The 60,948-nt window shown below is 37.2% G+C and overlaps 1 protein-coding gene across 2 annotated transcripts; it reads left to right on the plus strand.

Annotated features, from left to right (window-relative positions):
- Nucleotides 1-2,862: 2,862 nt before the first annotated feature.
- On the plus strand, nucleotides 2,863-60,065 carry LOC309501072 (dual specificity calcium/calmodulin-dependent 3',5'-cyclic nucleotide phosphodiesterase 1C-like). Of its 2 annotated transcripts, none has more exons than XM_082173036.1 (17): nucleotides 2,863-3,139; nucleotides 6,273-6,296; nucleotides 34,069-34,182; nucleotides 36,856-37,038; nucleotides 37,999-38,065; nucleotides 39,685-39,801; nucleotides 39,882-40,022; nucleotides 44,570-44,670; nucleotides 45,283-45,411; nucleotides 47,297-47,398; nucleotides 47,874-47,994; nucleotides 52,300-52,381; nucleotides 53,225-53,339; nucleotides 53,968-54,134; nucleotides 54,829-55,026; nucleotides 56,130-56,186; nucleotides 57,084-60,065. In XM_082173036.1, the coding sequence occupies exons 1-17, from the start codon at nucleotides 3,039-3,041 to the stop codon at nucleotides 57,098-57,100; spliced, it is 1,836 nt and encodes a 611-aa protein (XP_082029162.1). In that variant the 5' UTR covers nucleotides 2,863-3,038; the 3' UTR covers nucleotides 57,101-60,065. The 2 variants fall into 2 exon arrangements, with proteins under 2 accessions (XP_082029162.1, XP_082029161.1); XM_082173035.1 differs by having other exon boundaries at nucleotides 6,270-6,296; nucleotides 57,084-60,064.
- The last annotated feature ends 883 nt before the right edge of the window (nucleotides 60,066-60,948 follow it).

The following is a 60,948-nucleotide window of genomic DNA, read 5'->3' on the forward strand; positions in this document are numbered from 1 at the left end:
AAAAGTCCGCTGTGCACGGTTGCAAAATAGGAATGATACATGCGTCGGTGTACAAAGTCAATTGCCCTGGGTGCAAGATAGGGCCCTATAAATGTCATTGCTGCCACTTTTGATCAATTTAATGCATCCTTGCTGAATATTTATTAATTTCCTTCAAAAAAACAAAACAAGACTCCAAACTTTTGAACAGTAGTGTATATCTGAGCACAGTTTGACACACTGAGATCTTTTGTGAACATTTAGAAAAGATCCATGAGTTTAAATCTAAAAAGTGACAGTCTCCATTTGTTCTCCATTTAATATTTCTGCTCTCTTGGAGAGCCGAGCCAATTGAGATGTTAAACTTCCATAAAGCTCAGCTACTATAGAAAATGAATTGATAACGCTCCTATATTCTATAGAATTCATGAATTTGTTTGTTATGACGTTATCTCCTGATCGTCAAGACGAATCTGTTTATCTGTGAGTCCTGAAAAGAATTGAGCAATCATTGGGTCATTTAGGAAACAGAATGTGAGAATCGAGTGTTCAGAGTGTGTGAATGTTTGTGTTAATGCGTATCTGACAGTGGGGTGCATATAATCTCACTCCACTGATGCACCGCTTTACAGCTGCAGGCTGATTGGCCTCTTCATCTCTCCAGTCACAGTTTGTGTCATTAACTGCTTTTCTGTTTCTCTTTTTCCTCCTCACCTCCTCTGTCTTTTCTCTCTCCAGCATAATAGGATGCCTAAATGTTATTGCGTTGCTATTTCATAGCCAAGGGGTGTGTTTTTGCATCCATTTGCACAATTGTTAATTGTTTTGCTAATTGTTTTTTAAGTAAACATGCTAGACGAACATTGTTGACTTGCAGCATGTCTTGTTGTCTTATCAGCATCTCACATCATAAGCACCACATATTTAAGATGTCCTCCCAAGTTAAAAACAGTTCATGCCTGTCCATTCTTGTGCATTTGGCCTGTTCTTTTAATGCAAAAACAAATTTCACACCAGCCAAATGAACCAAATTCTGATGGCAAACAAAGCAAAGGTTCTTCTGTGAAAGTCTAAATTATGTTGCATTTAAGAAAGTTTGTCTTAATGTTTCTTCAAGAAAGTTAAAGGTGAACTAAGTAACTTTTTTTACCTTAACTGAACAGCTTCGGAGTCATTGGAATGGTTATATTACATATTTCGGGTTGAATGGTGGTCGTTTCGCACCCCCCTGGTGCCCGTGAGCGGAAAATCCGCACTTGCAACTTTGAGCCGGCGGGCCACCGGCCGCCGCGTCACGGGAATTATCGCGTGATATCAGGTCTCACGATGTAAACAATTGCTTTATGGCCAAAAGAAATCTGCTAAAATGCTGTCATTATTGCGCTCCCTCACGCTGTCCGAACCCGAATGAAGAAGACGTTTTAAAGAATGTCCCGTCTGCTTTGATGTCGTTGATCTATAGCCTCTGGTGTCTGAGAATCAACAACGAGTTTTTACAACAGTATTGTCAAATATCTATTCCGAAGCTGTGGGGGGAGCTCTAGAGAGAAACCTGCGAGCAAAAAGCGAGAATACAGCAAAGAAATCCCGAAACTACTGAGCCCTGCTTTAAGTAGATGTTATTAAAAAATAATAATTCTGAAATGAAACTCTAGATGGCACAGGCTGATAGGTCCTTATTTTAAAAAAAAAAAATTTTTGTATCTTTATTAGGGACCATGTACAATTTCCAACATAAATGTTACCATTTGATGCATTGTACCAGAGTTAGCCATAGGCTAATTTACATCTGCAGTCCAGAATTAATCTGCTTGCGATCACATCATTTTCTAAAGAGCACAGCTGATTGGTTCCTGCTGTATCAGTAGCCAATGAGCTCGCTGCCTAATCTTCAAATACTGGTCAGCATTGTCTATAGCAGTGCATCGCGCTTTCAGAAACCCTCCACCTTCCCCAGCTCCACCTGTATAGATCTGTACAGCTGGGGCAGGCCTTACTTGCTCACAGCAGCGTGTTGTGTATGTATTGGCAGTCCGGCACAATTGTGTTTTAATAGTTTTCAAGTAAACATGCTAGATGAACCTCTTTGACCATTGCAACATGTTACACCAGCATCTCACACCATACACACCACATTTTTAGCATACTTTGTCAAGTAAAAAACCATTCAGTTTTTAAAAATGCCTCTGCAGACACGTGCATGTTCATTGTTTTGCATTTCGTCTCTATATATATTTTTAATGCAAGAACGACGACTTTCACACCAGTCAAATAAACTAAACTCAGAAGGCAAATGAACCAGAAGTTCTGGTGTGAAGGTCAAAATGATGTTGCATTTAAGTAAGCTTGTCTCAAGATGTTTCTTCAAAACAAATTTAGCAGAAGTTATTCCAAAAAGGTCAAACTAGAAGCAAATGAGACATTTGCTTACTTAAGAGTGTATACATTTATGTGTTCTAGACAGTATATCTCAGATCATTCGGTTTGGAAGAATTCGTGAAATGTCCATATTAAGATTTCTGACTTTTGATTGGTATCTTTGCGAATCTGAGCACATTCAGACACTCTGGAGACGCATGCGAGATCACTAGGTTTTTTTCCCCTCAGCAGATTCAAACAAAAGCCTCAGTTTAATCTCATTGCTGTCTAGGAGAAACAATTGAGATATTAAAGAGATGTAATTTGTGATTTGTCCTGTGGGAAGAGACCCAGTTTGTCATTATTGATCATACTGTCATCCCCGCTGGAGGCTTTAGTCATGCTCAACTCCTCCCGCCAACACTCATGTCATGAAATCAGGAGTCTGGGTTAATCTGAGCTGCGCTGTGTTTTTGAGAGAGCGTGTGTGTGAGAGAGAGAGAGAGGGAGAGAGAGCGTACTGCAGTACCGTCACACTCTCCCTGTGCTCAGAGCGAGAGTGGAGCACGAGGGACAGGAGGAGGAGGAGGCAAGAGCAGGGCTGGATGACTGCAGCGTCCCGACCACAGCTCATCTGAAGAGGGGAATCGCTCTCTTCTGCTCCGGCTCTGGGATTTAGTTTGTTTTCTTGTCTTGACATCATGGAGTCTCCCACCAGAGAGATCGAGGAGTTTGAAAGCACGTCGCTCAAGTACTTACAGCCCGACCAGATCGAGAAAATCTGGCTCCGACTGCGTGGACTGTGAGTATGAGTTTTTTCAACAGGTTTTCTTGTGTTTTGTGTGTGTGTGTGTCCATCTAAGAGGTTTACCAAGAGGCTGTATCTCATGTAAACATGTCAAGGTCACTTTCAACCCTAAAATCAAAAGAAAAAAATTATAAATTACAATCTGCACAAAGCCTAAAGCTTGTTTTTCATGGAGACATGCATTGTTTTTGTTGTTGTTGTTGATTCCCGAAAATCACACTTTTTGTTTAAATCAGCATAAATTAAACGCAGTACAACAAATTCTATCATGATGAACAAATACTTTTAAACAATAAAAATAATGATTAATAAAAAATAAACATTTAAAAAATATATAATGCATTATATTAATAAGGATGTTTTTTGGTTATTTTGTAATTGTCATAAAAATGTCACCATGCAAAAAGTCTTAATGGTCCTAATTCCTTTTTTTATTCTCTAATTTTTTTGGGAGTGCAAAATGATTACATTTTCTGGACAGATTTACACAAGAAGAAAAATGTAAAAATATATTTTTTTAAATGAGCAAAATATGAATATTCACAAATATTTTTCTTTAAATTACAGTCATTGTTCATATAAAAGTGTTTTATTGTGATTTTTTTCACTATTCAATAAGGTCATTTCAGACTCAGAGAGTTGGTGACTTTTTATTAATATGTTTCAAATACTTCTCAAATATATATTAAACAGCTCCATCATCTGTAGAAAAACGAATCTCTTTCGATGTCAATCAGTTTTTCTCTCTGGCTGTTATTGGGAGACTGGAGAAAAAGTCTCTTATTGTCACAGAACTCAGGAAATGAAATGCAATTTCCTCACTATGTGTGAAGAAGAAAGGACGAGTGAGAGGAGGAGAAAGAAAAAGTGAATGAAAGCAAGAAAGAGATGATTGAGGGGAGGGCTTGTTTATCTCCTCTCGTATTTTCTTCCTTCATGCAGCAGAATAGCAACTTTCTTCTGTTAATGTTATGTTTGAAGAGCTTTGTGTGTGTGTGTGTGTGTGTGTGTGTGTTTCAACATGAAATCAAATTGGCCCTGTTTAGTTTCTTAAAACATGTTTCTGGCCCTATTGTTTAGTTCGCGTTAATCCAAAGAAGAAAATGTCTGTCTTCATAATATTTCATCCAAATATATTAACTTGTTCCACCTCTAAAATGAATTTCTTTCTTGGCTGACGTAAACTAGTTATATTTCAACTCCTTCCCTCCAACCACCTGTCATTCAGAGACACTTTTCATAATCCAATCAATTCCTTATGGACAAAATCATGTCCCGTCCATCTTATTTTACTTGTTAAATATCATATACTTCACTTGAACATTCAGAGTCATATTACAGATATATATATATAAGGAATAGTTCGCCTGAAAATTTAAATAATCATGCACAATCAGTTTAAATTCTTAATTCAAACATGTTTTCTGTGGAAAACAAATGCCGGAAAAATAGAATTTTGCTGAATATCAAAGCTGTTCTTTTCCTTACAATGACAGCAGATTGACCGGTTTCTGTCAAGCTCAAAAAACATCAAAAAGCACCATAAACGTGCATATAACGTAATTGACATCACAGCTGGTGTACAGGTGAAACTCGAAAAATTTGAATATTGTGCAAAAGTTCATTTATTTCAGTCATTCAACTTAAAAGGTGAAACAAAAATATTATATAGACTCATTACATGCAAAGTGAGATATTTCAAGCCTTTATTTTGTTAGAATTTTGATGATTTATGGCTTACAGCTTATGAAAACCCCAAATTCAATTCAATATTGAATATCAGATATTTCAAGCCTTTATTTGTTATAATTTTGATTACAGCTATAAAAACCTTTTCACAATACTTTAATTTTGAATTTGGGGTTTTCATAAGCTCTAAGCCATAATCATCAAAATTCTAACAAAATAAAGGCTTGAAATATCTCACTTTGCATGTAATGAGTCTATATAATATTTTTGTTTCACCTTTTAAGTTGAATTACTGAAATAAATGAACTTTTGCACGATATTCAAATTTTTGTATATGCATGTGCACAAATTGAATTTGTTTTATTTGTGAATAAGCACTTCTGCTGTTCTGTTTAAAAGAGGGCAAAACAAGTGCTCTTTTTGCCAAAATTACATAAGTCCCTTTACTGGGTTTGGATGGTTGCCCGTCACGGGACGTCAGGCCAGTCCACAGGCTGTTAAGCTGTTTTGCAGTGTTTTGGGCATGTAGAAGCAGCTGTATATATGTGGATGTTAAAGGTTACTGCAGTGGGTAAATCTGACCGCATCAGCATCTAATCTCACCGAAAGCCTCAAACATGCACAGCTGTCATCATGGGTGTGTGCGCATACAGTACGTGGACATAATGCATGTGCTCTTGTGTGCATACAGCCTCTACTCATAATTGTGTTTGGTGACTTCAGAAAGAAAAGAAGGAGTTTCCTTCCCTTGCGGAGCAATTTCAGGCACCAGTGATAGTGGCTCATGGCAGGAATGAGTAATGATTGGGCAGCTCCGATTTTTCCTGTGCGCTGACTAATTGCTTCACTGTCCTTGTGTTGTTAATGGCCTTTTTGGAGACACGTATATGGACTGTTAGGGACATCGAAGTGGCGCTTTAAACAGCATGTATTCTAAGTCATAAATGCTTGGATTCTTAATGGAGGCTAAGAGGTTTAATGGCTTGTCTCAAAAACTGAAAAGATTAGATTTTTCCCATTTTATTTGTTTAAACCAGAAAGGGGCGTGTTTTGCATGTGGAGACCATTTTATGTAATCTTAAAAGTATATAACATAACGCGGTTTCCTCATGAATATTAATATTCATCTTTACAGAATGTTACAGTTATACATTTATAAATACATTAGACCACTATTAAAATGTGATCTTAGCCTCAAAAATATGTTCTAAGTTCTAAATATGTTCCCATTAAGCTACGTTATGAAAACTGCCAGAACATCTAAAGTTCTTAGAACATTTCCTGTTAACTGGGAAACAGCAGGGTTTAAAATGTAGATTGTGTGTGTTTGTGTGTGTGCGTGTGTGTGTGTGTTTATTATTACAGAAATGATTCAAATATTATTGTGAACAGTGGCCAAATGCAGGTTTTTAACATTGTGTTTGTTTTGTTTCAGGAGGAAGTACAAGAAAACATCACAGAGGTAAGACAGTGAAGATCTGAGGTGTCTGAACTCATCACTGTCTTCTGTGAACAAACACTTTCAGCAATAAATGTGATTTTTCTAATATTTGTGCTTCATGTACTTGTATGTATAAGCCAGATTCAGTAACATTAACCTGAAGCTTGGTCTCCCTGATGGAAAATTCAACTAAAGCCCTATTCGGACGGGATTAGCTTTACAAGGGTAGATGGAGTAATGTGATTTTACCACAGGACGTCTGTAATATTAATGGCCAATTCGCACGGGATAAGATATCTCAGTAAAACTAGGGGGAGGGGTAACTCGATTTACACACCGCCGCCCCCCTCCTGTCGTCATGTGTGTATTACGCTGATTCCTGATATCACATGCGCAAACACATATAACCTATTATGTCTGGTCGAACGATGTATTAATTAACTTCAGATTGGATTGTGTTGGTAATACGCACTTATGTTGTTTTGTGCCTCTAACAAGTGCTTTCGATCTTCTTTCTGATCTGAATGGTGTGTGGAAAACACTTGAGTTTTGCCACAGACTCGTTCCAGCGTCTAGAACGCAACTGAATGCTTTTTCAAGCGTCTCCATACTTGAAAAAACGTGGAAAACTACTTTTAAACAGGAAATGGCGAAATATGTACGTACATGTTTACAGCGGGTCTATTCGCACTGGATTAGTATTACCTGAGGTCATTTTTCCGGACCTTTTTACTGAAGGTAAAAGTCGCCGTGATCTTTACTGACATTGACCGTAATGATTGCTGAGATGGCACGTTTGGACAGGACTAAAATCACAGAGAAGCTCTGGTGATAATTACTTTACCCCAACCTCTCCATGTTAAACTAGTCCCGTCCGAATAGGGCTTAAAACTACCTTAAGGGAGCTGGTTTTCTGGTCTAAGCTGGTTTAGGTGGTTGAACTCCTTCCTAGTAAAATCTCTCATAGCTTTTAAATGGTCAGGCTGTTTTTTTTAACATGTCAAGTGGAATGTTGCTGTTCCAGTTCTGTTCTAATGTGGTCTAAAGATTCTAAAGGTTCTTTATTGGTGTCTATGGTGGTTCCATGAAAAATCTTCCATTCCACAAAAGGTTAATTTGGAAAATGGTTCTTTTGACTTTTTAAATATTTATCGCACTAAGAAAAAATGGTTCTTTTAAGAACTGTTCACCAAATGGTTATTTTATCTCATTGCTGCGAAAACCGCCTTTTGGAACCTTTATATTTAAGAGTGTACCAGTACTAACTAGATCAATTCAGCCAGGTTAGTAGACCAGCAGACATCACAGACCAGCTAGAAACTAGTTTGAAAAACCCACAAGATTACAAAGATATTTTGCTTTTGGAAGAACAAGCAATGACTTGTGTATGGTACGACCAGAGAAAGTAAATGAGGTCAGTTTTGGCTTTCTGTTGACTTTGAGTTGGTTTGAGCTGGATTCAACAGCAGCCGCTCGTATAAAAGATTTATCAGAATTCCTGATAAATCCCATTAGAAACACTGAGCCCTGATTGTGGAGTAAGCTTGTGACGGAGTAAGAGTTACCTCGTGCACTTATCAGAATTACATGGCAACACAAACCACAATAAAAGGCGATGACAGCGAGCAGCGTTTGTATGCAGTATGTGGCTCTTCACAGAAAACATCTGTTGAAACAAACGTGCTTCGGTCTGCGCTGAGCACTCTGCAATTATGAGTGAGAAGAGGTGGAGAGACAATAACAGAGAAAGAAAGATGTCAGGAGAGCCAATGCTGAAACGTAACGTAAAAGAGACCGAATGAGAGAAACACACACACAGAGAGAGATGGTTAAGTCGGGTCTAATATTAGTGTGAGAGTGGGTTTAATTGGGGGGGGGGCTCAGCAGAGACTTTCCTCCGCTAACAGAGGGAGGGATGACTTCCTGTGCAGCTCCTCTCTGATTGACAGCTCAATGGGTGTCTGGGTAATTATGGCAGGCTAATTGGCTACAGAGCATTCTGGGACTATGTCATTACAGACGCAACAGGACAGTTACAAACACACGTGTGCATGGACACACACACACACTCACACACATAAAAAAAGGCATGAGGATTTTTCCTTAATTTTCATGTTAAATGAACTGAGCAGTTATTCTCAATGTACAATACACTACAAATCGAAAGTTTGGACTCAGTAAGATTATTATTTTTGTAGTTAATTTATTTAGCAAGGATGCATTTATAATGCAATTTCTATACAGATTTCTTTACTTTCTAAAACATTCTGAAAAAAATTATCAGTGTTCACAAACTTGACACTGATAATAAGAAATGTCTCTTGAGCAGCAAATTAGCATATTCAGGGATCCAGACTGCGATTAAATGGTCGCATTTTGCTACCTTTTTTTTCTGCCGGTGCGACACAATTTTGTTAAGCGTTGCACTGGTTAAGAGTTGGGGTTAGTTAACCCTAACCTAACTGATAAGAGCTGCCATTTCTGTGTTATATGACCGGCAAACGGTAAACGAAGCGAAAGCAGAATGAAACCTGTGGAGCATAGATGGTTTATCAGATCGGACCATTAATAGACAGACACCGCAGCCAATGCTCAGAACTGATCTGTGTTTAAGTCCACATTTTTTTTGCCCTTCCATCACTGTGCAATGTCTTTAAATGGAACGCCCTAAGCCCTTGATTACTTGGAATCCACTATGGAGCGAATTAATTTTTTACAGTTTTTTTCCTTATAAATATGTTTTATGCACCATTCTATAGGCCTGTATGTTTGGGCTGTTGGAGAAAATATAAAAAATTACACAAATGAAAATAACAATGCAATAAACTATAATATAATATAGTCAGCTTAAAGGGATAGTTCACCCAAATATGAATAATCTGTCATAATTTTGTTCCAAACCTGTATGAGATTCTCTGCTGAACACAAAAGAAGATATTTTGAAGAATGTCGGTAACCAGACACTTGATGGGACTCATTGACTTCCATATTATTTATTTTAGATGGGGCTTATCAACTGTTTGGTGGCCCATATTCTTCAAAATATCTTCTTTTGTGTTCAGCAGAAGCATTCAAATTCAGCGCAGAATTCTCTGTTATAAACCATAATCAGATCAAACAGTGCTGACGTGGAAACCTGGAGAAACATTGTGCCATGCATGAACAAGTTATAGAAGGCTTTCCAGTCCACAAATCACCAGCATTCACCATAGATTTAATGTAGTAATGCCAACTGTAACCATATTGTGGGCGAATTCAAATGTTTTTTAGATTATTAATTTCAGGGTTCGTACAACCTTTTGAAAGTGAAATTCAAGCACTTTTAAGGACTTTCAAGTCCTTCATACAAATTTTTCCAGCACTTCAAAGCTCTATGTGTGCCCTTAAATTTTCAGATTATGCTCATAGTCTGGAGCCTGATATCAGAATTATTTCTGAAGAATCATGTGACACAGAAGACTGGAGTAATGACAGCTTTGTCATCACAGGAATAAATTACAGTTTAAAATATATTAAAATAAAAAAAAGTTATTTTAAATTGTGTAATAATATTTCACAATATTACTGTATTTTTGATCAAATAAATGCACACACACACACACACACACACACACACACACACACACACACACACACACACACACGCACACGCACACACACATATATATATATATATATATATATTATGCATACTCTTTGTAATTACTTGAAATGCTAAAAGTTCAGATGACAATCAGAGAAAGCATTATTGCCATTGTTTGTCATAACATTAATGATAATGTTTTTATGGTGCGTGTTTGGAGCTTGGTCACTGTATGCTTTTGTTGACTGGGAAAGATTAGTTTGAATATTTCCTAAAACTTTGGTGTTCCAAGGATCAACATGAGGATGAATAAATTGACAGAAGTTTGGTGAACTGTCCCTTTAAGCTCTTTCTTCAAAGAATTGACTAGTTTTTAGAAATCATACAGAAAAGTTCGACAGCATTTGCAATTAATCTCAAAAGTTATTGAGCTGTACTTTTACAGTTCTTTCCAAATTTCTGAAAGGTTTTGGGAGACCTGCAGTGGCAGAAGTCTAGAGCTCTTGCACCTGGAGATCGCTCATTTGAGTAAATATAGGCTGTAAATACAGGATGATAATAAATGCAGGAATAATTGGTGCAGAATGTTGGAGTGGTGGCTGCAAACACTCACAGAAAGTGAAGAGAAGAGCGTTGGGCTAATTCGGTACTGAAACACCTGCATGTAAATGACACCAGCCATCACACACACTTCACATGAGCTCTTAGAAACCACTCGACATCCCCATTGATGATAAGAGTGAGCCTTGAATGTTGACTGTGCGTTTGACACAAACAGGCCGATATCTCTTAAAATATATTGATATGCAATTTATCTGTAATTAAAGTGCTGTTGTGAAGTGATTTGATAGGATACTGTAATGTACACTGCATAAAAGCATGTGGAACAGATATACAAAAGTAAATGTTTTAAACATTATTCAACTGTGTCACATGATTTTCTTATATTGCATGCTTCATTTAGAAAGTGGCACCCAGTTAGTATTATTTTAGAGAGAAATAGTTATTTTGTGTTTTTAATAAAAATTGAATGAAAAAAAATTATGAAAAATAAAGCATAACAATAACAAAGCCAAAGCCATAACCATGTCTTGAACATTGGGGGTACCAATTGGTCATTTTATTTAAAGGAGTTAAATAATTATAGGATTAGAAGGGAATTAAGAGAATAAAATAAGTTTTAAGTCATTATGAAGAAATTAATTTGAAATATTTGCTAATATTATTTTATTTTAAAATATGCACACATTCACTCTTATTGTTAATGTAAAAATGCGAAACGTTTCTTGTCTCGTCACGTTCCATTATGAATTGCATGAATCGTAAATTATAGTATATTTTCCAATTTAAAATGGCAAAATGTATTAATAAAGTTGAGTAGTTTGCATTGCTAGATTATATTTTTCTATTGTAAAACAGTTGTCAAATATAACGTTTAGCTACTTACATTTTACCAACCATGCACTCTTTCACTGTTAAAACACTCGTCTTCTGTGAACAGTAAGCCCCGCCTTCTTTGATTTGATTGGCCATCTCAATCATTTGACATTGACGAGCGCTGTTAGACCGTTGTGGCTAAAAATGTAACTTTTGAAACTGAATATTAGTGAGGACAATTTAGCCATTTGTAATTATTGTCTATAATAGTTACGACCCTGAACAACACCACGATTCTAGTGCTATAGAGATTTTATTTGACAACATTTTGATGGTAAGATGTGGCATTAGAATTGTTTGTCCATTTTTCCTGAAAGAGAAAGACTGTTCGTTTTCAATGTGTATGCTAAAATTCAATTTGAAGATGGCCTTGAAGTCGACATGAAATCAAAATTGACCCTATTTACTTTGTTAGCGCATGTTACCAGTCTTGTGGTGAACAATTAATCCATGCAAGTTAATACACAGAAAAAAATTGTTTGCCGTGGTAATCTTTAAACAAAATCTGAAAAGTTACTTCCGGTCTGGAATGGCGTTGCTTTTCTGATGACGTCAGTTTGACGGCTTGGGTTGAACCAAGCCTCACTAACCACTGAACCACCTGAACTAACCACTCCCCTCAAACCGTTAGTCTGCCATGAGCAAGAGATGTAGAGGAGGAGCACTAAAGTGAAACCCTGCCCGCTGTTCAATATTCCGTTTCACTTGGAAATACGTCACAACACTGGAGAAAAGTCGTTTGCAACTTCCGGTTCACAGGGACTTTAAAACTAACAGCTACAAAACTTCTTTCCACTGCTGGTCAAATGTCCCTTTATGATTCTTTTCACAGCTTCAGAACCTTTTTTTGTACCAGCACCTGGTAATTAGAGGGGTGATTATTCAGATTCATGCTAATTACATTCCTCTGCTCACTGATGCTCCTCCCACTCATTTCCCTTTCTCCCACATTTTCATTTTTTTCTCTACATGTGTACACCTCTCTGTCTCTCTCTCTGTTTCTGTCTGGCCTATCAGGTGCTTTTTTAAAGCAGATTTGCGTGTGTCCGCTGGGGCCGGCTCTGTGTAATTGTCATGATCGCACGACATGCTTTGTTGGAGCAGGTGCAAGACCACCCCCTCGAAAATTAACTTCCTCTCTCTGGCCATCTACTACATTGTGAAAAACATACATGTGCATTTGGAAAGCTTATTACCTTTGTAAAAATTGTCCAAAATGCCAAAGAAAAGAGTTTTACTGTATTGTTTTCTGCACATCATTTGGTGAACTTCTTCAAACTTCACCTATAGATACCAACTGCACTAATAATAATAAAAAGAATACAATTGTTTCTTGTTTAAAATGTTTCTTTCATACTTCACAGTGACTGGATGGAGCAAGTTTATGAAAACAGAATAAACTTAAAAATATGTCCAGTTATAATTTAGTCAAAGTTTACTGCACAACATTTGGTGAACTTCACCATAAAAATGTATCTAGATACAAACTGGAATAATAATATTAATATTAATATTAATATCAATAAATTCCCTGGTGTTTAGGAATTATGTTTCTGTCTTTACAGTTACTGGAAGGAGCAAGTTTCTGAACACAAATTGGTTTCACTGATGGGTAAATGTGGATAATCAGGTGTAAATATGCTCATGTGACCTCATCATAGATTTCTAAACAAATTTTTTGAAGCTTTATTAATGGTGTAGCATAGCTGTTTTACAGCGAATTACATTGCTGACCTGATCCACATATGGACCAGAATATCATATTGGGTATAGGCTCGCTCGTTTCACCAGTAAGCAAACCCCATAGAAACACCTTGGCATTATAATGACGAGTTTTGCACACTACTTAGTGTGGAACTAGGTTCACTAAATGTTTTTTTAGAGAAGGGAATTTGAGTGTTGAACGTTTGATTATGTTTGGCATTTTGAACTTTTTTTCATTTCAGAAGAACAAGACTAATCTTTTTTTTCCCCCTAAAGTATTGACTTTCATGTTATTTTGTTTTGGCTGTTGTAAATGGATTTTTCCTCTCTGTAAACAAAATAAAATGCAGTCCTTGTATCCAGTCCAGGCTGTTCCTTGTAATTTCAAAGCTCCATATCGTCTGCAGCGGAGCATTGGCCCTATAGATCAAACGCCAGCCCAGTCGTGAACTCTTCCCTCATATCAAGTTTGCAGCAGACTTCATATCCTGTCAACACTCAGATTTACACAGATGATTACTTTATTTACTGCTGAGTATCTCTCCTGAGGTTAATGAACCATTCATGCCACTTTATTACCTCTGCCCTCCTGCGACGTGGTGCCAGGCATTGCCAATCCATCAGCTGCTCGGGCATGGCTGGCCCTTCTGACAGAGTGAACTAACAGGATTGATATCGAACCGGCTGTGGAGAACTGTTAATAATTTACCCTGGCTGATGTTTGTCTTCGGATTTGTGTGTGTGTGTGTGTGTGTGTGTGTCAGAGGTTAGTGGCAGAACATTTTTAAAAGAATAGTAGTTGCCCAAAATGAACATTCTGTCATCATTTATGAACCTTCATGCCATTTTAACCCAGCATGACTTGATTCTGAACACAATGTCCTTGCTATTCTTTTTTTATACAGTGAAAGGTGTTTGTGATTAAGGGCCCTATGACTTTGTACACCGACGCATGTATCATTCCTATTGTGCACCCGACGCACAGCGGACTTTTCCCTCCACAGACGCACGTCGGTAAATTAGGGAATGAACTTGCACTCCCGGAGGCGGTTCAGCGAAAAGAGGAGGCGTGTTCCGGCGCAAACGTTCCCTGGTGCTATTTTGCAGTTTCAGAAAACAATTCCGCCGCAGACCAGAAAAACCGAGTCTAAAGTCAGTGGCGCATTATTCAGATGCTATTTTAAGGGCGCATGCTTGGCCATAATGTTGTGTGTGCACAACGCGCATACACTTTGCTTCTCTACTCTACACAGACGCATGCAGCAGTTCCCATTTTCGCAAACCATACATAATAACAAGGAAAAATATTACCACACAAGGGAAATCATTGTGTTGTCCATGAAGATGTGAAAAAATAGGCATAAATCTAGCTTACACATTTACCCAAATTATTATACGCCTGTTTAACCGAAGCTAATTTGGGTGTGTTTCTCCATCCCCAATGTCACTTCTCTGTGTTTTACGGCCCTGACGAAAACGTCGGTCTCCTCGGCTGTGAACCGCTCCTGGCGTGCGCCTGGCAAATCAACCGTTATAATAGCATCCGCCATGGAACAAGCGTGCCTGCTCTTAAAGGGAATGTGAGATGACGCTCTGATTGGTTTATTTCACGTTACGCCCAAACCACACCTATGAGTTATGTAGCAACTTCAGACCAACCCATTTTAGATTTGCGTCAGGCGCAAGAGTCATTTATTCCGCTGAGATCCGGCCACAAAGTTACTTGCGTTTCGCGTTTGATACTTGCGTTTCAGATCGTTAAAATAGGCCCCAAAATATGATTATATAACAAAAGCACAAACTCAGTTATAATAATAATAATAATAATTCGTTACATTTATATAGCACTTTTCTGGGTACTCAAAGTGCTTTACATGGAAGGGGGGAATCTCCTCAACCACCACCAATGTGCAGCATCGCCCTGGATGATGCGACGGCAGCCATATTGCGCCAGCTTACTGGTGGAGAGGAGACAGTGATGAAGACAATCAGTATATAGGGATGATTAGGAGGCCATGATGGACAGAGGCCAAGGGGCAAATTTTGGCCAGGATAACTTGTGTGATTTTCACCATAACTACTGTCATTTGAACAGGAAACCCGTGACTTTATACTCGAAGCGGTTCATGACTCGAATTTATGCATTTCATTGGCAACACTATCATCGCTGAAACGAATCTGCAGCAGTCAGGTGGTACAGGTCAGAGCTCTTTAAGTTGTTAATGTTCATTATTATTGTTATGTTATGTGCTTTGAGACATGAGGTAGTTTAACACAGTCTATCGTTACTCTTTGCAGACTCTGCTGTGCGCGGTCATGTGTTTTAATGGAGGCGTGGCTTTGTAGACTCTCTGAAGGGAGGGTGGGAACTTATGATTTCAAAACTAGATCGCTATTGCTAGCCAGTATTGGATCAAACAGGAATTCAAAAATTATATTTGCTGTTATCTTCCTTTCACCACAATAGAAGTTTACCCAACTATTACGACTTCTGCTTCTGAGAACCCTGGAAATGTGAAAAGGGTCCATATATTGATGAGGAACAGATCAAGTCATTATTACATTTCCTATTTATTTTTCCAAACATCTATGCTACCGAAAAACGGTCAGTGTTTAGCAAGCAAAGATTTAAACAGACAATTGAAACTACATGTCTTTAGCAGGGTTTTTTGACATTGTAACCTGTGTAGGACATTTTAAAGTCCTCCACATTTTGCCGTCACTGCTGGACTTCTGCATTAGTGCTGGTCTGCTATTCTTCACCTAATGAATCAGGCTTAATTGAGCTGTTAATGGAATATTAATCAGTGCTGGACAGCCTGTGTTTCACGGAGAAACCAATCTTTAAAATGCCCAGAACAGACCTTCATGCAATTAGCCATGGTTAAAGTATTAAATTGAAAGTGAACATTAATCTTGTCTGTTCTTAAGACAATAGTATGCATACTAGAGTCTGGTCAGAGCAGAACTGCTCTTTATGGCAATACAAAGTAAACTGAGGACTCAACTTTGTTTTTTGACAAAGGGTGGACTTTAATTTAATATATAAGAGCAAAAGTACATTTCATACAGTTATTTTTATTTTTTATGGTCTGTATCTTTTCATGCAGGGTCTCAGCACAGCTTGATTGTTTACTTTGGCTTGTTGACTTATGAATATTTTATGCTTTGATACAGTATGTTTGTTCTCTTGAGGAAAATATGACCAACATAATTTGCTATTTATCTTCAACAATTTGTGATTAGTGGTGCATGCTGAGGCAATCACCATCTCTATTTTATTAAATCGCCCATACATTACTAAATATTACATTTTGGCATGTAATTCATACCCCAAAATGTGTTCTACAGATATGAATGATACCTGAAATCATGCGGCATGTTGAAGAGAGGTGTGCTGTTTCTTTTCTACTTGGACGTGCATTGAGTGGACCAGAATAGAGACTTGGGGGTGGGCTTTTTGACTTGGGCAAGTAAACAACCACCTTAACAACCGCATAGCAAAACCTTGGCAACCACCCACATCACCCCAGCACTGTGGTGGCGTGTTTGGCACAGACGAGCACCACTCACATTTGATGAAGTTGAATAGCAACTAGAAGGTGAAATGTGAGGAGAACAACACAAGCAACATATACTGATATTTTCCAAGTGTTTTACGCTCACCTGTCATCTGTATTCATAGCCTCGGTTGAGTGATTTGGTCCTTCCACTCTTGAGTCAGAAACACAGAAACTCCATTAAGATGGAGTCACCTTACAGGCCACAGGTCAGTTGTCCTTCCCTTGACAGAGTCAGCGGTCTGTCATACAGCTACAATAGAGATTTTATCGGCGTGACACAGAGGTGTGACTGTGAGGTGAACAATGAGAAATCAGAAACTCCTAGATCTTAATAAGATAAATGGAAATGGAAAGGCAAGCAATACAATTGCAACAAACATAATTATCTTTTATTATGGCTCTTATCTTTCCAGCCATGTGTTTTTCACTATTTGTATTGCTCCGCTTCAAAGCATTTCTCACAGCGAGTGTAATTACGTACGAGCAAAACGACCATAATTTTACAAATACTACTGTTGTTGTGTCACGCAATGTAGTTTTAAGAGTTTTTTTAGGCAAGAATGTAGTTGTTTAAAGTTCAAATATACGGTTTATTTATTAAGATAGCACCTATTTAAAAATTTGCTTCTTTTCGGAGATGTAAGCGGCCGATCAGCGTACATGTACCTCGCCAAGAACATCCTTATCTCGGCCAGTTCTTCTGGAATTTGCCACTGGCTCTGATGTCTCTATAGTGTTTAAACATGAAATATAATTTGTTTTTGGTATCTCTAATGGACAATCTTTGGTCTCATGAATCTTATTATTTGTTCCAGAACAAATAGTTTTGGCTAAGGGCAAAGTTTCATAATCGGTTCCAATCCCACTCGGAGCGGGTCGAGTAGGAACGGTTGCAATGCTAGTAATATACATCAGTGATTAAGTGTTATGTGCTTAGACTTACTGTAGATCCGCCTGCACCGTGCAGAGCATCTCCAACAGGCTCGATTCAAACCGTTCCGGCTTCGTCCATTGGCTGGTTGACTGCGCACAACGCAAGTCTTCGATGAATGTACGCCGCCATTTGCCTTGCTTCAGCTTCCCATGGGACGGCGTCACGACATGGTCATCTTTGGTAATAGTTCCAGGGATAGGCAAAGAATATGTCCCGTTTCATTTAGTTACAGTGCTTAGTTAACATCATGTATTCAGTTAAGTGGACACATTGAACGTGTTAGGCAGCAATTATAACTTGTGCTCGCAATGATTACAATATAATGATAATATGCATAAACGCATGTCTTTAAATTCAACAGGACATCCTTAATATGCTGCCCACACATGTTCCAAAAGGGGGTTTTCACAGTGGTGCAATTGAATAACCCTTTTTGGTTGCCCAAAGAACCTTTCACCATTTCTTCAAAGAATTCTTATTTTTTTTCTTAGTGTGAAGAGCATTTTAGAAATCTAAATAACCTTTTTCCACTATAAAGAAACCATTATTATTATATGCATTGGAAAGATGTTAAAGGTTATTCATGGCACTATTGATGCCAATAAAGAACCTTTTTATTTTGGTGTATAAGCAGCTCACTAGGTTTTGGAACAGAGCCATTGTGTCCATAACCTGATAGCTAGCTGATGGTTGTGTGTGTGTGTGTGTGTGTGTGTGTGTGTGTGTGTGTGTGTGTGTGCCAGGTCAGTCCTGTGATGTTTTTATCTGATGGAATAATATTTAGATTAAGTGACCTTTCAGAAATTGGGTTGCTTTTATTGAATTACAGCGGGCGACAGTGTGACTAACTGACCTTTTGTTCTGAAAATAAGGACAGAAATCTTTATACCCTGAGTGCTGGTCTGCATCTTTCCTCAAGCTAAATGACACACGAAGGTGTATTTAGTCACAGTGCAGTTCATTATTATGGATTTGCATAAATCCAAGTGGGTTTTGTAACCGCAAATGACTTATGCATAAAATCAATTGATGATGTATTTCATACTTTACAGTACAACTCTAAACCTCTACCAAATGAGCTCCACATTTGTGTAACTCAGTTTGTAGCAGAATCCAAAGGAAATTATGTTTGCTTTCACGTAATGGGTCTTTTATTCAAAGAAGCACTTTTTTGCTCATTTGATCATTAAATTTATACGCAGGGACATGAATAGTACTTTTGAGAAATATAATTAAATAAGATAAACTCTAGACTTTTAGAAAAAGTTATTTTATTCTATATCAGGGATTTTCCAAACGTTTTTTTCAGCCATTCCCTTTTTAAAATATTTATAAGAACCCAGAGATTTTATGTTAATTTCAGTCATTTCATAATGCATTTTCATGTTCATGGTTCTCTGATGTTGATTCGGTCACATAACATGCAGGTAAACAAATAAAATATTAAATCTTTTTTAAGTAAGTGTTATATTTTGACTGCTTTAAATTTAAACTTAGTAGCTGTGAGTAGCCATGCCATGCATTTAACCAGGTAACTACTACTATATTATTATTATTATCATTTCTTTACTATTTACAGTAAATAGCACTGGTTAACATATTACCCATCTGGTTAATGCATGACCCTTTTAAATTTTTTTTAATTTAATTATTATATTATTATTTTTATCTATATGGCAATATTTTGATTAATATCACAGTCATGTGACGTTTACTTCAGGTGTTTTTTTATTGTTTTTTTTATCTGAAGCAGGAGACTTAAAGTTTCTATTTGCTCTCACTGCTGTCTAGGAAAAATAACTTAGATATAAAATGTCTTTTGTGAATATTTTTAACCCCAATAGGTAAAGATCGTGACTGTTAGCAAGATATATTGAAGTTACACTTAAGTATTCTGCCATCGTTCCTTCCTTCCCTGTATGCCATCTGGATCCCTCAGTAACTGTCCTCGTCTATTTAATCCAGATTACTCTGTTTTTCTTTTAATGCACACGTCACCACAACCTATCAGCGTCTGCTGATTTCCTACAGTGTTTGTTTATATGATGTGCGTGTGTCATTTACTTCCAATTTGTGCAGGTACTCAAGAGAGGAAGACTGGATATGGATTGTGTGCAGATGCCCTAATACATTCTATTTCCTTTCATTTTGTGCCTGTGTGTTTTAGAAGAAGGGACTGTGCTTATATATTTGCTGTAGGCATGTCAGAGACAAAGTGACAAATGTTGATTTATAAATATTTAATTTAATCCTGAGCAGGTTTGAAACCGTTATCTAATTAAAATAAGCAGTTTCCACTTTTTTTAACTTTTTTTTTTTGTGCTATGCATTTTGCTGCCTCCGTAGAGCGCTTTAAACCAATCACTTACAGTATGTTTCTAGATAGCTACTACAAAAATGTTCTTAGAATGTTTTGCTAACATTTCCATTAAGTTAAGAAAGCGTTATTTCTGAACGTTCATAATGTCCAGTTTTTTATATATGTATTAAGACTGTTTTTATCTTGGTTTATGTGAACGTTAAAGGAACATTTAATTTTATCATTTTGAAAATGTGATAAAAAAAAAAACGTTATTTCTGAACGTTTTCTCAATGTTCAACATGTCAATTTTTTTTCCAATGTTTTAAGAACGTTTTTTCTTGGTTATTCAAAGAACCCACAAACAATACCCCGGGATATCTGAATAACATTTTTGTGCTAGCGTTTTGAGAACTTTTTTAAAGGCCAGATAACTTTGATCGAACGTTTTATCAACGTTACTGTAATACATTTTGTTCATAACTTTAAGAGATCCTTGCCAGAACGTTTTAAGAACTTTCCCTGAGCTGGGAAATATGCTAAATCCAACTATAAGGCATGAAGATTTTAACATATTATAAACATTATAACATCATAGCTTTCTGTAAAGCTGCTTTGAAACAATGTGTATTGTGAAAAGCACTATTTTTGGCGACGTTTCATTTATTTTTCTCTCAAAAATGTCCAAATTCCAATTCCAAAAATATTCAGCAAATGTTTATAACATCATAAAGACATTCTGAGAATATTCTAAGAATAATTTCTCTCAATATTATGAGAATGTTTATCAGGTAAAAGGATTTTCTATGAAAGTTGTTCTCACAACGTTTTCTCTCTATATTGCGAGAACATTCATTGATTACAAATTACATTGTAAGGATGTTCCATGAACGTTCTTCTCAGAGCATTTTATGATAACATTATGAAAACATTCAGCAAATAAAAATAACATCACAGGGATGTTCCGAGGATGGTTTTCTAAGAACATTTTCTCTCAAGTCTCAACATTACGAGAACGTATATTAACTATTGATAACATTATGAGAACATTATATAAACATTATTTTAAGAGAGCTGGTCTTAACATTTGCATATCTTTTAAAGAACGTTAGTGAAAATTATGGGAACATTCCCTGATAGCTGGGCCTCAGACAGTGAGACGGCCATTAATATATAATGTAATGCTCTTTTTGAAAAACTCGGTTTTAGTCACAGTACAAACAAAGCTAATCAGAAAATTCATTTAAAACCAGCCGCTACATCACAACTCTTCTTCTTCTAATTGCAGCGCATTTGGCCACAAATTATGATCTGTAGCAACAAGGCACTTTTTTTTTTAATTTTTAATTTTTTTATTTTACTGATTATGAAATAGAAGTATTTACCCGACGGTCTTTCTGTCCTTGGTTCTTCAATACTTTTACCCATGGAGATGGAGAGCATGTTGTTCATTAAGGCTCTCATTAACTGTCTAATTACACAGTAAAACAATGCGCTGACATTTCTCCAGACCCCGGCAACACAGTGTTCCATCATTATTTCAGATCGTTCGTCATTAATTGATTTCCTGCCCAGTTTGACCCAGAACGCACTGATTGGCTGCCACTGAGAGAGAAAAAGTGAATTAGCCTGCTGTTTCATTAATGTGTTTATGAACTCTTCTTGAGTCACTCATAAACCTTTACAATTTAAAAAGTCTTTATACTTTCAAAGAGAGAGACATTTAGAGAGTCCAATTTAAAGGGATAGTTCACTTTGACATTAATTTTTGGTATGTTTTAGCTTACCTCAAGGGCATCCAAGATGTAGGTGTCTTTTTTTCCGCAGTAGTTTCAATTTTTATATTTTTAGGTCAAACCGTTCTTGTCTGTCAGTCATATAATGCAGGTCTATGGTCATTATCTCAAAACACAAGCACAGAGTCCAAATTAAAACAATTCCCAGTCGTCCAAATTAAACAATTCCCCATCGTAAGTACACATTGATGGCCTAAGACACAAAACGAGCGGTATTTATATCGTTTTTACCACTTATACACAGCCATGTCCGAGTGATCTGATCTGACGTGTGCGCAGACTGGTGCATAGATATATACACACTAGATGTCGCCTTGTCTACGGCAGTTCATTGGAACGAATGTCTTTAAGGCGACATCTAGTGTGTGTATATCTATGCACCAGTCTGCGCACACGTCAGATCAGATCACTTCGACATGGCTGCGTATAAGAGGTAAAAACGATATAAATACTGTTTGTTTTCTCACACAAACCGCTCGTTTCGTGTCTTAGGCCATCAATGTGTACTTACGATGGGGAATTGTTTAATTTGGACGACGGGGAATTGTTTTAATTTGGACTCTGTGCTTGTGTTTTGAGATAATGACCATAGACCTGCATTATATGACTGACAGACAAGAACGGTTTGACCTAAAAATATCAAAATTGAAACTACTGCGGAAAAAAAGACACCTACATCTTGGATGCCCTTGAGGTAAGCTAAAACATACCAAAAATTTATTTCAAAGTGAACTATCCCTTTAATGGCGCCACATTTGACAGCACTTTACCATTATTCTTCAAAAAATTTCAGAGCTTAAAGGGATGGTTCAGAGTAAAATCAACCTAGGGTCCTTTGCACCATGACCTCGAGCCAAACACCCCCCCAGAAGCCTTTTTTTCCTTGGTCGAACATTATTAAAGTTAGAGCTTATTTAGAGATATCAGCCGAATGGCTTAGTGCAGGCGCTAATGGATCCAGGGTTGTATCTCGTAAATTACCCCACTAATAATGCCCAGAATGGTACCAAACTTCTACAGTTGTACAAATAGGTTCTGTACTCATAAAACAAGGCATTGGAAAGTTTGTAAGTACATCAGGAGTTTATTTTAATAACACTTGCCTGATGGCTTATGCTACTGCTAACCCGGACGTCACTTCCGTGATTTGGGAAAAGCCCGTAAAAGTCTTGGCAGAAAGCGATGCATAAGGATGTAGTGTAACGACGCCCAGTTCCTGGAATGCACTAATATTTTGTTGGTAGTATCGCTTTCTGCCAGGACTTTTACAGGCTTTTCCCAAATCACGGAAGTGACCTCGACGTGTGGGTTAGCGGTAGCATAAGCCATCAGGCAAGTGTTACTTATTCATCAACTCACAGATCAGTTGTGGTAAACAGAAGCTCAAGCATGTTCGCTTGACGTGCGAGAACCAATGAGGTTCATTCTCGTGTTACGCAGCACGTTTGAGCTTCTGCAAGAACCAATGAGGTTCATTCTTGTGTTACGCAGCACGTTTGAGCTTCTTCAAGAACCAATGAGGTTCATTCTCGTGTTACGCTGCACGTTTGAGCTTCTGCAAGAACCAATGAGGTTAATTCTCGTGTTACGCAGCACGTTTGAGCTTCTGCAAGAACCAATGAGGTTCATTCTTGTGTTACGCAGCACGTTTGAGCTTCTTCAAGAACCAATGAGGTTCATTCTCGTGTTACGCAGCACGTTTGAGCTTCTGCAAGAACCAATGAGGTTCATTCTCGTGTTACGCATCACGTTTGAGCTTCTGCAAGAACTATTGAGGTTCATTCTCGTGTTACGCAGCACGTTTGATCTTCAGCAAGAACCAATGAGGTTAATTCTCGTGTTACGCATCACGCTTGAGCTTCAGCAAGAACCAATGAGGTTCATTCTCGTGTTACGCATCACATTTGATCTTCAGCAAGAACCAATGAGGTTCATTATCGTGTTACGCATCACATTTGATCTTCAGCAAGAACCAATGAGGTTCATTCTCGTGTTACGCATCACATTTGATCTTCAGCAAGAACCAATGAGGTTCATTCTCGTGTTACGCATCACGTTTGAGCTTCTGCAAGAACTATTGAGGTTCATTCTCGTGTTACGCAGCACGTTTGATCTTCAGCAAGAACCAATGAGGTTAATTCTCGTGTTACGCATCACGCTTGAGCTTCAGCAAGAACCAATGAGGTTCATTCTCGTGTTACGCATCACATTTGATCTTCAGCAAGAACCAATGAGGTTCATTATCGTGTTACGCATCACATTTGATCTTCAGCAAGAACCAATGAGGTTCATTCTCGTGTTACGCATCACATTTGATCTTCAGCAAGAACCAATGAGGTTCATTATCGTGTTACGCAGCACGTTTGAGCTTCAGCAAGAACCAATGAGGTTCATTCTCGTGTTACGCAGCACGTTTGAGCTTCAGCAAGAACCAATGAGGTTCATTCTCGTGTTACGCATCACACTTGAGCTTCAGCGAGAACCAATGAGGTTCATTCTCGTGTTACGCAGCACGTTTGATCTTCAGCAAGAACCAATGAGGTTCATTCTCGTGTTACGCAGCACGTTTGATCTTCAGCAAGAACCAATGAGGTTCATTCTCGTGTTACACATCACGCTTGAGCTTCAGCAAGACCCAATGAGGTTCATTATCGCGTTACGCAGCACGTTTGATCTTCAGCAAGAACCAATGAGGTTCATTCTCGTGTTACGCAGCATGTTTGATCTTCAGCAAGAACCAATGAGGTTCACTCTCGTTTTACGCATCACGCTTGAGCTTCAGCAAGAACCAATGAGGTTCATTCTCGTGTTACGCATCACATTTGATCTTCAGCAAGAACCAATGAGGCTCATTATCGCGTTACGCATCACGTTTGAGCTTCAGCAAGAACCAATGAGGTTCATTCTCGTGTTACGCATCACGTTTGATCTTCAGCAAGAACCAATGAGGTTCATTATCATGATCTCTTAATGAGGTTAATTTTTTCAGTGTTGTTTAAGTCCTTAAAATTCAAGTTTACTGATTCTTGACAAAATATTTACTATATATTTTGCTTTATAATATGTATTTTACAGTACATTACGTAATTATATTTTTTATTTTATATGTATTTTTCCCTGTTGTGTAATCTAAAAGAAGTAACTACATACATCTAACCTAGTATTTTTTTATTTTTTTATTATTATTATTATGTGGGATCAAATGGACATGTTATATCACTTATCATAGATTGACTCTTTAAATCATGCAGGATTATAAACTGCCATAATGCCATATGTGATTTCCACATGGATACACACATCTGTGTAGAAATGAGCATTAGTGTGAGCGGTGTATCTCCGTGGGTCTGTGTGTTTTTAATCTCAGTGTGGTGCCTGTCGCTCTGTCCTCTGCTGCCCCGCTCAGAGATCAGGGACGCTCTAATAAGCTGTTGGACTGATGTTTGGCCAGTACATTTTCTCTGCATTTCAAACTGTTTCCAGGAAGAAAAATAACTGATTAAGGATTAAACAAAGCTTGAAAGGGGTCTTTGGATGCCTGCGGTTTAAATCAAACCGAAATCTCAAGTTTAGTTAGTGCATCTTGCTATTAGTATTGCTCGTACAGTATTTAGGGTTGGGGATTTGAACACACCCATAGCAGTAAGTATTAAACTTTAGCTTGTAACTTGATTTGCACCATTGAATGAGACTGGTGTGATAATAAACTTAAGAGTAGAAAGCTGCTCCGTTTTCGACTGCAAGAAGAACTGGAGCGCGTCACATAAATTATCCGAAACTTTGGCTACTTGCCTCACAGACATGATAAATAGGCATATAGAAATGTCTAGCTTGAAATGTCTACTTTTAAACAAACCAATTCGAATCAAAAACAAATATTCTCTGATTATTTAATCCAAATGAAAGGTGCATTTCTCTCTATAGGCGGCACGCGTTCATTATACTGCGGAGATGGCGAGTCAGCAACGTCAACATCATCATTGCAGCCAACACTGACTCAGAAAACACTTGTTTATTAATAAACAAATTAAAATATCTCCTTGTTATTTTTTCCAGACACATTCATAATCATTAGGCTACATTTGCCAGTGCTTTGCCTCAAGCTTTATGAGTGCGAGGCATATATTCTGCCCCCCAACAACCTATAATATGAGTCTCTGAGTCTGTAAAAAAAAGTCAACAAAAAGAAAAACATTTTTGTTAATATGTAATCTTGTTAAAACGGATTTCATAAAATTGGTATCGAAAAAAGTATCGGTCAGGAACCGGTATCGAAGCCAAGGTAATCGATATCGAGAATTTGAGTAAGTGTATTTTAGCAATCATACTAAATTAGGCATCATTCGGAAGCTTAAGCACACAACATTCATCATGTTAAAACCATTTTGAAATTAGACATTGCATTACCATTGAAATGGTACTTAAAATTATTTTAGCTGTCTCATTTTTTGCGATATCAACTTCAAATTTGGAACACAACTTGGTTAGACATGTCATTGATTTTAGAGTACAAATTATTTTGTAAAATATATGTTGTATAAAATACATTGTTTAGTTTAGTACATTTGCTTTACAGTAAACCTAAACCTCTCTAACTTTTTTTCCAAGTGCTTTCACTTCTCTGTAAACCTTGGTCTATGTTACAAAGCATTTATAAATTACAACCATTTAAGTTCAGATTGATGCTCAAAAAGAGAGGTGACAGTTAATAGGTTATGATATTGATGATATCTTCAGAAATTTCTGGAAAACACTCAGTATTTACAACAGCCCAAAACTGCAGCATCTGTCAATTTCTCTCTCCCATTGACGCAAATTCAATTGGAGATTCATTAGCCTGAAACATTGCCTGCCTCAAAGCACTTGAGCACTTCTGCATGAATGTCTCATAAGCAGTCAGTGTGAATGGTGGCTTTGCATTGGGAGGCTGAATTTATAGCCCGCTGGATCATTCCATGTTCAAAATGGAAGCCACGCTATGAACTAACCTCTCTCTGGCAGAAACCTCTTTTCCACAGCCATAAAAGCTTGTATTATGAATGAAGGGGGTTGATGTTTAAAATAATCATTCTCATGCTGACTGTTAGCTCTTTCCAGCTAACTTGAGCATCCCAGCTGACTTTAGCATGCAAACATCTGTTTTTATCAACACTATACAGCACAGTCTTTACAAAAAAGTGCAGATCTGGACATAAAAAAAAAAAAATTTTTGGTAAAACCCATTTTGCTATCAAGATGGATTTCTAATTAAGTTTGGGGTAACTACTAGTGTGACAATAGCTTTTCCAGAGCAAAAAAAAAAACTTTTTGTCTAACAAGAATTGTCTAATTCTAAGTATGAAACTCAACATTGCTTGTTTTATATCACATTATTGCGCATGACCGCATGTATAGTTTACAAATTTTGGCATTGTGTTTTTTGAATACTGTTCATGACAAATTGCTTCATTTTTACTGTAAGTTGCTTTTGATTACAGCGTCTGCTAAACTAATAAATGTAAATAGCTTTGTTAGTAGCTTCTACAATTCTTTTTTTTTTTTAAGTTAAAGTAAGTGTTCATGCTACCTTAAATTAAGTTTAGTCAACTTGAAATGTGAAGTTGTAGTAGGTGACAACCTATATATTTGAGTTCTCAACAAGATAAATCTGGGATAAATCTAACTCTACAATTCTACAGTATAGCTGCCTACTTTTTATGACTACCTTTACATTTTAGTATTTTAGCAGACTTTATCCAAAGTGACTGTCAACTTGAAGTGTGAACTTTGAGTTATCTCAACAAGTTCAATTCAGGGACGTTATTCTACTGCTAAATTTTGTTTTATAGAAGAATTTAGGACTTTTCTTTGATTTATGGTAGTAGTTTAAGTGTTTGCGGAAGGAGTGTGTCTTCAGCTGTTTCTTATAGTTTGTAGAAGTGTATTCTAATGTAGTCAGGCTGATTTGGTAAAAAATAATGATTTTGATTTGAACAAAATCTGTTAATTTAGATGACTTCTGGAAACATCTAAATGACAATCTTAGACTTTGTTCCAGCAGGACTGACTTTGTAAGGGAGAATAAACAAAAGAATGAAATGGATAGGAATGATCAGGATTTTATCCGTACAGTTTCTGCATGTCTTACAGCGTCAATCTGAGGTGAAGCTGCAGTTGTTCTCCCATGGCAAAACATAATCAGCTGAATTTTTCATGAAATGATTTTGCTTTGCTGAACTTGATTGGCATCCGCTGACATGGACAGCTGTGTTCAACCAATCAAACGTCATGTTCCACCCACACGTCTTGAGACATCTGTCAATCCCGGCAGAAACAAGCTTTGTGTGTGGAATGTTAAAGACGGCTATTGTTGCTGTGCTTCTGATGGACAGCATCATCTCCCTGGATCTCGAACGCAAGCCTGTTACATTCATCTTAAAGGGCACCTATTATGCAAAATTCACTTTTACATGGTGTGTTGACTTTGAACATAAATGTGTGTTGGCAGTGTGTGAGCAAAACCACCCTAGAATGCTAAAAATCCACCCAGTAGTTTTTTTACTATCTCAATAAATCACAAGCACTGTCTCAGAACGCCCTGTTCTAGATTTCCCTCACTGTGACGTAGAAATGCGCTAAGCCCCACCGACGCGGTTTGATTGACAGTCTGGTTTTGGCATAGACCCCGCCCTCTGTGATCTGCATCCTCCATTGTTTCAACGACAGCCGGTGTGTAATGTCTCATAAGAAGTGTAACTTAGGTGTTCTGTTGTGGAATTTAAGAATGGACATAGTAGTCTTCACTGACATCAGAGCCACTTAAACTTCCTTCATTTTCTGACTGACTGTTTAGTGAACGAGGGTCAAAGTTAATCAATTGTGGATCATTGCCTACAGTTCGCGATTCAACGTCACCTCCAGAAGTAAGTGTATTTTATGATTTTTGAGCAAATAGTCATTTCAATCGATGTCAGTCAGTTCAACAACAAATGCGTCTAAAGCTATTTATTGTCGTCGTCATAGATGTCTCAACAAACAACGTCAGACAGTTTTATGTCACGTAGGCTATCATTTTTGCAGCAATTACAAATGTAAATAAATTAAGGTCTGCTCTATCTCCATAGACAGTATATAAACGTCTATCTCCCTCCCCTTAAGAAAAAAATAAATAAATCGTTTGTACTTAGCAAACGTTATCACAGTATTTGTGTGTGTGTGTGTGTGTGTGTGTGTGTGTGTGTGTGTGTGTGTGTGTGTGTGTGTGTGTGTGTGTGTGTGTGTGTGTAGTTTAAAAAATGTGCGCGAATGTTATCACAGTTCGTCCATAATTGCAAAGGGGACGCGATTAAAACTTTGTAAGTACATAAATGTATCAAATAACCATTCCGAGACGTTTAGTCCATTCTCATTCGTGTCTCTTCATCATCTGGGTCCAGCAGCAGGGCGGGGATATGCAGCTCATTAACATTTAAGGTGGTACACTCCAAAACAGCTCTTTTTAAAACAGGCCCCAAAAATGACATTTTCAAATGGTTATAATAAATTAACTGTGGGGTATTTTGTGCTGAAACTTCACAAATGCATTCTGGGGACACCCAAGACCAATATTACATCTTGTAAAAAGGGGCATAATAGGTGCCCTTTAAATCTTTCTATAACAATTTTCATGCAGAAAATAACTGATTAAAATAAACTCCATATACAAATCACAAATGAAATCTTTTTAATATTGCAACTGTTTTTCCTAAGACAGCAATACAATTAATTAAAGAGACTTTGCAGAAAAAAACCCAAGAAAGACCTCATTCAAGGAACCTCTGAGCAATAAAGTTGTCTTCTGCTTTGACAAGTTGAAATGTTAGCATTACATGCTAAACTAGTCGTATTGTGTTTGATTGAGGCCTATGAGTGTGATTTGAGATCAGGTGCTGAGATGAACAGGGCTGTTGGGGTTTGGGTTCTTGTTTTTATCTGCAGGCAGCTGTCAAAATGTTGAGTGGAAAATGTTAATCTTTCCGTGTGATTGCATTGACCCCAAAGCATCAATGGCACACCGTCACTGTGTGATTGTCTTCGTGACAGCCGCCCACCTCTTACTGGTGTGAAATCGCTTTCCTGGTAAAAAAACACTACCTGTGTCTGTGGACACAGGTGGGACCCAGCTGGATTTTGTGCTGCTGTCACATTAAGATACAAATTTAACATATGAATGTCAGATATATGCGTGCAAATGTGGCAGTTACCCTGTGGGAAATTATTAGTAGCCTAAGTGTGATGTTTGCCTTGCAGCCCCTATAGGACCAATAGACCAAATCACTGAGGTAATGTTTCAACTGCAAAGTCAACTAGATATCTGTGAGCTATGTGCACAAATCTGAAACCAATGAATCGATTTAATCTGTGACCTTTAGCACCCAACAGCATTGTGTCATTTCAATAATCTGACCTCTCATGTTGTGATGTGACTCAAGGGGCCCTATTTTAACGATCTGAAACGCAAGTATCAAGCGCGAAACGCAAGTAACTTTGTGGGCGGGTCTTGGGCGCTGTTGCTATTACACCGGCGGGATAAATGACTCTTGCGCCCGACGCAAATCTAAAATGGGTTGTTCTGAAGTAGGTTGATTATTCATAGGTGTGGTTTGGGCGTAACGTGAAATAAACCAATCAGAGCGACATCTCACATTCCCTTTAAGAGCAGGCACGCTTGTTCCATGGCGGTTTGCTATTATAACGGCGGATTTGCCAGGCGCACGCCAGGAGCGGTTCAAAGCCGAGGAGACCGACGTTCTCGTCAGGGCCGTAAAACACAGAGAAGTGACATTGGGGATGGAGAAACACACCCAAATTAGCTTCAGTTAAACGGGTGTATAATAATTTGGGTAAATGTGTAAGCTAGATATATGCCTATTTTTTCACATCTTCATGGACACAACAATGATTTCCCTCATGTGATAATATTTTTACTTGTAATAATGTATGGTTTTCTAAAAATGAGAACTGCTGCGTCTGTGTGTAGATGAGATAAGCAAAGTGTATGCGCGTTGTGCACACACTACATTGGATATGGCCAAGCATGCGCCCTTAAAATAGCATATGAATAACATGCGCAACGCGCCACTGACTTTAGACTAGGTTTTTCCTGGTCAGTGGAAAAATTGTTTTCTAAACCTGCAAAATACGTTTGCGTCGGAACACGCCTCCTCTTTGCGCTGAACCGCCACCGGGAGCGCAAATGCATTTTGCTAGTTTACCGACGTGCGTCTGTGGAGGGAAAAGTCTGCTGTGCGCGGGTGCAAAATAGGAATGATACATGCGTCGGTGTACAAAGTCAATTGCGCTGGGTGCAAGATAGGGCCCAAGCACTTTTATTACAGTTTTTCTCGATTGTTTAAACACTATAACCAGGCTTTTAAACAAAAATTTCAAAACCATAATGCCATTTATCAAAAAGCACACCATATTTCCTTAAACTATAAACACTATTCCCTGTTTTGACACATGAGTCAGATTTGTTGAACTGTCACTGCAAAACTCTACACACAAATCCCTTCATTTCTCATTGCCTAGACCATGTTGTCATTTAGAAAGCACTAGCATTCAATATTGTTCACTCAAGTCAGCACAGCTTCAGCTCAGTTAGCACACAATTACCCAAGTGGAAACACTAAGAGTCAAAATTTAATACACATCAATCAGAACCTTCAATAGATAGATAAAAGGGCCCAAATCAGTTTATTGAGTTTTGGAACAATGGATCCAGAAAGACATGAAGGAAGAGATCGAGGAGGGATAAGAAGGTGGAGGAGGAAGGGCAAGGGCAAGAAGACAAGCAGTCTCAGATGAAATTCAAGCCACTCTAGTTGCCCATGTCTTTGTCAATGGTATGACTATGAGGGAGGCTGGGCTACGAGTAAGGTCAAATTTGAGTCGCTTTACCGTCGCCTCGAGAACCTTCAGGGAGGAGTGGTGGCAAACAAAATTATATCACTGAATAAGAGACAAACATTTCCAATAGTCTTTGATGAGGTGTAAAACAGGAGTAAAACAGGAAACAAGTTTTTGTGTGTGTGTGTGTGTGTGTGTGTGTGTGTGTGTGTGTGTGTGTGTGTGTGTGTGTGTGTGTGTGTGTGTGTGTGTGTTGTACTGTGTAGTACATGAATGAATAAAAATGTGCCAATGGTTGTGTCTTTTGTGTTCATCATGTGAAAAGGTTTGTGAGGGGGGGAACCACAAGCAACATAACTTACCAGTTTTGGAAATGTTGTTTTGAATTTATTGCACCAGTGTGTTAGACTATGTTGTAGTGTGTGTGACTTTGAGGGCTTGTGTGTCCTGTCTGAGGGCAAAGTTAGTTTTTTCAGCAAGAGTGAATGGTTTTGAGTGTAGAGCTTCATTTTGACCTGAAAATTGGATGTTTGGGGAATTGGGTGAGACGTTATGGATTTGTGTTTATAGTTTTGAGAATACGACGCATAGTTCAAGAAATGTGTTTAAGCAATCGAGAAAAACTGTAAAAAAGATAACCATTAGTCACTGGTAATTCCACTCCATAATTTGGTAACACTTGATTTGGTCCCCTTTAGATATTCTTTTGACTATAAGTAACGTTGCATCTACATGTCTACTAACTCTCAATAGTGTTAGTAGAGCATTAGTTTTCTGTTAGGGTTAGTAGAATAAGTTGACATGTTTGCAAAGTTACTTATAGACAGTAGAATATGTGTTGGGGGAGCATCAAAACAAAGTGTTAGCAGTTATTAAACAGACGGTCTACTAATACTCTAATGAGAGTTAGTTGACATGTGGGTGCAACGTACAACGTCAACAGAATGTTCAAAGGGGACCATCAAAATAAAATGTTACCAATAATTTCACCATTATTTATTGTTATAGCTTTCCCCTCATTCAAATTTCCTCCGACATTCTAATTGTTTTAACAAACATATCAAGGACTGCAGAGCATTTGAGGGGTTTGGAGAAAGTCTTTCCTGGAAGTGGGATATTGAAGATGGATTTGATAAGACTAACAGCTTTAGTTAATCAATCGTCTTTAAAAGCTCAATTAATCAAGCTTATAGTCTTACAAAGATGAGCTTCTGCAGACACTTCTGAACATCTATATTCTGTCAGTATCCTATAATCTAGAGTTTGTGTATACACCATCATTCAAAAGTTTCAACTATGGTGACATTTATTTGATTTAAATAAAAATACTTTATTATTACAAATGTTTTTACTGTAACTTTTGATCAATATACTGCATCCTTGCTGAATAAAAGTATTTTCATTTTCTATTTTGTTTAAAAAAAAAATCTTACTGACCACAAATGGTAGTGATCAGTACCTGAAATGATATGTATATATATATTTTAGTACTTAAATTATGGAGATCAATATTACATTTACATAAACTGTGTGTATATACACTACCGGTCAAAAGTTTTAGATCGGTAAGATTTTTAATGTTTTTAAAAGAAGTCTTTTCTGCTCACCAAAGCTGCATTTATTTGATTAAAAATACAAACAAAAACTGTAATATTGTGAAATATTATTACAATTTAAAACAGCTGTTTTCTATGTGAATATATAGATAATTTTCAGCATCATTACTCCAGTCTTCAGTGTCACATGATCCTTCAGAAATCATTCTAATATGATGATTTGATGCTCAAGAAACATTTATGATTAATATCAATGTTGAAAACAGTTTTTACATTTTTATTTCATGATGCTATGATGAATAGAATAGAATTATCTGAAATCTAAAGCTTTTGTAACATTAAACACTACCGTTCAAAAGTTTGGGGTCAGTAAGAATTTTAATTTTATTTTTGGGGGAAATAAATAAAATAAATCAATACTTTTATTCATCAAGGATGAGTTACACTGATCAAAAGTTACAGTAAAGACATTTATAATGTTAGAAAATATTCTATTTTAAATAAACGCTGTTCTTTTGAACTTTCTATTCATCAAATAATTTTGAAAAAAAAAATACACAACTGTTTTAAACATTGATAATAATAATGAATGTTTTTTGAGCATAAAATCAGCATATTAGAATGATTTCTGAAGGATCATGTGACCCTGAAGACTGGAGTAATGATGTCGAAAATTCAGCTTTCATTTGAGGAATACATTACATCTTAAAATATATTAAAATAGAAAACAGTAATTTTAAATTGTCATAATATTTCACAATATTACTGTTTTTTATTTATTTATTGTTTTTTATCAAATAAATGCAGCCTTGGTGAGCAGAAGAGACTTCTTTTAAAAACATAAAAATACAGATCTAAAACTTTTGACCAGTAGTGTATATATATATATATATATATATATATATATATACAGTTTATGTAAATGTATTATTGATCTCTGTTTTGCAGAATTAAATGCTGCGTTTGTCACGCTGACGTTGGCTGGTGCTCTCAGATAGTTGCTTTGCAAAATGAACAGCCATTCAGTTGTGTTTGTTGTGTGCTTGTTTTCCAGATTACGATGTTTGGTAAAACAGTTGGAGAGGGGAGAGGCGTCTCTCGTAGACCTAAAGAAAAACCTGGAATATGCTGCCACTGTTTTGGAATCAGTCTATATTGAGGAAACAAGGTAAAGTATGGTGTTTACACTGTTATTTTACTCTACCACTCTCTGTTGCCAAATTTTGAAATAATATAACCACTGCCAATTGACTTGAAATGATAAACAAGTTGAAACTCGTACATTTAAAATTAGCTAGGAATGGAAAAATTACTTATTACTATTCTCATGTTGTTTCCTGAAATCCATCAGTTGTAAACGAACTGCCTGGACTGCATGGTCCGTTTTCAATGAATAATAATCTCCAGGCTATTTTCTATTCTCGTCAAAATCTTTGACTCCACTGCATTGCTCACAAAGCCGTAACAACACATTATTCCGTCTTTCCATGTCAGAGGCTAATCCAGCTTTTCCACACTAACCCTAAGTGGAGTCATTGTAAAGGGAAGATTGTAAAATTGGTCTGGGATCAGTCTAATGGAGCTTAAAGCAATTTACTCCTACTGATAGAGGTCAATTCAATTAGCAGTTAAAGATCTGTGCGCTTCAATCCCAAGATGCTTAGATTGAGTGAGTGGCCATTTGAGGGGGTCACAGGGTCAACGCTACTGCTTTGTCCTTCAGAATTACCTTTAAAACATTTTTTTTAAGGATGTAAATATTTGTTTGGGCAATGATTTGCATATTTTTAACAAAATGGCAATATTATGGTATGCTTTTGATTTACAGTACCTTTGATGTGCCATGCAAAATGCCATGCTATAGACCTTATGTAGCCCCGCCCCTTTTCAGCTCTGCGCTCGTTGTCTTTTGACTTCCGGTCTGTATTTTCATAGCGATTTTGCGTGCTTTAAACATTACAGTCCTCATGATAACTTTCGTTAACTTTACATTAAGTAAATCCACTTCAAAAGCGAATTACTCCTGGACAGCAATGCCATAGAAATATACAGAGCGACCGCAAAAACGGAAGTTAAAAGACAATATTCTAAAGATGGCGGCGCCCTCGTTTCTCTGGCGCATAAGGTCTATATGAATATGATAATCAAACAATCCATGTGATCCAAGCACTATGGTATTGCCATTTGATACCTTAATTAAGGGTATATGTGAGGGTTTTCAAGCTATTCTCTGGTTGAATGTGAACACGAAATTAAATAAATTCTATATGTTTTTAAGTTGAAGCTTATTTAGGCCAAATATTTTTTTTTTTATGTCAGCATATTAACTCTTATTTAAGCACAATAAATAAATAAATACGATACATTAATTAACAATCAAGCAATCTATATACAGTAGTGGCCAAAAGTGATGTCAGGCTTAGGAAAATTGACATCTTCACCCTTTAATAAAATATTATTAAATATTTTGTTTGCATATTGTGTAGTTGTGCTTGAAGTCAATTGTTTTATTTGTGATAATGCAATGAAACATGCCAAATTGTGCGGGCATCATTTTTGGCCAGGCTGACATACAAAGAAATTATGAACACATGCAAAAACAAGAAAGAACCAACAAAATATTAATAACTGATTATGTTGTACCCAACAAATGCTTTTTCCTGTGATCTTTTTGTCTTTCCTTCATACTTTAAATATTGCCTTTTTTGATAGTTTAATCAACTTGTAGGATCATATAAAAAACAATTATCCCCTCCGGACATCACTTTTAGCACATGTACATTAATAATAATTTATATATATAAAATATATACTTAATTTACTTGTTTATTTATTGTATTTTATTTTTTCATACTTGTTGTACTGCTTTTCATTTATGCTGGCTTTAATCTAAAACATTCTCGGATGTAGTGCAAACATTTTCCAGTAATGAGAATCACAATGGGAAACATTTAATTACAAAAAAAACAAAAACATTACAAGAGATTTTGGCAGGCAAAGAGTGTGTTTTAATCAAAATAATGTCACAATGCGCATTCACAAAATATAATTAGTTTCTTTTGGGTTGAAATGGCACCCAGATATGTTTTCATCAGGATGTGTGGATATGAGGCCATGCTGATAGCTTTATTGAGAGAACATAAATGAACACCTGCAGTTTGAAACGAGCCAAAAAACTCCTCCTTATCAGCGGCATTTCATTCCCGCTCAGTGATAGTGTTTAACGTCTCTGCGGGGAGATGAAGCCCTCCATCACGCCGCTTAAGTACCACTGATATCTTTTGATTCTGATGAGCAGAGTGAAGAAGAACAGCTGTGAATATCTAGATGCCAGAAAAGACACGACAAAAGCTTATGGAATTATGTAACTGGGACGTCATCGCGGCCCGGGATTATGACACACCCTCTCACTTGACAAACCACAGAGACCCCCGGTCCGGTCTGATCAGATTCATACTCGCTGTGTGATTTATGACAGTTGTGGCCTTTAAATCCATCATGACAGCTTATGTCTAGATACACAGATGTTTATGGCACAGTTACTGCGAAGATGTGTCAAATCAGACGTTAAATGTCAATCCATTTATACCTTGAGCTTCTTCCTTATTTACTAGACATGTTCTGCTGCACATAAAGGGAACATACTGTGGTATTACCATAATTATGCGGATGAGTTATGGATTAGTCTTTAACCAGTGGGTCTTGGCTTGGGCTTCACTCACAGTTTTGATTAAGTATAAATAGTCGTATATGCACAAAAAATACCTGTCGCAGAAGATATTTTAAGTGTAAGTGGTGATGACATTTAAAGTATCTTTCCCTCTCTCCCTTTTTGTCTAAGGCGATTGGTCGATACCGAGGATGAGCTCAGCGATATCCAATCAGATTCTGTGCCATCAGAAGTCCGTGATTGGCTGGCCTCCACCTTCACACGACAGATGGGGCTGATGATGCGACGGACAGAGGAGAAGCCGCGATTCCGCAGCATCGTACACGCAGTGCAGGCTGGGATATTTGTGGAGAGGTGGGGTTAACCACAAAGCAGTGTGCTAGAAACTATCCTAGCATTGTAGAAGCTATTCGTATTTTTAAATGAAACTTAGTTTTCCTTTTCTTTGACCCTTGCAATTTAAATTATTTTGCTATTCTCCCTTTAAAACTAATACGTAAACAGCCTCCAATATGATGTAGACATAAGTGTGTGTTGCAATGTCACATTTTGAACTCTTATTTTGGATGTCTGTCTTTTTCATTTCAAAGGATCAAAGGACATGATATTATAATATGTATTTATATTTTGAATTAGCTTTTTTATTTTTTTATTTTATAAAATGTATATTATATCAGTTAATTTTTTTGTATATATTTTAATTTTAATTTTAGTTTGATGTGCTTTTGTTGTTTTTAGTATTTATATATATAAATGTATGTATATTTAGGTGTAATTTATTTTTATTTCAGTTTTAGTTATTTTAGTACTTCAACTTGTTCTATTTCTTTTAGTTGCCAAGGTAAAAAAAAAAAAGAAAAAATTTGTTTTTCCAGCTAATGTTGTTTTCAGCTTTATTAGAAAATAAATACATTTAGCTGTTATTTTTCTTGTAACCAAGAACACAAAGCAGGAACCAAAGCAAGAATCAGTCTGAATCCTCTTTCCTCACCAGGCAGCATTAAAGTCTTCTGTGAAATTATTATAAATATATGCATTGAGCTTAATGTGAGTCAGCGTATGCATATACATCATCTTTTTGACAAGTCTGAATAAGTACAGTCACTCTGCCTCTCTCTCTCTCTCTCTCTCTCTCACTTCAGACAGCACTGCACATATAAATTGCTCTGACAAAGCATTTACTTAAAGAAAGTGCAGGTTGTCCTCTACATTTTATGTTTTGTCATTGTGAAGGTGAAGATTATGGCATTGTGTTTGGAGTGCCTGTGGTCTGTGCTGCCGCTTTCCATTGATGTGTTTATCTCTTTCTAACAGAATGTACCGCAGAACTTCTAACATGGTGGGACTGAGTTACCCTTCCTCTGTCATAGCTGTGCTTAAGGTAAAATACTCACACACTCTTCCATTCTCATAAGCAGCCATTGTCCAATGGCTCTCCAACTATTACAACATTTTTTTTTTTTTAAATTAAACTTTTAAAACATGCTTTTCAACATGCTTTTCACTTGTACCTTTTCACTTTTTAATTTGTTCATTAAAGAATTCAGAATTCAGTCATTTTTGTCTCCCCAGCCAAGCACATTTCCACCATGTTTCAGTAGCATTCTGTGGTGGAATTAGATTGAAAAAAAAAACAAAACATGGGTGTCGTCTTTCTCCTTTCGCTAGCACTCTGTCCTAAATGCACACAAATAATATTTTCACACTTTTTGTCAAATTATTTGTCTACAGCTTGATTGGAAATGATGCACACATATATACACTGCCTGGCCCAAAAATATATAGTCACTGTTTGGATTTAAATAGGCAAATGCTTATGGATCATTAGTGCAGAGATGATTATGTTTCTAGCATGTTATATGTTTGGCAACAGTTCTTCTAACCCTAATTGATTGAGTGTGTAGCTTTTCATTTCTTAAACAACCATGTAGGAAGACCATATTCCAGTATGACAATGTCAAGATTCATCAGGATCAAATTGTGAAAGAATATTTGTGAGAGAGCATGAAGAATCATTTCCACACATGAATCGGCTCCTCTGAGTCCAGAGCTTAAATTCAGTGACGTCTCTGGGATGTGCTGGAGGAGACTTTACACAGTGCTGGACTCTTGCATTGACAAAACAAGATCTGGACCAAAGATGTATGCACCTCTTGATGGAAATAAATGTTTTGCTGTTATTTCCATCAAGAGCTGCATCAATTTTTGGTAAAAATATTGTATTTCACAATACAATGTGAAAAAGCTACAGACTCCATCCATTAGGGTTAGAAGAACTGTTGCCAAACATAGAAAATGTTAGAAATATTAAAGTATCATTATATACAGTAGTGGCCAAAACTGATGTCTGGATGGATGTTTTTTTATGACCCTACAAGTTTGATTAAACAATCAAAATATGAGGAAAATATTTTATAAATGTTAAATATTTTAAACATGAAGGAAAAACAAAACACTAAACTTGTTTAAGGTATTTATCTGGCTTATCTGACTAAGATACAGGTTATATTTTACCGTCCAAAAAGAAAAGAAAAAATCCCCAAAAGCTCACAGGAGAAAGCATATATTGACTACAGCATATACCACAAATAAAACAAGTGACTCTTAGCACAACTATGTAATATAATTACAAAATCGTTAACACATTTTTTATAATAATAATTTTTAAAATAAGAATAATAAGTTTAAGATTAAAAGTCAGGGTCTGAGACAAGGGTAAAACAATAAGAAATGAACAAATATAAAGTAAGTTATAATACAGCATTTCTAAAGGCAGTTTTAATGTAACAAAAAAAAGGTTGAAATGTGGGGACATACAAATGCATAAAATTGTATTTTCTCTTAAAGGAAATATTTCACATTGCATTAATTACTTAGTCGACACACGAGAACCAATAGTGTTTGTTTAGCATCAAACCTGGCATGACGGAAGGAGCTAAGTTGAATATGCAGAGGGGAAGAGTGTCTGTGTGAGTTTGTTTCTCTGCTTTTTCTCCTCAGAATGTGGATAAGTGGTCGTTTGATGTATTTGCTCTGAACGAGTCGAGTGGCGACCACTCACTCAAATTCATCTTCTATGAGCTCCTCACCCGATACGACCTCATCAGCCGCTTCAAGGTGAAAGCAACTCTTGAAGAAGTGAGAGTAGAGGGCTGTAATGGTCTTTTTCAGAGTTATTAACACTGTATCTCTGACAGATCCCTGTATCAGCGCTGGTCTCGTTTGTGGAGGCTCTGGAAGTGGGTTACAGCAAACATAAAAACCCCTACCACAACCTGATACACGCAGCCGACGTCACACAGACGGTACACTACCTGCTCCTGAAGACAGGGATGGTGGTAAGCTGAAACACACACACACACACACAGATCACATCAGAGGTCCATGACTGGAATGAATTAGGCCATTAGGTCAAGAGGTCAGGACAGATCTATTATAATAATAATTATGTTCCCTTAATGGAAAAGACTCGAGCTCAGTGAAATAATCCATTAAATATGGCAGTCAGATGAAATTAGAGAAATGTTTTATTGATTTAATATACTGTAGGGAGAACAAGTATTTGATACACTGCCGATTTTGCAGGTTTTCCCACTTACAAAGCATGTAGAAGTCTGTAATTTGTATCATAGGTACTCTTCAACTGTGAGGGACGGAATCGAAAACAAAAATCCAGAAAATCACATTGTATGATTTTTAAGTAATTCATTTGCATTTTATTGCATGACATAAGTATTTGATCACTTTTTTATTTAAAGTTATATAAGTATTTGCACTCGTTCTGTGGGCGGCGATACAAAAATGCAGATGTACAATGTGTAGTTTTCACGACAGCCCTGAAGCATTTCGCATCATCCGGGCGGAATTAGCTGACAAATAAACATGAATTTCGAGTAAACATTGTTCATTTACAGCTACCGAACATAACAATACAAAACCGATTGAAAATCAGTGAAGTTACACTTTAATTGAACAAAAACTATTTTTTTATATTTCAAGTTTATATTAACAATAGCAACACTGCTCCAGGCTTGTGGAATCTCTTCCCTCGTGTTTACAGCGGCGAAATGCAACGACATTACTATACCCTTCATTATCAACATGCTCTTGCGGCAAAGACTGGTTTGTTGATTATAATGATCTAATGTGGCGTTGTTCCACTCGCTCTCAATTCAGAAACGGTGTTAATCATCTTGATAATGTTACGGTGACAACATGTCGAAGTCTGTGGGCACGAACTCAAAGAGTAACTGCGCAGAAACCCAGCGGCGTAATCATTAATTCTGCTGACAGAACACACATACACACATCTTAAGCTTTTTAATGAACAATCATATCAGGCCTGTCATAGAGCAGCGGCTTTCAGAAGAGAATCCTCATGCGGTTTTCTCATATGAGGGTCATTTACACAAATCTCTTTATCTCGCATCTGACTTGCTCACAGAGAGGCACGTCTCTCATCAGAATGCACTTCTGCAAGACAGATGCAGTGTGATGGTGTCATTTTGCACTCTGAACTGGAGTCTCTCTATTAAATGATTAAATATTAAGATGAAGTCCTGCGGGAAGCAGCGTGCAGCTGAAAGCTCAAGGTCCTTCAGAGCTTTAGATTCAAGATTGATCTGTGTTGAAACGTCCATTATTTTACTGCTATTGAATTTTAAAGTGCCCATATATTATATTTATTTATTTTTGGGGCTCTCCTAGAATACATTTACATGATTTAAAGGGATAGTTCACCTAAAAATGAAAATTAGCCCGTGATTTACTCACCCTCAAGTAGGGCTGTAACGATACGCGATATTAAACCGAAATCACGATACTCAGATCCTCGAACCTGTGTCGCGGTGTGAGAAGGCAGAATCGCGACACACCTCTTCCAACTCCCAGAGTTGTCCTTCCCGTCCAGATCCAATGCTTCCACATTTTTAAATTACTATTGGTCAATTCCAGCGTTATGGACGTGACATTTGCAGTCAAAATTTGAAATATAAATTCTCAGAAAACATATATATTGAAACGTCTGTTTATATATCCAAACTCCCTTAATAAAGGAGTCCAGACAAAAATATCAGTCTACACATGCGTTTTATATTTAATATGAGGGAACAAATGCTTGTAACAGACGTGACACAAAAAATCTTTAACTTTTAGGTGGCAAAAATAACCGCTCAATAATTAATATTGTTCTTTGGTGTTCAGTTTATACAGATTTTTCAAATGTTATTTAATAAAAAGTACTTTTTTTCCCTCAAAGATAGAAAAACAAATATCCAGTTTATAATAATCGCAGTTTGTATCGAATCGTGGGTCAAAAATCGTCATACGAACCAAATCGTGGGTTTGGTGTATCGTTACAGCCCTACCCTCAAGTCATCCTAGGTGTATATGACATTCTTCTTTCAGACGAATACAATCGGAGTTATATAAAAAAAAAATCCTGGTTCTTCCAAGCTTTATAATGGCAGTGAATGGCCGTTTCTGTTTTGAAGTCCATAAAAGTACATCTTTTAAACAAAAAACGAAATATATATCAAACAAGAAAAAATGTAGGACGGGGCATGATTTTCTCTATCAGGAGTTGATTGGATGGTTGTGGGTTTTTATTTTGTTTTTATTTTATAAATAATAAACGGAAACTGTTGGGTAGGTTAAAGAAAAACTACAACTCCCACCATTGGACTACAACTCTCCTACCTGGCTTTCACAGGTGTGATAATCACTGTTGATTGTCCTGATGTGTTTGAACACAGTTAAGTTGATTGCTACATTCATTGTCTGTATGCTCTGAGGATGGTCGTTTGACCGAAAGCTTGGTGATTAAATTTGCTTAAAGGATTTAAGTGTGCTGACAGTTTATTTATTTATTTTTAGACTTGTTTGTCTGGCACCTTGGTGATCGTGAGTGCGGTGTAACTTCTTCAAAAAATAAATAATAAACGGGAAACACCCCCCTGCTTGATTGCAGTTTGTCTCACATTGCTTTTATTATTATATTGAAAATAATATTAAAGTATATTATAATTTACTGTATAATGCAAAATTTGTGATGAATAAATAAAAAGCAGGTCACTACATTTAAATCATATCATGATATATACTAGTGTCTGTGAATATTAAACCACAAAAAGACTTTAAATATGAAAAGACCATTTAAATATGAATCATGCATGTTCTGCGTGTCTCTGTGTGAATGAGTGGCGGTTTCATTTCCCACTGAAGCACGCGTGACGCTCGTGGTGTTTTCAGCCTCTGTCGGCTCACTATATATATGAGGACATGAATGCATGAACTTCATCTCCAGAGCCGCTCTGAAATTTTACTGTTTAATATGAGGAAAAACTATCGCCATATCATAAAAACACCGAAACTCAAAGGTCTTCATGGCAACCCATCAAAATAAGTTCGGTTTAACTTGACAGAAATATATTACTGTTGTACAGTAGATTAAGCTAAATCTCTTTATTTTATCTCTGTCCCGCCCTCGTCATCAGAGAAGAGAAGAGATGTCACTGTGAGAGGGAGGGGAAGTTATTTTGATGAAAGATTACAAGGGCACATGAATAAAAAAAATAATAATAATGATGTGCACGGATACATCATATATTGCAAATACTGCAGTATTCCATAAAAAATATGAATTGGCAATTTTGATTTCATGGTGAAAACTTAATCTAAAATGTTTGTTCTAAAGTTCACAGTCATAAAAATGCACTTGATGTAGCAAATGTAAAAATACAGTACCGATCAAAAGTTTGGAAACATTACTATTTTTTAAGTTTTTGAAAGTGGTTCACCAAGGCTGCATTTATTTGATGAAAAATACAGAAAAAAACTGTAATATTGTGAAATATTTTAACATTTTTAAATAATGGTTTTCTATTTTAATATACTTTAATATATTATTTATTTCTGTGATGCAAAGCTGAATTTTCAGCATCATAACTCCAGTCTTCAGTGTCACATGATCCTTCAGAAATCATTCTAATATGCTGATTTGATACTGCGTTATTATCAATGATGGAAACAGTTGTGCTTGCTTAATATTTTTTTTTTAAACTTGTGATTATTTTTTTTAGGATTCATTGATGAATAACAGCATTAATTAAAAATGGAAATCTTTTCTAACAATATAAATCTTTACTATCACTTTTTATCAATTTAACACATCCTTGCTGAATAAAAGTAAGAAATTTCTTTCAAAACAAAGAAAGAAAGAAAATACTGACCCCAAACTTTTTAACTTTAGTGTATATTGTTACAAACATATTTCTATTTTAATTAAATGCTATTCTTTTTTTAGCGTTTTATTCATCAAAGAATCCTGAAAAAAAGTATCACAGGTTATGAAAAAAATATTAAACAGCAAAACTGTTTCCAACATTGATAATAAATCAGTGTTAGAATGATTTCTGAAGGATCATGTGACACTGAAGACTGGAGTAATGGCTGATAAAAATTCAGCTTTGCATTACAAAAATAAATCATGTATTAAAATAGAACACCGTTATTTTAAATTGTAATAATATTTCACAATATTACTGTTTTTCTGTATTTTTCATCAAATCAATGATGAGCATAAGATACTTTGTTCAGAAACATTAAAAATCACTTTTGACGGTATTGTATTTCTAAGGCAGTTGTGATGTGACAAAAAAGAAAAGATTGAAATGTAGGATCATAAAAATGCCCAAGATATTATGCTCTCTGAAAGGAATATTTCACTCAAATCTAAGCACAGTTTGAGATGTTTACTAGGCTTTTTTTAATCAGGAAAACATCTTAGAAGATGGTGATTTCAGCAGAGGTCTCTATTTGCTCTTTTCCATTAAGGAGAAATGAGATGTTAAAGAGCTCTCATGCGTGATGTTTCTTTCCTCTCCAGCACTGGATGACGGAGTTGGAGATTTTAGCGATGCTTTTCGCCGCTGCCGTCCACGACTACGAACACACTGGGACCACAAACAACTTCCACATCCAGACCAGGTAAAGCATGAGAGCGCTCGGTGAGTCATCCATCAGACTCCTACGCTAGAGTCACAAAACCTCAACATGAGCCGGCTGGATCAAACTAGCATGAACAACAGGCTTTCTGACCAAAACCTGACCTGGGACAAATGACAACAATGGGGAAATGGGAATAAAACAAAAACACAGTGTTTTTTCTCCTGGTTTCCTTGTGTCAGTGAATTGGTTTGGGGGCTTATTTGTATGATGTAAAAAGTTTGGGGTTGATAAGACTAAATGAAATGTTTTTGAAAGAAGTCTCTTTCAAAGCTTGCATTTATTTGACCAAAAATACAGTGAAACCGTAATATTGTGAATATATTATTACAATTTCTACAGTTTTCTATGTGAATGTTTATTTCTGTGACTTATTTCAGCATTATTACTCCAGTCTTCAGTGTCACATGATCCTTCAGAAATCATTCTAATATGCTGATTTGCTGCTCAAGAAACATTTCTGATTATTATCAATGTTGAAAACAGTTGTGCTGCTTCATATATTTGTGGAAACCATAATAAAAAAATGTCAGGCTTCTTTGTTGAATAGAAAAAGGAAAACTGTGTGTATTGAGTTTGCACTCGTTCCTTCAGGTCGGACACAGCCATCCTGTACAACGACCGCTCTGTCCTGGAGAGTCATCACGTCAGCGCTGCATATCGACTGCTTCAGGACGACGACGAGATGAACATCCTGTACAACCTCTCCAAAGATGACTGGAGGTACAGCACCATTTCACATCCATCATTCTGTACATTTTCATCATTATCTCACTTCTTTTGCCTCCAGAGAACAGACAAACTGACAGTTTGACATCAATTTTCTGTAACTGCAATATCATGATATGTCTTAGTAACTGAGTGTTTCTTCAACTATTGATTTTGATTAGATTTTTATTCAAATTTGGATATTTCCGAAAACTTTTTTTTCTTTTTGTTAAAATAAGGTCTCCTTTATTTATTCATTCAAACTTAAAGCCAGACTCCAAAAAATAGCATATACTGCTATATATATATCGCCTAGTGGTTAGGGAGTTGAACTGGTAACCCAAAGGTTGCTGGTTCGATTCCAGAACCGGTGGGAAATGACTGAGGTGCCCTTGAGCAAGGCACCTAACCCCTAATCGCTCCCCGGGCGCCACACAAAGGCTGCCCGCTGCTCTGGGTGTGTGCATTCACGTTTGCAGTGTGTGTGTGTTAACTACTCACTACTCTGCTCCTAATGTGTGTGCATTAACTTGGATGGGTTAAATGCAGAGGTCAAATTCCAAGTATGGGTTACCATACTTGGCCGTCACGTGTCACTTTCACTTTCACTTTCACTTTCACTTTCACATTAATTACATCTTCAATAGTCTAATTAGATAACTGTACTAATTACTCTCTAAAAAGTATTGGATTACTTATTAGTAATTACTTTCTAAATCCCATATCAACCTCAACCAGTCGAACAATACAAGGATAGACATGAAACCGCTCTTTTAATTCTTTAAAATAAACAATTTACAATTGCATAAATTCTTGAAATGAGCAAAGTGTGTAAAGGGAGAAGGTTACATTAAAAACGTACATTCTAACATTAGTTATAACATTTTGATGTTAAATCCACTATTGTTTTATATAGATTTGTTCTATAGTTTATACGGTATTTAATGCAACTACAGTAATAATTACTTAGTAATTAATGTTTTATTACAGTAATAATTACTTAGTTATTAATTAGACCAACCAATATTGTCAAATTATGCTAAATATGTGAAAATATTTAATTGGATGTTTAATTGGGTGTATTAATAGATATATAAAATGCTAGTTGTCAAATTAGCCTTAGCCAGACAAAGAAGTTGGTTTAGAAAAATTACACACAAAAAAAAGTGAACAGGTTTTAAAGTGCTATAATTTTAAGAGTCTAAATGCTCATAGTTGAAGAAACACCCAGCAAAGGGCCAGATATACTAACAGCTTGCTCTAGTGCAAAGCCTCTGTTGGCGTTAAAAAACTACTGTCAGGATTTACTAAAGACACACAGTGAAAAATGAGCGCTGAAAAGGTGTGGACAGGGTTATTTTTGCGGCTGACCTTATTGCATATGCATTTGTAGGAGTTTCCCTTTCAGACGCTAAATTTATGGGAGGATAATATTTAAATGAATCATGCAAGGTGATTTACTAAGGTTTGCGCTAGTCAATTTACTGGTAGTTGCGCCATTATTTAACGATCAAAAAAGCACGTCTATAATTAGTAGTTTGCGTTGGTCATTATAGAAATGATCCGGCTGCGTCTGTGTTCTTTAATTTACTATTGTTCTTTTAATTAGTAGATCACGAGCAGAACTTTCCACTCCCATCTGCGCTTTTTTGGGTTAATCTGCTTTCAGTAAATCTGGCAGTAAATCTTTTTTTTACATTCTCACTGTGCTATTTTAAACTAAACACAACAAATAAAGAAAGTCTGAAGTCCTGTGAAGTTTTACAGCAAGACAGAGATGGGAAATGATTTATTTCTCATTCAGAAAGAGAACGGTTATACTCACACTTTGAAGCGGAACTGAACTTCTTTCTCCGGTGAGGAGATTCAGTGCTGGTGTTTTGTGTGCTTGTGTTTTTAGGGAGCTCAGGGCGCTCGTGGTCGAGATGGTTCTGGCCACTGACATGTCCTGCCACTTCCAGCAGGTCAAAGCCATGAAGAACTTCCTCCAGCAGCCCGAGGGGTGAGAAACCTTTACAAACACACATCCGACCTGCTTCTCTGCTGTCTGTCACCTTTTGCTTTGACTGCGTCTCCCCAGAGCAAGATGTTATTGGTTAGAGGTTGTTCTTTCATAGCAGTAGAGACTGTATTAAGATTGATGTTTCTAAAGATGTTTCTAAAGATTCCTTAAGAGAAATAAAAAGAGACAAATGATACAGAGTAAAATATAGAGCTGTAAAATGAATGCAGATCAGATCATTTGGTTTAAGGAGAATTTGATTCAAAATGTTTGAGTTCTTATTGGGATCTTTTGATTAAAGACTTTCTTATTTTGGCAAATCTGAGCAGTTAGCTGTGTTTTTTAGGTATCTTCTTATTAATGGATTAATAAGGACTTTTTCTCAGGAGAAACATCTGAAAAGCAAAATTTGCTCTCCATTTAATCTTATTGTCATGTGTCAGAACAAAAATGTTTGTGTGTTTTCTTCACCCAGAATTGATAAACCCAAGGCTCTGTCTCTGCTGTTACACACGGCCGACATCAGTCATCCAGCCAAGAACTGGGATCTGCACCATCGCTGGACTACGTCACTGCTGGAGGAGTTTTTCCGACAGGTCTGACTCATGTTTCTTCTTCAGATCCGTTCGGCAGGTGTATGCGCTTGTACGTATGTGTGAGATGAAGCAAAAAAAATCTCATCTTGCACTATGTATTTTAATCCTCTCTCGGTTTCGCTTCCTGTTCTCTTCTGATTGCCCTTTCATCCAATCACACGCAAGCCTGCGCCAGGGTTATCATAGGCTGCAGAAACGAGAGCATGTGGAGAAGTGTGTCATTTGAGATTGTTTACACCTGAACATAACCCTCTGAAACTAACTGGCTTTCACGGCCCTATCGAATGCAGGTCCTGAAATTAAACTTTGGCATGATCACATGAACAGCACTTAAACATCGCAGCAATGTCATACACATGTATTTTTTTATAAAAATGTTTTGTTGGAAATGCTTAAAGGAACACGCGATTTTTTTGGGACTTTAGCTTATTCACCGTATCCCCCAGAGTTAGGTAAGTCCACACATACCCTTCTCATCTCCGTGCGTGCCGTAACTCTGTCTGACGCACCCACCGCTAGCCTAGCTTAGCACAAAGACTGGAGGTAAACGGCTCCAGCTAGCATACTGCTCCCAATACGTGACAAAATAACGCCAACATTTTATTATTTACATGTTGTGATTTGTATAGTCACAGCGTGTACAAATAACAAGGTCACATGACCTTACACTACTATTGAGGTCCAAGTACTCCGCCCAACTAGCAGTGCTTCGCCTTCTGAGAATATAGTTCCCAGTATGTATATGGTTAGATGATGGCTGTGTCTCATGTGACCTTGTTATTCGTACACGCTGTGACTATACAAATCACAACATGTGAATAGGAAAATGCTGGCGTTATTTTGTCACTTATTGGGAGCAGTATGCTAGCTGGAGCCGTTTACCTCCAGTCTTTGTGCTAAGCTAAGCTAGCGGCGGGTGCGTCAGACAGAGTTACGGCACGCACGGAGATGAGAAGGGTATGGACTTATCTAACTCTGGGCGATACGGTGAATAAGCTAAAGTCCCAAAAAGTCGGCGTGTTCCTTTAAAGTGCCCCTATTATGCTTTTTCAGATATTCACTTTCATGCAGTGTGTAATATAGCTGTTTGTGAATGTAAAAGTTCTGCAAAGTTTTAAAGATCAAGTGCAAAAAACTGCCAAGACGAGTCGTCAGTAATTCCAGTCTATGGTGTTCATTGGCTGCCTGTGAACAACTTAGCTTTCCTGTAGCTCAGTGGTAAGAGCATTGCGTTAACAACGCAAGGTTGTGGGTTCGATCCCAGGGGATTGCACATACCTATGTATAAATGTATAGGATAACGCAATGTAAGTCGCTTTGGATAAAAAGTGTCTGCCAAATGCATAAATGTAAATGTAAATGTAAACAACGTCTACTTTGACCCTCAAACACTGTAGTTGTAGCTGAGACCAGAAGAGTTTGGACATGTCGAGGAGACTCTGTTTCAGCACTGCAAATCCACGTTGCATGCACTTCAAAAGGATGAGGAATTGATCCGTTAAAACCGACGTCATCATCATTACTGTTCGTGTCACTGTTTGTCAAGTCAAGTCAAGTCAAGTTTATTTGTATAGCGCTTTTCACAATACAGATTGTATCAAAGCAGCTTCACAGTATTAAATTTAAATAATTAAATTAAAATAAGTTTGTGTACCCCATACGCCAACTAACCTATGAGAACGCGGGAGAATGATGACGATCCATAACAACAGACGTAGAGACCAAAGCTGTTGTGGATCCAATCACCTGAAACCCTCCGCAACTGGCAGATTTGAAGAAAATGATCATCGTGTGGCAAAAAAATAAACGATGGACAGTTACATACGTGTTACATTTTATCACGTAAGCTTTATGGTACACATCAAACAAGGGAATTTCTAGTAATCTATAGGGCCTTATTTTAACGATCTGAAACACAGGTATCAAGCGCGAAACGCAAGTGTGGGCGGATCTCGCAAATCTAAAATGGGTTGGTCTGAAGTAGCTTCATTACTCATAGGTGTGGTTTGGGCATAACGTGAAATAAAACAATCAGAGCGTCATCTCACATTCCCTTTAAGAGCAGGCGCGCTTGTTCCATGGCGGTTTGCTATTATAACGGCGGATTTGCCAGGCGAGCGCCAGGAGCGGTTCACAGCCGAGGAGACCGACGTTCTCGTCAGGGCCGTAAAACACAGAGAAGTGACATTGGGGATGGGAGAAACACTCAAATTAGCTTCGGTTAAACAGGTGTATAATAATTTGGGTAAATGTGTAAGCTAGATTTATGCCTATTTTTTCACATCTTCATGGACACCACAATGATTTCCCTCGTGTGTTAATATTGTTCCTTGTAATAATGTATGGTTTTCTAAAAATGAGAACTGCTGCGTCTGTGTGTAGATGAGATAAGCAAAGTGTATGCGCGTTGTGCACACACTATATTGATTATGGCCAAGCATGCACCCTTAAAATAGCATATGAATAACATGCGCAACGCGCCACTGACTTTAGACTATGTTTCTCCTGGTCTGTGGCGTAATTGTTTTCTAAACCTGCAAAATAGCACCAGGGAACGTTTGCGTCGGAACACCTCTTTTCGCTGAACCGCCTCCGGGAGCGCAAATTCATTCCCTAATTTACCGACGTGCGTCTGTTGAGGGAAAAGTCTGCTGTGCGTCGGGTGCAAAATATGAATGATGCATGCGTCGGTGTACAAAGTCAATTGCGCTGGGTGCTAGATAGAGCCCATAGTGTTAATATTAATTAGCGAGTCCACGAATGGCTTGGGTGTGCAGAGCATTCGCAGCTTATATGGACTGCACTCTCTCCTGATACATACTATATATAATTATTGACTGTCAAAATAGGCCCAATGCACTAATGGACTCTGTCTGTCTCTTTTGCTTTATAAAGTGAACAATGGAAGAGAGTTGCTTTCTCTGTATTACCTCCCGATCTTACCCGTCATGTGTCTGTTTATCTGCTACTAAAGGGACTGTTATAAAGCACATTCACAGCTCTATTCTCCATAGAGTGGGCTTCATAAATATGCTTTGATTGATTGACAGATTAGAGGATGGGAGCTATTCCTGTGTGTGAGCTATTTGTGTGTGTGTGTGTGTGTGTGTGTGTTTGTTTGTGTGAGTGAGTGTTTGTCTAGTATTGTTCCAGCAGCTGTACACACCAGGAGGCAGATCAATCATAACAGGCTGAACATAAAAGCATGACAGTTTATTTTAGTCTGCCTTCAAATAATGTTTACGAATATTTAGTATATGAAAAAAATCTTTCTGAACCAGACCCAGAGCTGCAACTGTCCACCGCGTCATTCCAGAAGCATTTATCTGGATTCAGACAGGCTAGTATCAGGCCACAGACTGCTGACATTGCTTATATTGAGTACGGTTATGGTGTAGCAGACTCAGTGAGCGGTGCAGAAACATTTCATTTAACTCCCATTTCAAGATGAATGAGGCTGTAGGGCTTTACATGGCACTTTCCACAAATATGCTACACTTTGGCAGTACTTCATAAGTATCAGAGCTTCAGAGGCTCAAATGACAGGTTCTTTATTGGAAGAACAATTGATTTTGTTAAATTATTAGTTAACAAAATAGGTTTTGCTAGTTAAATCTAGAGCAAATAAATTAGGGTTTTGAACTGTATTTATGTCTTAATTTTTAGTAACAAACCTTGAAATCCACGATAGAAAATAAAACCACTCATACAATATTTAGTTTGATAATCTGCCCTTTTTAATGGAAGACTTCAAGCTTTACACTGTAAATTGACGAGTTGATTTATCCACGTTTTAATATGCCTCGGGTCATTAAGCTTATAAGATGAATGCCGAGGCTTTTTAGGTCAGGTATCATCTGCGATCTCTGACCCAGTTCGTTCGCTGGATTCCATAGCTGTGATACGCTGTGTTTTACAGTAACTGGGAAATTGTCAGTGGGCAGAATCACACAGACGAAAACAAAAACAGACATCCCGACAAATTAGAATAACTGCTTAGAAATAGCATTGTTTTTTGGGAGAAACAGGTATGTGAACTAAATATCTTAAACATATTATGGTATTTTTATGCTTTAGTTTAATAAAAAATGTATTAATAAATACAGCACCTTTAACTATTTGTTGACAAGAAATAATTATCCGTTTGAGGCTCTATTTTGTACAGTTTGTTTGTGGAAAGTGCCACATATTTCATACCTGTGTTGGTTAGTAATTGTGCTATATATTAGAAAATGTCCCCCTGATACGATACTGTGTAATGTATGAGTATAGCAGTGCCGTTGAATGATGTGTTTGTGTTTGCAGGGTGATAAGGAGGCAGAGCTTGGTCTACCTTTCTCACCTCTGTGTGACCGTAAGTCCACTATGGTGGCCCAATCCCAGATCGGTGAGTGACACAAACACACGCGAAGTACGCAGACACAAATGCTCACAATTAAATCTCAATACTGCAATTGCAAATGCATTAATAATTACGCTAAATTGCAAATACAGGTGAAACTCGAAAAATTTGAATATCGTGCAAAAGTTAATTTATTTCAGTCATTCAACTTAAGGTAAAACAAATATACTATATACTGTAGACTCATTACATGCAATGTGAGATATTTCAAGCCTTTATTTGTTATGATTTTGATGATTATGGCTTACAGCTTATGAAAACCCCAAATTCAAAATTAGAATATTGTGAAAAGGTTTTCATAAGGCTTATGAAGGCTTGAAATATTTCACTTTGCATGTAATGAGTCTATATATATTATATTAGTTTAACCCTTTTAAGTTGAATTACTGAAATAAATGAACTTTTTCGTGATATTCAAATTTTTCGAGTTTCACCTGTACTCGTATTAAGCTGGAAAAGGGGGGAAAAATACACATTTCATCTTTGAACTTACCATACTATAGCTGAAACACATGGCTATTTTTATTTGAATATCTTTTTTTAAATGTAGCTCAGTGCAAAAAATGAACCATTCATTTATCCGTTTTATTGACTGTCATATGCTGGCACAAATGCTTGCAATTAAATGTAAATATTGCAATGGCAAAACTATGAGTTACGCTAAACTGCAATACTCATATTAAGCTGGAAAAGGGAAAAAATGACACCTTTCAGCTTTAAACCTACAATGGCTATTTTTGAAGATCATGCATATGAGGATCATTCATTCAAACACTTTCTTTAAATATCGTGCACAAAAATAAGCAATTTCTTTGTCATTTTCTGTAGGTTTCATTGATTTTATCGTTGTCCCCACGTTTACGGTTCTGACGGACATGACCGAGAAGATCGTCACGCCGCTCATTGAAGAGGCCTCGAGTTCAGGCCTGGCTGGATTTCGCAGGTCAGAGTCTGGAAGTCTGCTTCTGCATACAGGAATAGAGATAACGAATGCTCATTAAGACGAACTAGTCAAATTACTGCTCCGGCCGCAATAATAGCTTTCCTTAGTATCGAAACCCAATTCACTGGTTCTATTGCAGTCATTACTGCAAATCCAATTCAGTCCCGATCAGATGCCTCAGTTGGATCGTTTAGAAAAAGAGTGAATGTTAGTAAGTGCACTGCTGTTTCTGACCTTTTTAATTCAGTTTAAAGTGATCCATCAGTTCAGACAGCTCTCACTCCACTCTAACACAATTTAAGTTTGAAAGTTCCTTTGGACTCTCTAAGTAGGAGTTGAATATCCACTGCTGACTAAGCTTAAGAGCACATACTTTCTTTGCGTAACAAATTGCATCTTCTGCATATAAAGGACTGAATTATATCCCTTCCCTTAGAATGTATGGTAAACTAAAACAGACCGGAGGTTCATAGAAAGGACACAAAGCAGCGGCAGCATAATAATGATCAACAGAGCAGGACATTTAGGTAGATATGGGGATGTTACAGAAGCTTAGTGGATATGATTACTGCCGATGTATATGCAATATTGTGATTTATGACGAGTCCTATCCCGTCATCTAAACCAGTATTACTGCCGGAGATTCGAAGAGGAGCAGTGTGAACAGCTCTGGATCTGATGGAAGCGGATCCCTGAACTGCTCGCTGCTCACTGTGGACCTGAAGAACTTCAAGGCCATCTGGAACGAGGCGGTTTCTCTGAACAGAGAGCGCTGGAAGACGCAGGCGGATAAAGGTGCGAGTAGATTCATCCCTGTGAGAATGCATATGTTTGAGAACTGTATCTGGGACGTCACGCAGAATAAATCATCCTCAGACAGGACGGTTTGCACACTGGAAATCAACAGCAGAACAAGTTTAGGAAAGACATTCAAATCTATTTTAAATAAATGCTGTTCTTTTAAACTTTCTATTCATCAGAGAATCCTAAAAAAAAAAAAAAATCTATCACGGTTTCCGCAAAAATATGAATCAGCACAACTGTTATAATAATAATAAATGTTTCTTGAATAGCAAATCAGCATTTTAGAATGATTTTTGAAGGATCATGTGACACTGAAGTAATGATGCTGAAAATTCAGCTTTGCATTACAGGAATCAAATAATTGTTTTGATAAATTCAAATAGTAAACAGTTATTTTTGTTCGTAATATTTCTGGGTTTTTTTTATCATTTTTTTATATATATATATATATATATATATATATATATATATACTTTTTTATCAAATAAATGGTGCCTTGGTGAGCATAAGTGACTTCTTTCAAAAACATTAAAAAATCTTACCATCCGAGTTTGAAACCTTCAAATGTGAATATTAGTACTGAATTGGTACATCCAAACTTTTGTAGCATTTTGCACATTTCATGCATTCTGACTCTGAGTAAGTGAATAGTGAATAATGTGCCTCTCACTGTGTCTCATACCAGAGAGAGAGGAGAAGGCCAAACGAGAGCTGGAGGAACAGCAGGAGGCAACCGCGGAAAACAGAGAGCCGGAGCTGGCGGGACCAAAGAAAGACAGGGTGGGAGAGGATAACCCGGAGCCAGGGGGGGGGAACGGACCCCCGGAAGAAAGTCCCCATGACCACTCACAAAAAGAAGGGGAACATCGGAAATTACAGAACGGTATTGTGATCAGATGAAATGACTGTTACTGTCAGCTCAGTTAATGTTGCTCAATTTCAAGATGCATCACTTACTGCCCTCTGGTGGATAATCATCATAATAATAATAATATAATAATTCGTTACATTTATATAGCGCTTTTTCTGAGACCTCAAAGCGCTTTACATAGAAGGGGGGAATCTCCTCAACCACCACCAATGTGCAGCATCCACCTGGATGATGTGATGGCAGCCATATTGCGCCAGAACGCCCACCACACACCAGCTTACTGGTGGAGAGGAGACAGTGATGAAGCCAATCAGTATATGGGGATGATTAGGAGGCCAAGGGGCAAATTTGGCCAGGATGCCGGGGTTACACCCCTACTCTTTCGAAAGACATCCTGGGATTTTTAATGACCACAGAGAGTCAGGGCCTCGGGTTAACGTCTCATCCGAAGGACGGTGCTCTTTTGGCAGTATAGTGTCCCCGTCACTATACTGGGGCATTAGGACCCAAACAGACCACAGGGTGAGCGCCCCCTGCTGGCCTCACTAAGACCACTTCCAGCAGCAACCTGGTTTTTCCCAGGAGGTCTCCCATCCAGGTACTAACCAGGCTCAGCCCTGCTTAGCTTCAGTGGGCAACCAGTCTTGGGCTACAGGGTGATATGGCTGCTGGCTACTCTTATCATAGTGAGTAGAGTAACTAACACTGTGTGTGTGTGTGTGTGTGTGTGTGTGTGTGTGTGTGTGTGTGTGTGTGTGTGTGTGTGTGTGTGTGTGTGTGGAGAATTCCTTCCCACTGCATACTGTGCATTATGTACTTGATACAGCATGCTATTCAAAACCATAGTTTGCCACATAACCACATTAGATTTAATTAAGTGATATCCATTCATCAACTGGGAAATAAATGTAATTTGATCAAATCTATCTATCTATCTATCTATCTATCTATCTATCTATCTATCTATCTATCTATCTATCTATCTATCTGTCTGTCTGTCTGTCTGTCTGTCTGTCCGTCTGTCTGTCTATCCATCTATCCATCCATCGCTGTCCGATCATATTTTGTCTTTTGTCTGTTCTGCTGAATGTGTGCTCATCTGACGTCTGTAACAGGAGAAGTGTCTGAAGAGGCAGAGTCACCAGCAGATGAAGATAAGAGAACACTCAGTGGTAAACATGCATGTTTATTCTGTATTCTGTCCGAATGTGTTTTTGATGTCACTGTAGGTAGTTACAGAATGTATTAATATCTGAATGTCATTGCATCATATAATAAAATATCAGACCGGGTGGCATTGTTTAAAAGAAAAGTGCACCTGTGGTGTCTCTGCTAGGACACCTGTGTGAACTTCACCAAGAAAATCCACAAAACAGTTAACTAAAAGACATTGAGACAGAAAAACACACACTCAATTTGATATTTCATGTGGTGACATTCAGGTTTTTAACTTTAGAGTGACTGAAGTTCCCGTAACACTTTTATTTTTGATGGTCCACTTTAGACATTCTATAAGTAACTTTGCAACTACGGGAGGAATGTTGGTAACCAAACGGTTTTGGTCTGTAAATATATCTAAATACCAATTCAGATGCAGATTCTGAAAAAAATCATGTCTATTGTAGCCTAAAAATTTAAGTGCAATAAATTATATGTTGAATAAAATAAAATAAAATAAAATATTTATTTCTATAAAAATACTTTTTGCAATGTCTATTTGATTTTCTCATTTAACACAATAATGACTTTAAGTGACTTTAAGTGAATTTCGAACTCTGTACATGTCAACTAACTAACAGTATTAGTAGACTGTCTGCTTAATTTCTGCTAACTCTTTATTTTAATGGTCCCCCAACAGACAGTAACTTTGCAACCAACTTATTCTACTTACCTGAACCCTAACCTAACAGTCCACTAACATGTAGTTGCAAAGTCACTTATAGTTAGTAGAAAATCTAACGGTGACCACCGAAATAAAGTGTAACCAAAGTACCTAAACAGTTTTTTTGCTGTTCTCATGTCCGAGGCTGTTTTTCCTGATATGAGTTTCTTCACTCTGATTCGAGCAGAACCTGCGAATGCCTAGAGTGATTTCCAGTGGCGTCTTGCGGTCCGACATCAGACACAGAAGCGGTGAACTTCCCCTCGGTTCTGAAGGTCCACGGCGCCCTCTAGAGGACACAGCTAATGCTTACATCACTTTGTGTTCGGCCTCTATCCCCTCCAAAGCCTTTGCTGCAGTTATCTCCAGACTTTCACAAGACTGATCCCTCTGAACGATGAAGAATGTCACAGGCGAGGGACAACAGCTGCTTTTGTCTGGTCTGTTTTATTAACTGAAGCAGATCTCATTTCCCTCCCAAACCTTTAGAGAGCAATGAGTTCATCCGCTAAGAAAAAAGCATGCAAGAGCTGAAACAATGCCATTATACAGTACACATGAATTCTTGTTAAAACCTCCTTCATTTGTAATTACACACACAAATGCTTTTTAGGTCTTTCTGCATTTGCAGTCGGATGACTTGCCACGTGTCTATGATTTATATCTAAATACTATATGCTATATAATATGTAATATGCGGCCTGCGTTAAACTGTAAATAACTAATCTTAGCAGTTGCACCCGTGATCAATATTCACCCAGATCTGCTTTTGCGCAAACGTGCTCTGATGCAATGTCTGCGTTTGTTGGCAATGCCTCATCAGCTACTAGAGGTTGCGTATATGAAACCCTGAATGTGCATATGTATTATTATTGTAAATGACTGTCTGCATTTAGATCAGAGCTTTTATAACTGAGAAAAGCCGTACGAAGTGGCAGTATTTCTTATTGGAGCACGTCTGTGTGCAGCTGTGGAGTAGAAAACGCCGGATTCAACCTAAGATTTTTCCTTCTCTCGCTTACCTTCAGATGCCTTTCTTCATGTAGTCCTTCTGAAAGCGAACCGAACGCAAACGTCTTCTACAGGAAACGCTCACGCACAAACTAGCAGTCACCATAGACGATGTAAGTCTTAGAACTGAACGTAGTAGTGTGTAAGTCATAACCATATCACTGTGCTCGCTCTGCAATACCTAGATATTTGCCGTACGTCATTTTTACTGATGTCCTGAGGTTTTTGTGACAAGCGTTTCTCTGTCCTTTGAGCAGGTAATCTAACAAAAAGAAAGAAAAAAAAGCAGGGGAGAACATGTCCTTAACATTTCAGCCCAAAATCAAAAGAAAGCAAATAGGAAATGACATTTTGCATGAAGAAAACAAACCCATTTTTGAGGGCCTTTTAACATGATTTTCCTGGCAATATAAGCTCATTTTCCTAATTTCTTCTCATGAACATATCCAGACATTTTACTTTTGAGTTTTTGTAATTCAGGTTAATCTTAAAGACGCTCTAACAAATACACTACCATGCAAAAAAAAAAGAAGATTTTTTAACGTTTTGAAAGAAGTCTCATGTTCACCAAGGCTGCACTTATTTGATCAAAATATAGTGAAATATTATTACAATTTAAAATAACTCTTTTCTATTTTCATATTTTTTAGAATGTAATTAATTCCTATTATGGAAAAGCTTCATTACTCCAGAATTCAGTCACATGATCCATCAGAAATCATTCTAAAGGCATTATATTTATCATCCTTGGTGTGAACGGGTCTTAATATACTGGCTTGCTGCTCAAGAAACATTTCTGATTATTATCAATGTTGAAAACGGTTGCTTAATATTTTGTGGAAACCGTGATACAATTTTTTTCAGGATTCTTGGATGAACAGAAAGTTCAAAACAACAGCATTTATTTGAAATAAAAAATCTTTTGTAACATTATAAATGCTATTTTTGATCAATTTAATGCATCCTTGCTGAATAAAAGTATTATTTAATTTTTTTAATATCTCATTAACCCTAAACTTTTACATGGTAGTGTTGGCCTATCATTATTGTATAAATACATTAGCAATTTAAACAATATATCATTGTTGTTTTTAATATTCCAGTAATAATGAAATTTGGTGTTTTTATTTTATTTGACTTTTATTTTATTTTTGCTTTAAGGCAATGCAAATTAGTTAACATAAATGACATAAACATCAAATATGCATTTTTATTATTCAAAAATAACTGCTGAAATATTTGTTTTTAATTCAATATAATTTATTTTACTTTTGATTTCAGGGTTAAATGTGACTTGGACATGTGATTGACAGGTTTTGTGAAGTTCATTCATTATGAAGTTCATCATTCAGGAACTGCTTTGTTAATTGGAACATTTAACTGTGTTATTTTCTCCTATTTGTTTCATCTGTTGTTATAAATATGGTTTCTCTGACCTGAGACAGGATAAACGTGTACATTCACGGCGACTCTGGCATGTTCTGAAGGTGTGAGGTGAGAAAAGTTGAATTTCTGAATTATTGTTTTTATTTATACAAAGCCTGTAAAACGATTCTTCCTTACTGTATCTAATTTATGTATATTATTTACCGAGTTATTGGTGTAAAAGTTTGTTTTTCTCTTTTCCCAATATCTTTACACAGAATGAATATCATTGTTATTTGCCCTGACAAAATGAGAGCAGATAATGGATATGAATTTCCTGAAATGAAGCAAATGACCACTTTATTACATGGGTTACATGATTCAGTTTGCCTTCTTGTGGTTTACTGCAAAGCTTCCTGTAGATTCAGACTATTACTAGTTTTGGTTTCAGATCATGGGGTAGATGAATGTGATGGCGTGTGCTAAAATTATGCTTGTGTGTGTGTGTGTGTGTGTGTGTGTGTGTGTGTGTGTGTGTGTGTGTGTGTGTGTGTGTGTGTGTGTGTGTGTGAGCGAGCTGATCATGTCCAATTTGTAAAAGTTGACACTGTGATCTTTAGTGTCTATCCGTCTCCATGATGTCTGTTTTTGAGCAGGACGCAGAGAAAGAGAAAAACATCTGTGTCTGCACATGCGTGATTCACAATAAACATCAACTTAAAGGGCTCAGAACAAACGTGCTGCTGTTTTTGGGACTAAAGTGTGTGTGTGTGATTGACGAGTTAAAGGTATAGTCCACCCATAAATAAAATTAATTATCATTTATTCACCCTCATTTAGTTTCCAAATATGACTCTCTTTTGCGAATCACAAAAGGCAAGATGTTCAGTGAACAACTTTATTTTTGCTATAGTTTATTTTGGGGCTTCAAATATGGTTGTGGACATTGGGGGACCTTGAAGTCAAAAATGTTCAGATCCATTGATGAATTCAGAAACCCTTGTTATTAGCGACACCGGTGGCCGTTAAGTGAACTGCAGCCAGCAAATTCTCATGCTCGCACTCACAACTCGCATTTAGATGACTGTGTAAATGTGCCGTGCTTTCCTCTCAATAGCAAAAAAATAAATAAAATGACAGCAGTGAGAAAACAGCAGTTAAAGGACAATTCCAGTGAAAAATGAACCTAGGGGTAATTAACACATGGTTACCGAGTCGATCGTTCTCTGGGGTGCGTTTTCATGAAAATCGAATGTAAAGAGTTTTATCTCTAAAAACAGATTAGCTTATAATGCTAGTATATAGGGCACAGAGTAAGTAAAAGTAAATCGCTAGTTAATACCACTAACAAGGCTCAAAATAGCCTCACACTAAAGGCCAATTTATACTTCTGCGTCAGGTGCGCGTAGAAGGTACGGCGCAGCATACGCATTGACGTGTACCATACGTCGTACCCTTAATGCGTTTCCACCTACGCATTTCCGGAATGATCTTCTGCACTCTGCACCGCCCTCCCGCCATTTTTAAATTCCGAAGATCAGTGAAGAGCCATGGAAATAGTGACCGAGAGATTGCTTGAAGAAGTGCGGAAATACAGCCATCTGTATGACTCCTTCAGTCACCATTGCTCGTAGAAACCTAAACTCAAAACAGCCGCGAGGAATGTAAACACAGTC

The sequence above is a fragment of the Leuciscus leuciscus genome, assembly GCF_965113295.1.
Source record: "Leuciscus leuciscus genome assembly, chromosome: 6".
In the NCBI taxonomy this organism is placed as follows: Eukaryota; Metazoa; Chordata; class Actinopteri; order Cypriniformes; family Leuciscidae; genus Leuciscus; species Leuciscus leuciscus.

Bases quoted from the DNA above. Each gene is read 5' to 3' on its own strand.
- LOC309501072 (XM_082173035.1), top strand. From the start codon at position 3,039: ATGGAGTCTCCCACCAGAGAGATCGAGGAGTTTGAAAGCACGTCGCTC. The intron at 34,183-36,855 runs GTAAAGTATGGT...TTTTTGTCTAAG, and splicing joins GTCTATATTGAGGAAACAAG to GCGATTGGTCGATACCGAGG. The intron at 44,671-45,282 runs GTAAAGCATGAG...TCGTTCCTTCAG, and splicing joins AACTTCCACATCCAGACCAG to GTCGGACACAGCCATCCTGT.